This window comes from Glandiceps talaboti, chromosome 9 (assembly GCF_964340395.1).
Source record: "Glandiceps talaboti chromosome 9, keGlaTala1.1, whole genome shotgun sequence".
Lineage (NCBI taxonomy): Eukaryota > Metazoa > Hemichordata > Enteropneusta > Spengelidae > Glandiceps > Glandiceps talaboti.
The window spans coordinates 22,628,332-22,700,420 of NC_135557.1; the positions used below are offsets into that span (position 1 = coordinate 22,628,332).

At 36.9% G+C, this 72,089-nt stretch overlaps 3 protein-coding genes across 3 annotated transcripts; all 3 read right to left on the bottom strand.

Annotated features, from left to right (window-relative positions):
• Window positions 1-23,937: 23,937 nt before the first annotated feature.
• LOC144439974 (patched domain-containing protein 3-like) lies at window positions 23,938-27,202 on the bottom strand. Its single transcript, XM_078129203.1, has 2 exons — window positions 26,194-27,202; window positions 23,938-25,475 (listed from the first exon to the last, which is right to left on the bottom strand). Exons 1-2 carry the CDS (start codon window positions 27,200-27,202, stop codon window positions 23,938-23,940), a joined length of 2,547 nt encoding a protein of 848 aa, XP_077985329.1.
• A 2,057-nt stretch (window positions 27,203-29,259) lies between these two features.
• Window positions 29,260-32,472, bottom strand: LOC144439975 (patched domain-containing protein 3-like). Its single transcript, XM_078129204.1, has 2 exons — window positions 31,464-32,472; window positions 29,260-30,797 (listed from the first exon to the last, which is right to left on the bottom strand). Exons 1-2 carry the CDS (start codon window positions 32,470-32,472, stop codon window positions 29,260-29,262), a joined length of 2,547 nt encoding a protein of 848 aa, XP_077985330.1.
• A 1,991-nt stretch (window positions 32,473-34,463) lies between these two features.
• LOC144439976 (patched domain-containing protein 3-like) lies at window positions 34,464-37,711 on the bottom strand. Its single transcript, XM_078129205.1, has 2 exons — window positions 36,703-37,711; window positions 34,464-36,001 (listed from the first exon to the last, which is right to left on the bottom strand). The coding sequence occupies exons 1-2, from the start codon at window positions 37,709-37,711 to the stop codon at window positions 34,464-34,466; spliced, it is 2,547 nt and encodes an 848-aa protein (XP_077985331.1).
• Window positions 37,712-72,089: the final 34,378 nt, after the last annotated feature.

The window sequence follows — 72,089 nt, forward strand, 5'->3', positions numbered from 1 at the left end:
ACGTCTGCTAACATCACGTATGTTTCATTGTTTAACTAGAACTTATACCAAAGAATTTCAATTTAGCGAGGAGCAATAAAAGCTGCATGACTGTCCAGAAAGGATACATAATTTAATGTACATGAACAACAGCATATTTGTAATTGTCAGACCAGTCCTAGTAATAAGTAGCAGTACAATAAATGTAACGGAAGCACCTGCAATGTATTGCCATAAACATTATGGTCTCACCTAATTGGAGTAATGGAGCTATGGTAGGCTGGGTCACGCAAAGAGCGTCTAGCTAGTGAAAGTTAACAGAAGACGGGTTGGTATAGTTATATTATGTACATATGTATATAGATAATATATCAGCTGAAAATGTGTTAGTTGGTTTTTTTTTTTAAACATTATAAAAAGCAGTACTCGCAAGATTCGGGAGTAATAGTGTGATTTGAGTTAGAGAATTGTGCCGTTTTGAATAATTATGTTGACGTATTGGATTCCTATGATATGTAATAGGATACTACCACATGCATCATCACTACCATATATCATCATTATCGTCGTCGTCGTCGTCATCATCATCATCATCATCATCATCATCATCATCATCATCATCATCATCATTTTTTACATCTAAATTGAACACTATTTTCCATAATTTAATATTTAATCATTCGTAATATATAAAAACGTATATAAAACTGTGTGTAAGCTTTGCGTACATACGATAGTATTCTATAAGAAAAGACTGGGTGAATAGAAACCGTAGACTTTTATCTTTGTAAATACTCTATATCTAACTTTTTCTCTTTTTCTATCGCGAGGTGACACAGTGGGTCGTTCTCGTCATACAGGCTTCCATGGAACTTACCATTTCTTGCCATTACAAAAATAAGCAATCTGTTATGATATAGTCTTTAAGCTAAATGTTTATCTATTAAAGAGGTCTCCACGTGTATCTAAAATTGAGGTAAAAGACAGTGTCTCCTGTCTTATGCAGTGTACACAATGTATGAGTATGCTATTCATAACGTGTTCCAAGTAACTTATTAAGTCTTATATGGTGTTTTAAATAATCTCATCATAAACCATAATATCACACCCACTAAGCTTATATCTACTTTCTATAGTGTCTATTGGGATACCATAACATTTAAACTAATCAATATTAATCATCCGATAATTAGTATTGGAAAAATTATATTGGTCATCAATGTTATGAATACACTCTCAAGTAAGGCTTCAAAAATTGTCTTTATCTCATCTTCACGTGTTACATCAAACACGCAGAAACAGCTGTGTCTACTGCACTCTTGTTATCTCTATCTTTGTTCACACATGAAGAATAGTCTTCATTCAGAAACGATAATGTAATATGGATTTGGTTACTGATGAAGTTTGTCGAAGCTAATACTTTATGAAGTTTACACATGCCCGGATGTTGGTACATATGCCGTCCTTCAATGTCCAAGGCCTGGGGACTTCGTATGGATATGTCAGCCTGTCTGTAGAGGCCAGCAAGATTAATATTGAAATCACTTCCAGAGCCCATACCCTGAATATCTGTGTATAACTTCATCAATGCACCATGAGACACTATGCTTATGATGTCTGATGAGTCCTGAGTCTGGAGTATTCTATCTGATGGGTTCTTACATTTGCAGTCAGGTCCAATACATTGGTATACTGTATTTACGTATGGGGAAATCCTCGTCGATTCATTGAGTAGAAATTTGACCATGTTATCAACATTAACAAATGTGTTATCAGTTACTAACATGAGGTACTTAGGTGCTCCACATTGAACAGCCCATTCGAAAGCAAATTTACATTGAGCGGGTATACTTTTTGCAGAATTGTCATCATAGAAATCACCCTGCACTACATCCTGTTCAGCAAGTATTTCGTTTTGTATAAAACGTTTCAAGTTCTCATCTTTGACTTTGCCAATCACGAAAACGACCTCGACTTTTGTTCCATTTGTAATGCCATTCAAGTTAGCCCAAGACAGTCTTGCCAACTTCCTGGTAAAATAGTTTGTTGGCGACGTCATTACAACAATTCTCATGAATACGTCAGAATGGACGCCATTAATACAACCATTAGTTGGACGTGTGAGGGTAGTATTTGTTAATTGAAAATCAGGATAAACTTGTGATTTCTCAGAATAATTGACGATACATTTACAGCTTTGAGGCCTTTCCTTGCAATCTTCAAGTTGCGTCCAAGTAGAAAACATTTTGATGGTATTGAAACCATGTGATGTTAAACATTGTCTCAAAGCACAGGGGTCTCTGTAGAACTGCTGTCTGTCAAAACGTTTATGGGGTGTTGGCGCTATGCCAAGTGTGGCTAAAATGTGGCCTACATAGACATCTTCCCATGGAAATGTATGGTGAGTTAGGGAGGCTGAGTATGCTTTCGTAACAACGTCCATTGTCATGACGTAAGCATGACCATCATTGTAAGGAGGATATGTTGAGTCTCGCCAGGCTTCTGTAGGGGTGTACCATTTACTATGGGGTTGGCGGATCGGTTCTGTTGCCACTTTCGTGTCTCCGAGATAAAGTGAACTCCTTGGCGCCGTTTTCAAGAATTGAACCATATTGTCAATATTGAGAAATACGTCAGTGTCGATTTTGATGACGTAGTGAGCATTTGTGCAATATGTCGAAGCCCACTTCAGCAGCATTATCGTCTTGAATGTTAGATTTTTGTAACTCTCATAAATGTTTTCTTGTATGATATCTGAATGGATGGCACTTTCTGTTTTAAGAGACTCCTTGTATTTTGCTTCAAACCCAAGAATGAAGACCCGTATAACCTTTATAGGACCACCATTTTGAAATTTGTTTGCCCAAGTAGAGCGAATAATTTCCCTTGCCTGCTTGTCAGCTGCCCTTGATACAATACCCAACATAATGACTAATTCTTCATTACCATCTGTTTCTTCTTGACATTTGTTAGGATTATTGATCAAATATGTGGAATTGTGAGGGCTAATGACGTCGTTATTACCTCTCACACCAATGTGGTTTCTTAAAAGGTGCTCACCGTGTGCTCTACCACCTTTTTTGTTTGCACATAAAAATGGCGCCCACTCATTGACAGAACGCCAGTATTTGTACATCATGTCATCTGTATGTAGCATATAACGTGATGTGATAGCATGTTGTAGGCCACAGATAGTTCTAACCTGTCCATAACTGTCAAACCCTGGATGATGTATCATTTGGATATCATGTTTCGTTAAAGTTTTGCTGATATATGCCTCTTCAGAGTTATTGTACAACGTGGTCGAATCATTCAATATGAACTGAGCAACCCCATTCGAAATGACATACGCATGCGCATCAAGATACTCAGAGAAGTCTTTCACTTCCTGTCTCGTGTCTATGACCCATTCACTTCCTTTTCTTTTCAATGTTTGCTTGCCTGAGTCATGGACATAGCCCACTGCAAGATTTAATTTAGGCAGACTTTGCATCATGTTTATAAGATTCTTGGGAAATAGGAGGACATCATCTTCGACCTTCACTAAAAACTTAGCTGTGTGACAATAAAGCTGAGCCCATTTCATCGCTGCTAGGGTTTTAGACAAAATATTTGGTTCTTCAGAATCCTTGAATTCCACAACAATGATATCAGAAAATCGTTTATTCTCTATTTTAGTCTCTAACATTGCTATCTTGTTATCAACTTGTTCTACTACAAACAGTGGAATTGCTCGATACCTTTTCATCTGTTCATTATTGGCCCATGTTTCTCGGATGGCATACCTTTGTGCTACGTTTTCAGCATTGCTGATCACCATTATAATGAAATAGATTTCACCGCTGAGGGCGGCTTGGGCACAACGGAAACTCGGGTTTTGAGTATAGGCGAAATGTTTCTGCTGAACCCCGTACTCCATTTCTTCATTTACGCCATCACAGATGTGATCATAATTTTTAATGGAATTCCAAAGGTTTTGCATAAATGATAGTGTCAGTGGACTTATAGAAAATTTTTCTTTCATTTTACAAAAAGACTGCTTCCTGTCAAATTTATCGATTAACTCAGTATCTTCAAAGTCGGGATTGATTTGCCCCAGCAGAATGCCGACATAAATATCTTCGAACGGAAAAAGGTGATTTTGTAGAGCCCTGTCGTACAACTGTTCGATGACATCTGATGTGAAAAGGTATGTGGGGTATTTCAAGTATGGAGGATATCTACTCTCTGGCCATACATTCTCTGACACAAATGAAAATTTAGACTGTCTCCGCTCCACCTGCACACTAACATGAATATTGCCAAGGGCAAGAGATTTATTTTTCATGTTACCAAGCCTCTTTGATATTATGGACGGTTGCAGGAAAGAGGCGTCACTTGTTTTCAAAACAGCTTTCGCGTTTAAACAGTATTCAGCTGCCCATTTCATAATTGTTATTATTTTAAAGACGCGGTTTTTAGGATTATCTTCAAAGTTGGCTTGGATGATATCTCTATGGTTACTGTTCTCTTTGATAAGATTCTCATTAGTGCCGTTGTTTATTGATCTTCCAACAACAAAGACTAAAACAGTATCGTCTCGTTCCTGTAAATGTTTACCCCACGTATTTCTTATAGTGTCTCTGTGTTTGATATTTGCCGGCCATGACGTTACAACTACTGCTAGAGTAATGTTGTCTCTGTCCATACATATACGAGGTTGGTTGATGATCAGTTTTGTGTTGTCTGATATTGCCTGTTGAACAGTCTGAATAGGTACTTTACCAGTACCACGATTTGACAGCGTGAGTAATACATCGACATCTGAAGACCCCATATATTCATAGGTCATTGTCTCGTCACCACTCTTAGAGTTAGTCATCTCTCTCTCCTTGTCAGGTTCATCACCACTCTTAGAGTTCGACAACTCCATTTCCTTGTCAGGTTCATCGCCTTTGACGTCTTCATCATTTTCAACATCATCATCGTCAGTGTCACCATAATTTCCATCAACAACATTGCGACGGATATCCCTCCCCATTTTTCTATCCCTGACATTATCTCCTGCTGTTTCTAGTAATCCAACCGCGACAACGCCCTCAATCCTCTCGCCTGAGAAAAGCTGGTATTCATCAACTTTACCGTTCTCATTCTTATTTTTCACTTTGTTATGAAATCTGCCGATGATTTCCTCTCTCAAAATAACTTTAGCATTTGAAAAAACTCTTCCTCCAAATTTGAAGCCATCGTTTAAGTTAGAATTGGACTGATGAACGTAATAAAACAACAGTAAGAAATTGAGGACGAGTAAAACGTAGACTATTTTCAGGGCAACCTTTGTTCTCCTCCAGTGAAATGTAAAGACCATTTTCAGTGTAGAACTTATAAAACCTAAAAAAGAAAAAGGGAAAGAAATTATATTCCATGATGGTAATCACGGCCTATTAAAGTACCGGCCTTTTTATGGATCCTGGGCTTGAATGTATCGATATATATATATATATATATATATATATATATATATATATATATATATATATATATATATATATATATATATATAACTCGGTGAGTATCAATCTGCTAAGACAGTGCTCTATACCGCAGTGGCAGAGCGTAATAGTTTTGGTAGTACTGGAACTCTTTCTTGGGTGAAAGAAAGAGTTCTTTCTTGGGTGAAAGAAAGAGTTCCAGTACTACCAAAACTATATATATATATATATATATATATATATATATATATATATATATATATATATATAACTCGGTGAGTATCAATCTGCTAAGACAGTGCTCTATACCGCAGTGGCAGAGCGTAATAGTTTTGGTAGTACTGGAACTCTTTCTTGGTTGTAACTCGGAGTTTCACGCATAGAGAGTTGTCTGACGATCGCACTATGCGTGAAACTCCGAGTTACAACCAAGAAAGAGTTTCAGTACTACCAAAACTATATATATATATATATATATATATATATATATATATATATATATATATATAGGTCATTAGTCATTTAGATTGGTGATTAATCAGCTAATTGTCATCAACATATAATGTGCAACATGTTATGTCTATGCATATCTTTTCAGGAGGTTACAGCCATCATTCAATTTTACTTGGTCCACTTAACTAGGAATTGTTTACAACGCTTTTTTTATAAGAAAGATTGGAATTGTCTAAAGGACTAGCGTTGAGATAAAACGCTGAATGTTTGTTGATTTTATTTAAAAAAACCCAAAGTACTATTCATACATGTATACTTAAAATACATACAACATGTAAGTGTATGTGTCAGAATTACCCAATTTATGAACAATCTGTCACATATTTTGAAGTGCATAGTTCGTAGTGTATTTACATGGCGTGTATTTATAGTTTGTGTTGACAACAACATACACACATGTACTGTTTAACTATTTCATACTCAAATTTCAGCCAAAAAGAATGGGTAAACATTCATATTAAGCTTATACCGGTCATTGACACATTGTGTGAATATTGTGGGGAGGGGGAGAGAGAGAGAGAGAGAGAGAGAGAGAGAGAGAGAGAGAGAGAGAGAGAGAGAGAGAGAGAGAGAGAGAGAGAGAGACAGACAGACAGACAGACAGACAGACAGACATAGACAGACAGAGATAGATAGATAGATAGATAAATATATATATATATATATATATATATATATATCAATAGATAGATAAATAGATAGATAGACAGATAGATATACAGGTAGATAGATAGATAGATAGATAGATAGATAGAAACATACAGACAGGAAGATAGACAGACAGACAGACAGATAGATAGATAGAAACAGACAGACGCTACAGTTCCGCAGAGGGATATTTGAATTCATACTAAGGTATAATAATAAATAACGATTAGTATATATGTAACAAATTAATCAAAGTGCAAAGGGTAATTTCACCACATGGTAAGATCATAATTGAATCCAATCTAATCTTTTTCAATTCAATATATATACCATTGTGTCATTTTGTATGACCAACTTTAAGAGTCACGCATGCTCACATATATCTCACCGATGTCTACATATTTTTACTATGGCATTAACACCCTGGTAATAGCACGTACATGACATGTATTCGTTTGTCTAGGTTTGACCACGTCAAAAAAAATCAGTGTAAAAATGACCTGTTGTGGATACAATGGCACTGAATAGGTAACTGAATAGGTAAAGACAACAACATAAACCACGGACAACGGCAATTGTAGGAACTCTTGGTAAGAGGGAAACATGGGAAATGATTCAATCGAAGTATAACATTAAATTCACAGTCCTATGTAGGGGTGACTGACGTTGACGATAACATGGTTAACGATCCTTGTAACAACAATTTATGAAGCAAACATTTCATAAATTTAAAAGTTGTCAACACTTTGTCTAGCGAGTATACCAGGTCCTTCTCGGTAAGGAGTTTACTAGAAGTTTGTGCGAACGATATGTAATTGTCAGATTGTTTGAGAAGTTTTACCCATACATCTACCTATACTTTTATGATGTAGATAAATAAAATTTACCTTTTAATTGGATATCCGGGTTAATACATTAAAGACCTGTCTTAAGTCAGGACAAAGGGCAATAGTAGCAAATCAAAACTCGCCGTTGTACATCGATTCCCTGGGTCAACAGGTGTTGAAAGTTTGTATGTATAATATACATGTCCTATTAATGGTCTCGTCACGCTTTACGCCATTATAATCGCAGATCATTGCTACGAATATACCCTGAAATATATGTTATATCCTCGTAAGTCGCAAGATACCGAATGTGTATTTGGACCCACGCAAAGTATTAGCTTGTAGCAATTGTACTGCGCATGGTCAGCGAGATATATACTTTGACGTATTACGTTTTAGCTGTTTACTAATGCATATGATGGGTCGGCGATTCGAGGATAAAATCAGATACTAATAATTTTACGGTATCTTTATGTTATCCTTTTTCTATTGTTCAAGTTCAGACTACTATAATGTACGGACCTCCACCGTGACATGTGGAATTACATAACAAACAAACACACAAGAAGAACCTACATCTATAGGTCTACATGTATCGCCATATTTTCAGATTTTAAAAATATAAAAAACTATTTATAAGAGTTACCAAATATCACAACTGCGAACGGGTTATAGTTACAGGGGAGGGGTTATTCTTTTCCAAAATATTCTTTTTGCACATCTAACTATATGCTTAGTGAATGGCAATCCTTAACGGTGTGGTTTGTTTCGACATTTAGCTGTACAGTCAATGAACTATCAAAGTCCGTATATTTTTTTCAGTCTCCTTAAAATAATATTCTAACTCAATTTATAATATCTATAATCAGTTACGTTTTCATTTTCTTTCACTGTCCCATTTGATCGCACGTGATCTCTATTCTCTCAGTGACGTCACTATCGAATTTAAGTTTATTGAAGTACACATATTATAAAAGAAACGTTCACTTCCGGTCACAGTGATATTCAAAACTACCGGTCAGGTGTTTTAAATATAATAGCTTCATCAGTAATTATAAGGTGGTACCAGCAGACATCAACCCCCACACGAGTCGTTCTGTTGTACGTGTCTATAAAAAGTATCAAAACATGCATATGATTCATTGTACGAGTAACTGTCCACGTTATATATTTTGTCGATGGGGTGTATATAATCTTTTCATGGAAAACTTCTACTAAGAATGGGTCAAATAAAATCGTTATAGAATGTTTTACTTGACTGAGGCTGTCAGCAAGCAATATTCGTTTTTGTAATTCGCAAATTTGCCCTAATTGGGAAACGGTAAGATCACGATCAAGTCTATTCGCCTAAAGCAGTGGTACGGTACATTATACTTGTGGGTGTCTATTTATATCCAGTATTACCCAAATCCGTAGAATGTATCCATACCGCAAATACTTACACAAGTATACCACGAATCGATGATCTAATTCAGGTATTAAAAATATTGAATACGTGAATGTATGACATAGTGCTACTGATAGTTCAAAGTTCTATATCTAGGGGACTACTATGACATGGTATAGTATGTGTATGACAGAATACCACACGAACCTTTCCTTTGTAAATAAACCAAACATGCATTATCATGTTCATGTCATTCTAAACCTCTCCAAATCCTAGATACAGCATCCCTGATATACCACTATTAAGATGTCATTCCTATGTAACCATACAAACCGAGAATGTCAAATAAATCTGACCTATTCCACTTCAAAGATTGCTACTACTAGCTTGGACAATTTCCATTATTCAATGTCGAGAAAAAACGTCATCACTTAAGAAAAGGAACTTATCAGACTGAGAAAAAACATTTCACTTCATTTGTTTGAAATATGTATAATGGGCCGTTGGTCACTAATGAGAATTAAACCTCTATGTTCGCATACTTTTGCATAACCACTAGCATTAAGGAATTTCTGTACCATACTATTGTGGTACTTAATGATAATAAATAAATGTTGGTTTTTACTACAAGATATAGCGCTTTGTGTGTTAAAAGCTTTACAATTATTACCCCTGGCACGGATCTTTTAGCGCCACAACGTCCCTTTACTTCCTCAACTCCCTTTTAAAATACAAACGAGAAAACTTTCTTCGTAACATTCGTAGCTTCCTTTCACCAGTACGTTTTGTAACTTTCTGGAAAATAACACACGATTGGCTTTATCGTTAATAGAAAAAGAAGAAAATAGCTTTGTACAGTTTGAAATATCCGGCAAAAAATATGGTGTATCGCAGAGTTATTAAAATTTCAATGCAAAAGTAGAGAGAGAGAGAGAGAGGAGAGAGAGAGAGAGAGAGAGAGAGAGAGAGAGAGAGAGAGAGAGAGAGAGAGAGAGAGAGAGAGAGAGAGAAGAGAGAGAGAGAGGAGAGAGAGAAAGAGAGAGAGAGAGAGAGAGAGAGAGAGAGAGAGAGAGAGAGAGAGAAGAGGAGAGGAGAGAGAGAGAAAGAGAGAGAGAGAGAGAGAGAGAGAGAAAGAGAGAGAGAGAGAGAGAGAGAGAGAGAGAGAGAGAGAGAGAGAGAGAGAGAGAGAAAGAGAGAGAGAGAGAGAGAGAGAGAGAGAGAGAGAGAGAGAGAGAGAGAAGAGAGAGAGAGAGAGAGAGAGAGAGAGAGAGAGAGAGAGAAAGAGAGAGAGAGAGAGAGAGAGAGAGAGAGAAAGAGAGAGAGAGAAAGAGAGAGAGAGAGAGAGAGAGAGAGAGAGAGAGAGAGAGAGAGAGAGAGAGAGAGAGAGGGAGGGAGGGAGGGAGGGAGGGAGGGAGGGGGGAGGGGGGAGGGAGGGAGAGAGAGAGGGGGAGAGGGAGAGGGAGAGACAGATAGACAGACAGACACAGAGAGAGACAGAGGCAGAGACAGACAGACAGACAGACAAACAGACATGAATAATTACTAAATTGAGTTTGATGTTGAATTTATATAAATAACTCACCTGTGTTAAAAGATGTCGTACAGTGTCACCGTTGTTTGGCAATCACGTCATATGATGTGCTTGGATTAGAAACTCCCTGCCGTTATAATAAAGTTTATATGTAGTCAATTATTAGAACACATCGTTTATACTCAACCCAAACGTAACGCTTGTCTGATATATCCACAGGTATGTCCCATGTAAGAACAACAACTGACAACAACTGTATACAGTATTAATGTAATATACCACATCATTTCCATTTTAAGGTTATTTTTGGCATCAGGCAGGCCCCGGAGAGTGAGAAATGTGTTCGTATTTCAAATTAAATGTAGCTACAATACAACCCGCATCTTCTTGTCATCAACCATATGGTGGAATGGTCATCACGTTATGCCGAGAAATTCCTAATGGTTTTTACATTTGCATAATTGTGGATGTCGATGGTAGTCACTGTATTAAATGTATATCTCGTTGCTCAAAATAACCCGTATACTTAACAAAGTATTTGTGATTATGCATTTTCATGTCCTGCATTACGAAATTAATAAAATATGCTGTCTCGTAATAATTAATGTTGGTCATTTGCATCCGAACTACATGTGAAGTCAACAATGTATGTTAGATATTGTTACAGATCTAAGGGCCTGCAATCGGCAGCGGTCGGCCAGCGGTTCTTCCCCGTGTACCTTATTGTTAAATTAAGCATAGTCGTCTTATTTTGTTAAATTGTTTTATTTTAAGTTTTTTGTTAAATTGAATTGTTGGTGATTGTTTACCTTCACTTAGACATGTTGACGAACGATGATGATTTAGCATGTGGAGTAAACCTCGTTCCATTGTTTTGAAATTCAAAACATAAAGACAAACACAGTGTGGCTAGGCACATTAGAAGGCAGGTTGCTGTGAGGTAGAGGGTGGGTAACGATGGATAAATAGAAGTCGCTCGTAACGAGGCTAAACTTAACGTAAATGATAACAAACTAAGAGTTAGAGATTATAGGAAGTGAATAACACTTAATATTGGTATAAGGGATATACAATTGTGTCGATTGATATAACATCTGTTTATGCATAGACCATCCACGTTGAGGGTCTGGTTTATGTATAGTATTACTGATATGCACGAGAATATTCTTGATCTGATCTTTGATGTCTCGCGACACAAATCGAGTATAGTCAGTTTACATTCTTCAATAGTTATTACGCAGCACACAAATATGAACCCATCGTTCTGTTTGATGGCCTTTATCAGTCACTAAAGGTACCTGGTAGGACTAAAGTTTGGATGTGGCCATCATCAAGAACACATATCAATTTGAAACTGCAGAGGGCGCAGTGGTCACCGAATCCTTTGATATATTTTCTCACTGCTATACTCTATACTTGCCGCAGTATTGTTACTGTATTATAAAGGATATCCTGTGTATGACATTAATATTATCTATGTGCAGTACTAGTTTTGTGTTAAAGAATTGTCCTCTTCTTTAAAATACGTTTCCAAAATATGTACCTTTAAATGAGATAACGTTCCAATCCGAAGTTACAGTTTGATGTAGCTACCATTACGGCTTGATTCCTATATTTATCTAATATGTTGCCCTGCTATATTATATCGTTTTTGTACAGAGGCACGATGTTGTCATCCTATCGTGTATGTTCATAGCGAAAGCTATACTGCAGGATGTCACGTCTACCGTACAACGAATAGGTCCTCTATTTTACTGTGTATCGGAGTGTGACCTCTTCGAAGAAGGTTGAAAATACAAGCCGGGAGGACGTGCATTGTAGAATTGCAATAGAGTTAACAAAGGATATCAACCGTGGAGCGTCTCCTTAAACAGATAGAGTTTTAATCAGAATTTAACAAGGCTGATCGCTCATCTAGTCTGTAAGGTACACCGTGACGCGGGTGCCCTCACACAACGGCCAACTACTCCGTGAGGGCGGAACGTCACGAAGTATCTTACAGTCTAATCGTTTACCTGGTATAATCATAGACCCTCCAGGACAGTCTATGTATAGTCTATTTTCTAACGATAGTTTCGTCCTATAATTATGTGCGTGTTTTGTACGCCCTAAACCTGTCGGTCTAAATTTTAACGAGACATTTGTCGACATCGGGATGTTAGCAATGGAGACTTTAACACCCCGCTAGTCAATATGATCATTGACCTGTCTGAGTCAAATGACCCATCATACGATAAATCACACCTCTCTTGAATGAGGCCAGCAGTTCTTTTAACCTCGTCTTAAGGGAGGTTAAAGGTCAAGAATTTTCAGTGGAATGAATGGAGTTGTTCACCTATGTATCAACGGTATATTCACCTTCTAAGTACTATTATATTAGAATTGCTTCGATGGCCTATCAACAATGGATCAAAGCTTGTCCGGTCAATGCAACATACGCGCACGCACGGAGTTAAGAACATGGGCACAGCTGGTTTACTGTTAAATAATACCCAGCTGATACAGAATTCAGCAAATGGTGAAATAGTTAATCTAGTTTTTATCAAAAATGTTCATACTTTTTAAGCCGTCAGTTCCTTCTTCTATCACATATAGTCGTGACGTAAGCAATCGAAGTGTTATATAAAGGGAACTGAAAAAAAGAAAAAACGACGATCTAAAGGTCAAACAACAACCAATTTTTAGATTGCGGAGGGATAAGAAGCAGGCACAGAGTTCAGCAAACAGTGAAAGAAGGACAGTATTCATTTAATCATTACTTTTTCTTAATTTTCAAAAGGTTCCTTCTTCTGTCACTCAATTGAGACGTTTGAAACCATGACTACATGAATGTAAAAAGAACGAAAACTACAAGTAACAAATGACCATGTGACTTCCATTGTTGTTGCACGATAAGTTGGGTTTTTATATCAGACATAACACTCAGTGCTTCTTACTTAGGCCAAAAAAAATGGTTCTGGTTACCCGACCCCACCTACTTCTTCACTGCCGACCCTAAACTTCATTTTTACGCATTCGAGAAAACAATAATAAAATCACAAAAAATGTGAAGTCTCGCAAGAAATAGTGGATGCGAAAACTGACACCAACGCAAAGTCAAAGACAATACATGTATAAAACTGTTCTTCCAATCTGTAATAGCTGTACATCTGATGATAAGAAACCAATGACACATAGACCATATAGAAAACAACGGAAAACATAATTATCTGAACGAGACACTCACATTACGAAAAAAATATAAATATAAATATAAATAAAAAAATAAAATAAAAAATCTACCTACCCCCACCTATTCTAAAATTGAGCGTAATCGGAACCACACAATTTTTTTTATTAGGCCTTACTTCGAATTCCTTGTAATCTGTGTTAGGTATAACTTCTGTTGTCTGGTCTGTAGCAATTCATACACGTACAGATCTAAAGCAGGTATTTGACGAATTTGGGTGCCTCAGTAACATGTTAGCTTGTTCTAAAAACTCTTCTACCCACCTTAGCTGAACTACCAAGGCTATAACACCAGATTGACATCCCCTTGATATCTCGAGTCATTCTTATGTTGTGACTCGAACATGCTTCGATCTGGTCGAATTTGTAACTATTTTAAATATTTTTTTAAGACGGAGTGGTTTATTAATTAAGCTCATAAGATGGTCATATTTGAACTACCACATGTACATGTAGATATCAGAGTAAAATGTAAAGTATCTGAGCATGTCACTGCAGTGTCATCGACTGAAGTACCACATTCCATACAGTGTGTTATCGATTGAAGTATAGCGTCCCATATATATGACAGTGCGTGTATCGACTGAAGTACCCCATACATGACATTGACAGTATGTATCGACTGAAGTACCCATACATGACATTGACAGTATGTATCGACTGAAGTACCCCATACATGGCATTGACAGTATGTATCGACTGAAGTACCCCATACATGGCATTGACAGTATGTATCGACTGAAGTACCCATACATGACTGTGTTATCGACCGAAGTACTCCATACATGACTGTGTTATCGACTGTAGTATAGAACCCCATACATGACATTGACAGTGTGTATCGACTGAAGTACCCATACATGACTGTGTTATCGACTGTAGTATAGAATCCCATACATGACATTGACAGTGTGTATCGACTGAAGTACTCCATACATGACTGTGTTATCGACTGTAGTATAGAACCCCATACATGACATTGACAGTATGTATCGACTGAAGTACCCCATACATGACATTGACAGTATATCGACTGAAGTACTCCATACATGACTGTGTGTTATCGACTGAAGTACTCCATACATGACTGTGTGTTATCGACTGAAGTACTCCATACATGACATTGACAGTGTGTATCGACTGAAGTACTCCATACATGACATTGACAGTGTGTATCGACTGAAGTACTCCATACATGACATTGACAGTGTGTATCGACTGAAGTACTCCATACATGACATTGACAGTGTGTATCGACTGAAGTACTCCATACATGACATTGACAGTATGTATCGACTGAAGTACCCCATACATGACAATAAGTCAGATATATCTGTATCTAGTTATAGTAAGTACTGCCATGACTTTTCCTCTTAAATTCAAAGTACTATTATACTGAGTTTTTATAAAACATCTTGGTTAAATAATATAGACTACCAAGGTTGTACAAATTAGTTTGATAGTGAGGATACATGTTTTCCTAAACATTTGAAACCTTTTAAAATTGTTGTCCTTTTTTAAATTTTATTTCAAATCATTTATGAAATTGAATACAATATAGGTTAGTTTCTAATTATAAATTCGAACCACTTAGTATAACTGAGAATCTCTTTTTCAATGAAAGGTCACGTGACACATCTAATAGTCTTTAATTGTATATAGAACACAGTCAAAACGTGCCAATCTATTGTACAGTAGATATAATGGATGAATAGCGCATTTTCACGAACGCAGTTATTTGTAATTTGTCAAATTAACTAAACATCATTACATTGATGTACACTATTTATAATATTAGGCCAAATATGAATTGTTGTCTGTTTTATTTTTTTATAAATTTTTGAAAAACGTCACCGATGTTCCTTTTGAATGTGTGTACAATAAACAATACATAGCATTTCGTCTATCGGAATTAGCAATTAGTAATCGAATCAATCCATGCTAACAACTTAATCTCTTTAGTTGACAACCCCTGTCATTGTACGATGTCAGAGCTAATAACCATTTATTTCTAAAATGTACTAAATTTATTTTACAAAATGTAGCAGTGAGTATTTTCACAGTTTATTAGAAATACAATAAACGTCAAATTAGTCCCGAAACACATTCAAAAGTATAAATTTACAAACGTTTCCCTCTGTACGCCTATCTTTTCCCGAGTATGCAGATAATTGTAATGTTAATACAATATATTGATGAACAGAGTATATGCATTTATATGTATGTATGTATGTATGTATGTATGTATGTATGTATGTATGTATGTATGTGTGTATGTACGTATATGAACCACATTATCCACCGTGTATCAAGTGTGTAGAGCAGCACGTGCCTACTATGTGAATTATTACACTTGGGTATTTACCATGATAACATAATGATAATTTGTACATTTCCTTCCCACTATGAAAACCCCAAATCAAAGTATCAATGCTGATGAAATGACTAGGTCGTTAAGACTACTATTGGTTACGACGGTGCCCCTTTAACACAGGTCAACTAGACAACGCCCATGAAAGTGTACTGAACTGCATTGAACGAGCTATGTACAATAAAGTGATTCAGAGTAAGCAGTCACTAAAAGTGTGTTTTCATTCATATTATGAATAGAAGGTACGTATCACCGATAGCAGTGTTCTGTTTAAATCAACAATGGGAGTGCTATAAACCTTATTGAAAACCAAGCTGTACAGGTTAAAAGTATCCTATGTGAAAAGAAAAGGTGGTAGCAAGTATTAAACGTGCAAAAACTTGAGAACAACTGCTTGAAAGATTCAAAACACTTAAAGGTTGAATTAGTGTGTGGAATTTGAATACCATTTAACACTGAAAACGATTTCAGAAAGCGTTACCAAAATAACATGCATAGTGCTTGCGTGCATGTATGCATGCATGCATGCATGCATACATACATACATACATACATACATACATACATACATACATACATACATACATACATGTACGTACGTACGTACATACACACATACATACATACATACATACATACATACATATATACATGCATACATACATACATACATACATACATACATACATACATGTACGTACGTACGTACATACATACACACACATACATACATACATACATACATACATACATACATACATACATACATACATACATACATTGTTGTGATAAATGACAACAGGATATAGTCTGCTGTTGAAATAAGGTTGTTTAATTTACATTATTTTCACAAATATCAAATTTCGTCATGCCATATTTGTTAGTACAATTAAAATAATTATTTTGCAGTTCATAGAACTTTCGACCAATCAGATAAATATCACCTTGAATAAATGACCTCGAAATGATGACGTCATGGAGGTCACAAATATCGACGTCATCATCATTCCTAGATTTGTCCAGGGCATTCTTTATAGGATTCAATAAATCTGTTCTGTGTATCTTTATTTCGGCATTATCTAATATCTTCTCAATATTAAACGAATGTGTCAAGGCAACACTAATCTTTTGCAGTGCATTCTGGGATAGAATGTAAAAAACATCAAAAAGCAGCTTTGCAAGAACGGATGGACTGTGTTCTTTCTTACTACATCTACAATTATCAGTAAAGCAAGGGACATAAGCAAAATCTTGACTTTTTTCAAAATCTCCTCGTTTTTCCAGAAAGTTGACAAAATTAGGAATATTCATAAAAACATCTGCGTGAATAACAGTGATGATTTTAGCGCGTGTACAAAATATAGAGGCCCAATGAAATGCGAAGACCGCTTTGTGTAAGTCACGTGTTTTGTAATCATCAAATGAACCTTGAATCATGTCTTGGTGTATTGTATATTCATGCTTGATAAAACTCTGTGCCATTGCATCTGATGCTTTGCCCATATAAAACAAAATTTCTATTCGTCTTCCCCAGATGACGTCATAGTTTCCCCAGGTAACTCGAATCAGTCTTCTTTTGTCGTACTGTACAGGACTTGTAATGACGAGTATTAACACATCGATGTCACTTTCCCCTGTACAGATTGAAGGGTTATTGACAAGTAAATGATTATCGGCGTCTTCCATCTTTCTTATTATTTCATGAGAAACGTTCAAGTTTCTCGATGCCAGTGTTTTCATATCTGGTGGGTGTGATTTTAATGGTTGCATTGTATAACGATGACCGAATAGTTTGTCCTCAGAACACTGACACGATTCTGGGTTGTTCTCGCATACTACTGTCCTGTTCCAAAGTCTCTGCAATGAACCTGGATCGAAGTGATGGGACGAAACGCACGTTAACAACCCACAGGGTGTCCTCATCAGTCCGTTTGTGTTGTCAAAGGCGTAATGGGGAAACGGTGAGATGTTAAGTCGGGACAAGACAGCACCCATGAAGACATCTTCCCATGGGTACAGCGAAATGGTTGAAGTGGCAAAGTACGTCAGTCGAGCGACATCTAAAGATACAACGTAAACCTGTCCAGAGTTGTAGGGTGGATAGGTAGCGTAAGGCCATACTTCTCTCGGGGTAAACCATTTATTCATTGGATCACGTTGAGGTATACTGCCAAGCCTGGTGTCACCAAAGTAAAACAACTGTCTAGGCGCTGAACTCAATAACGTCACCATGTTTGACCAATTTATGTAGACGTCATCATCAGCTTTGATGACGTAATCATATCCAGTGCAGTGTATGGCACTCCATTTCATTAAGGAAACGGTCTTAGATGTTAGGTTTCTGTACGTATCTATAAAACTGGTTTGGATAATGTCGCCATATACGTCGTTCTCATTCTCTAGTTCCTGTTGTAGGGTTAGTGATTTCGGTCTTCCAACAAAGTATAAAATAGTTATTTTACTATTCTCAATTCTTGTGGTATATTCAGGGTTTCCCCAAGTTTTCCGTATGACATTTCGTTGATGTTTGTTTTTCGGTGCTGTCATGACTCCGACTAGAAGACTAACACTCCTTGTTGACGACATGTTCATTTGGTCACTCTCCAGTTGGCCACCTTCACACGCACTGGGGTGGTTGATAGTGAAGATAAACTTGTGTCGGTCGTGTTTATCAATGTCTGCTATTTGTTGTCTTGATGACTGTTTCAATGACGAACGTGAAATATCGCTCAAAAATGTGCCTACCTTAGCACCACATTTAACGTATTCCGTCCATTGTGTAATACCCAGCCATGAACGATATATCTTTTGAGGAGACATTAAAGTCATCGAAAGTAGTTTGTTAAGGATGCATATTTTGCCACCCTCGTTATAGTCTAGGAACAAATGCGTAAAGTTCGGCACTATATTTTCTTTGTGTAACAAAATTCCTAGAAAAATGTTGGCTGAAACATCAAGTAGTTTTTGTCGTGAAAATTGGTGAAGGATATTCGGCACGACATCTGCCGACATGATATAAGCACTAGGATGTGGATAAGGCGGGAAATATTCAGCCGACCAATCACCTTCACTAATATAACCTGGCACACGCCTATGTCTGCCAGGTTTCGTCTTATTTAGAAGTAACCCGAGAACATAACTGCTTTTTGGCGCGCTTTTTAATAAGTTGACGACATTACTGGTATGTATAAAAGTGTCGTCTTTCGTCACAAGAATATAGGAGGCAGTGGGACAGTAGATGTTGACCCAGGAAAGACTCGTTACTAGCTTTAAAGTCTCATTTACAAAGCCGTCACCCAGTTTTAAATGTAAAATATCATGGTAGCTATTATACTCGGTTAGCAGTTTATCGTGATCAGTAAATTGATCCGACATTGGGGTTACAAATAAAATATCTAAACCTCGTCCTTGGACTTTACTCACACTACCCCAGGAAAGGCGAATTGAGGCTCGTTGTTCAAAATTACTGGGGTCGGACATTATTAGCACTAAAGTGAAAGTAGACTCAATTCTACTTTTAAAACATGCATAAGGAGAGTTAATGACGAAATTGACGTGACGATTTGTTTGCCTACCTACTTCATTCGCAACTGTGAAGTCTGTACCGTTCAAGTTGACAAATTTACAGAATGTATGGCTATATTGTTGATATCGCTCCCAGAAAAGATTCAATTCACCTGCAGTAAGTTGATCACTGACCGTTATCAGATGGGAAAGTTTACAAAATTTACCAGCTGCCATGGCCTCAAAACCTTGGTGATAAGTAATGTCAATGTTATTAGTTTGAGCAAGGATATCCAATGTTACATTATTCTCCAAGGTCAAAATGGAATAGGTTTTCACGAATTTCTGTATCGCATTCCTTGATACCAGCAGGTGATGCGTCTCTACATCATATTGTGGTATTGGTAATGTGTGTCTTGCAGGTTCAGTAACAGAGACATTCCTAGCTCGTTGATAACCTGTAACGTAGAGATCTGGTTGGTTACACGTATTTAGATACATTATCAAGTTGTCGACCGATACTATGCTCTTGTCGTCAACGACCAGTAAATACTTCGCCTCACTGCATTTCGTGTTGACCCATTCCAACAACGTCATTGTAACACTGTCCGATGAACGTTTATTCGCATGAACAATGTCACCGTAACTGTTCATCTCTGTTCTAATTGCCGAATTATTTTTTAAGTAGTCGTCGACCTTACCTAGTTCTTGTACAAAGAAGACGACACTCACTGAGAACCCTTTAGAGTCATTTGGTAAATTCTGCAAACGTGCCCACGTGTGACGTGTAGCCTGCCGGTGTTCAAAATCTTCAGATTGCGAAAACACAACCACAAGAACAAAGTCACCTGACTGTGAATTGCATTTTTCGAATAACGTAGTCATATTTCTGTGTCCACTGGTGACATTGGCAGCTTTGTTGTAAACTGGTAAGGCAGCCAGGTGATCGTATACATGTCCCGGTCTCAGTTCATTGTGAGCCCTCTCGTGTTCTCGTAGGGTTAAAGTCCCATGGTTTAACCACCGTGGTGCATTGGTTAGCACCATCCCAATGTTTCCTACATTTGTTTCTTTGCCGTGTAAATTGTACAAAAGTAGAACGGCGTTGAAAATACAGACTCCACTGAGTAGGAGCATTGTTCGTTTGATGAACTTCCGTCTTACCATGGTTCGAAGCATCGACATGGGTTACCTTAGATTTATGCCAGTGTTATCGTACAATGTGTAGAGTGCGTAGAGATCAGACAGTATCAATCCCGCTTTCTCCCTGTTCTGACGTTGACTGAGTGGTGGATCGAAGCATGACATATATATGTCAACAGTTGTCTGGCGTTTGGTGTACGTGTTCCTGTTGTTGCCAGTGTTTGTTGCAAATCGGCAGTGCAGAAAATATCGTGAACCTTGCCCTCAAATAGTGACCATGACGTCACTCACCTGGTTTGTGCTTTCCTCAAATCAAACATTAACGTTCGTGACATGAACTCCCCCACTAAACCATGAACGATAAATCTCACGTGATTGATTTAGATTTTTTGAAAATCATACACGTTGCAGGATGGGTTGGAGGTGGAAGGGAAGGCTTCAAAATTTCAAGCAGTTCGCTTGATATACAAATGTATTAGTTTCCATGAACATGAAAGCACCTATTATACGGGACCTACTTATTTTGTCTGGTGATAGAATGTTATTCTAGTATGTTTACTTAGCAATAGCCTTTCTAAACACTACATGTGCTATAAATATTGGTGTATTTACCTCATACTAGTTCAAATCCGGTCAACGGTGGAAATCTTAGAGACGATGAAACGACACGTGTAGAAAGCACGTGTTGATAGATACACAGCACCATTTTGTCAATAGGTAAATCGAATCAGTCAATAAGCAATCAAGTAATTACGTCATAGATTTAATCTGAATAAATATGCTAACGTATCATAACTAATATCATTTTAAGTAGGGGTCGGACACAGATAAATGATTGCAACGAAGGGGTTCTGCTTTCTCTGTAACACTAACCATCCGACCTCAAGGGGGCGGGCTTCGATATAAATTCTCTCCACACTCGTAGCAGCTGGAACTAGACAACGCCGTAACACATGAAGATACCGTCAGATACACTAATAGCTTACAATGATAAATGTATGTCTTGTGAGTTGGTCAAGAGTATCAAACACAACAACTATTTCCTTCATAATTCCTTTTATTTAGAACTTAGGGACGCAAGTGTTTCTTAGATTGTTGTTTTCCTTGTCTACAGTCTCATAATATAATAACGTTATGACTTGGATATACCCCCTACCTGTATCTTAATATTGTATATCAGAAAGACATATAGTATAGAGTGTAGTGATACATTTGTAGTAGCAGGATTCGTGTGGATGTTTTCCTCAGCAAAACAACAATCTAAGCAATAACACGTGTCCATGTGATTTACAATGTAAGCTTACACCAACAATACCGGAATAAATATGATACCTAAAATACAATTCTTTGAACTATAGCTATTAAAACTAATCTTCAAAAACACCCAATGTTCCAGCATAAACGTTCTCATTTTGTTAGTGAATCTTTGATGTGTTGACAATCGGTGTGTATGTATGTATGTATGTATGTATGTATGTATGTATGTATGTATGTATAAATGTAGGTAGGTAGGTAGGTAGGTAGGTAGGTAGGTAGGTATGTTTGTTTGTTTGTTTGTTTGTTTGTATGTATGTATGTATGTATGTATGTATGTATGTATGTATGTATGTATGTATGTATGTATGTATGTATGTATCGACCTTGATAATCCCAATTTTATTAGTCGTCCGATGATCGCTAATGGAAGCGTGAAACTCTGAGTAACGACTAATTCTTTTGCATTTAGTCTATAAACCTCTGCTATTAATATTGCATCGAGCACTGCTCTCTCCAGCGAGACACTTATACTTATGAGTACTTATATACTTATATGAGTATATATGTATAAGTATATGTACATATATATATATATATATATATATATATATATATATATATATATATATATGATTAGTTACATGATTCGTAAGATCCAATTAAAAACCCCAAATATAGGTTCAACGAACTAAGAAATACAGATTACTTACACCATAATGATAAATAGTTGTTACAAATCTAAAATTATAAAACAAAATATTTTAATGTATGTCATGTGCCAAGGTTATGACGTCACGTTGGGATAATGACCCTCAACTCTGACCAAGTTCCCATAATCCAGGAATCAATGCACATAACGACGTAATTGCAATCTGTCTCTTGTATCAAACCATATTGTCAGATCTGGAAACCTGCCTTAGATTTGCTATTATTTGCAAAATAAAATTAATGTCATGACGACTCAAAACTGCCGTACACATGCATGTTTTTTAAACTTTGAAGTTCTACAAGAATCTAATGCATAACATACTGTACTACCATTTTTACTTGAGCCCCACAAAATTTATCAGCTAAACAAATTCTGTTAGGTGACACTGCCTTCTCATTACTCCTAAATCATTTGTTACTTTGTAAAGAAAACAATTTTTGACTGCAAACTTAAGAAAACTATACCATCCTTAAACTTAGTTATTTTGAATATCAAAATGACAATGAAGACTGAACTGTATATTTCCAAAAGAAATGACAGATATGGAAAACTTATTGACAAATGGTCAGGCCTCAAAGTGTAAATCATTTCCCCATCCCTGTCAAAGTACACGTACTACTGTATTTCCCACATTTCAGTTTCTGTACTCCTTTTATATAGACTTGTAAAGTTTTAGAGAACCCGCAAATATAAACAAACAAACAAACAAACAAAAAAGGGCTCGTAGTTCTTATTTTGCTGAACTATGTACATCCGTCATCAATAATTGCAACTTAGAAGTTGGTATCCAATAAAGGACATTAAAGATAAGATATCTTGTATCAATGTTTTTGCTAAGGTTTGGGGAACCATGGTAACAGAAACGGGCAAAAATGACAGTGCCCCCCCATATAGTATATGGTAATTTTGTTTGGGAACCCTGCCCTGGAGGTAAAAATGAGGGAACCCCAGTAGATTTTACCTACTTACCACCCTTATCTGAAGCACTCCTACATGTGCACAAACATGGTCAATACTCAGCAAATTTTCATTCAACTATATGGTGGAGAAATTTTGCGTGGGGGTGGGGTAGGGTGGTAAAGTTTATCTGTATTGCAATAAATTGTCAAGTTTCCTGTAGAATCATCTAAACGTCAGGTTTAGGAGGAGGAGAGTTTTACCCAAACACTGTATGATCAAACAAATGGTAATTTAATCTATTACACTATCCTGTCGTATTCAGCTTCAGGGGCCTACCATGTGGCGGTAGGAGTTGAACTTTATACTGTTTGTGAGTTACAAGAATCCTTTACTAATCTCACCTGACGTATTGAAATACAGGACCAACCGTCGGAGGGAGGGGAGAGGTCAGAGATAAAGATCCCTTTTATTATACTATTCTGTCATATTTACGACCAAAGGAGCCAATCACTGTAAGAGTAACTGGCAGGAAAAGAAGACCATGCAATGCTCCAAATATAATCACCAAAAAATTACTTTTGAAGAGAGTTCGAAAGAGATAAGAATTCGACATCGAAAGTGAAAACACGCTTATAAGAGTTGACATTGCCCCTTGTAATATTGGCCAGCCTAATCTACCTAGCGCTTCTCTCGCTCTTACGTCATGATTGACATCTTTCTCGACAGTATAGGCATACACGATGTGTGTTGTGTAGTCTACGCTAAAGCCAATAGCTATAAGCAGAGCCATTGATGTGATGTCATTCATATGAACTCCCCACAGGGACATGTAACCTACTACACCTAATATAATTGTTATAATTGAAGATGTGACCAAGAGTGCACTTAATGGGTCCGGTATCAAAAATAAAGATATTAGGAATATTGCTAAACAGGATATGCCAATCATTTTCAGGATACTGGGTACCAAGACAATTTTCGCTTCATAGTAAATGAATGCAGGATGGTAAGCAAGAATTTTAATTTCAGAGTGTTCTACGATACGCCGGGTTTCAGCTAACATTTCTCGTGCACGACCTGCAGAGTCAATGTACTTTGAAAACACGTAAAATCGTGAAGATGTAACATTTGTGTTATCAGAGTTGAAATTAATGTCGAGTTTGAAAGGTGTTGATTTTGATATCAGAAAAGACTCTCTGAGTTCTTGTACAAATTGCATGTTATTATTATAAGAAGGAAATGTGTCGAGAAAAGCTCTTAACCATGATTGTGTTATATTTTTGTTGCCATGGTAATATTCACTGGTCTCCAATTCTTCTATTGTCATTGCGATCGCCGTCTGCGTCTGCTCAGTAGAGTAATCGATTTCGTCATCTATTACTATGGCAACAGCAGGTCCAAAGTTGTTGAAGTATTTCTTGTCAATATTCGAGAATTGAATAGCGTATGAATCGTCACTAAAGCAGTCATTAAAATCGAATGATTCCTCCATACGAAAAGACATCCAAACTGCAAGTGTAAGGTAACTAACAAATAACAACAAAGTCATTGTCTTGACAGGTAGCTCAGTTATGAAAACACCGTAATAATCACGAAAGAATCTTGTCATGATGTGCTCATTATTATCGCTCTGGTATGACTCGCCGGCACAGAACATTTTGTACATTGATGACGTCGATTCTGATTTCGGTTTCACTTTCATGCACGTGACACTATGACGACATGCTGCCTCACGTTGCCCTGACAACGCCATACAAGCTCCAAAGAAGGTAATTTGGTAGATGTATGCTAGTAATATAGCTACTCCGGTGTATAAACAAAATATCCTGGCCGATGGGAAAACTGACGTGGTGCCAACACTTAATGCCAATACATCAGTTATGCTTGTGATTGTGACGGACAGTGCTGCTTCAGAATAAGCCACGCCCATCCTGTCAGTCACGCTTTTCTTTGGTGACGTCATTCTCCAGGCACTAACCAATATAAACATGTCATCTACTCCAACACCTGTAGAGAAAACATTGAATTACGAATGACAAATACGCAATATAATGAAACCAGCACTAGCTGTAAATGGAGTATTAGTTTTGTTCGATCAGTCAACCAAGATTACATTTGTTAATACCAATAATTAGACATTGTACATGTCAGGTAGAGGTTTATTTTATCTTTAAACAGTATAATAATAAGTTGAAACCGTTATTCACTGTGGGGCTGCGGGGGTGGGGGAGCTGATATTTAAGTGCGGACCTACAAACAATTTGAGATATATTGTACTATATATATGTAGCTACAAACATATGTCTACCCAAGACATGTGTGTAGCTACATACATTATTGATTTGCTCAGTTAATACACTGGATTATGCTAATTTGAAGAGAGAGACAGACACTCACACAGACAGACAGACACACATGCAGGCAGACAGGCAGACAGACAGACAGACAGACAGACAGACAGACAGATAGATACACAGACAGACAGAGACAGACAGACAGAAGGACGGATCGATATACGGACAGGCAGGCAGGCAGACAGACAGACAGACAGACAGGCAAACAAGGAGACAGGGAGTGAGGGAGGGTGTGTGTCTGTGTTTGTGGCTGTGTATGTGTATGTGTCTGTGTCTGCACCTGTGTGTATGTGTTTTTTTAACTCAGGCCCACATACGGTACCTGTTGATAACCTATAGTCAATATTAGACATAATACAATTTATACAAACCCAATATTAAAAATGGCATGGACTGTACCAAATTAGCGAATGGTAAACCACAGTACGCCATTAATCCGATAGAGGAACCTATAGCCATACCAGTAGCAAAGAGACCAAGAAGCGCCAACCAGAGCTTGCTTCGTACCCAGTCAAACACGAAGAAACTGACCACACAAAATACCACCATAAACACCACAGTTATCACAAATTTGGGTGTTTGATTTCTGACACTCTTCTTGACTTCGATATCTTTTGTCTGCGATATGAAATATGATATATCAATGTTTTCAGTTTCATAGTCTTCCATCATATTCAAAAATGTAAGTTCCCATACTTTACTCTTCCTTTCTTCGTCATCGGTGAAATGTTTCAAAAGATAAAAGAGCTGCAAGGCTTTAGCTGATTTCACTGTCGTCCCATCGCTAAGCAATGTTACTCCACCCAAAGTGGCTCCTAAGAACACCTGCATCGTAGAACCCAATCTATGCATGGGATATGTTACATTAATGTTTCCAACATTATATGGATCAAAATTATAGATATTCAAAATGGCATTTGGGTTACATATATTGTTCATTTTCCCACATACGTCACCAAATTGAAACGTTTCACCCTCGTCCGATGCATTTATGGAAATGATAAAACTATCAAGTCGAATTATCTCAGATAGAACGTCTTTTCGAAGGACATCACCATTATCAACTGCCGTTACGATCACCCGACCAAATCGCCCCGGCGTTACCTGTCTGAGTCCGTGGAATTTGTCACCAGTTGATGGAAACAGTTGTTCAATTCGTAAGCGATCACCCCATGCTTGGCTGTTAGCCGGTGTGTACAGATAATCTAAGTTTGTCTCCAGTTGTAACTGTGATAGTCCGGTAGTTAAGATTGCTGTCGCCAGGAGAGGCATGATCAAAAAGATATACGGATGAGTTGCTACCTTAGTGCCTAAATGATAAAAGCACTTTTTGAGTGGAGCATGAAGACAGTCAAATTTAAAGTTACACGACATCGACATGATGAACTGTCTGCTATGTTAGGTATATTGCATCTCACATAACGCACAGAGACATGTCGATGAGGAGAGTCGGTGAACTATTTTGTATGAATTTTCATTGAAAATGTCATTTCGGATTGAAACTAATTTACTACTAATAATGTGTACACTCCATTGTTCATGGCTCAAAACATTTCTTGTCTCTACACATCCAATAACCTAATTGAAGAATCATAAGTCTGTCTATGTTTTTGTCCGTCCGTCTTTGTATGTATGTATGTATGTATGTATGTATGTATGTATGTATGTATGTATGTATGTATGTATGTATGTATGTATGTATGTATGTATGTATGTATGTATGTATGTATGTATGTGTGTGTGTGTGTGTGTGTACTGTGGGGGGGGTGTGTGCGTATGTGTGTGTGTGTGCGTGCGTGCGTATGTACGTACGTACGTACGTATGTATGTATGTATGTATGTATGTATGTCTACTTTACTGGATGTTTCGATGTCCAACTTGTCTATCTCTCTGTGTGTCTCTGTCTGTCTGTCTGCCTGTCTGTCTGTCTGTCCTTGTGTATGTATGTCTGTCTGTCTGCCTGCCTGTCTGTCTGTCTGTCTGTCTGTCTGTCTGTCTGCCTGTCTGTCTGTCTGTCTGTCTGCTTGCTTTCCTGCTTGCGTGTGCTGGTTTCTCCAATCCGTTGTGTTGTATCTGTCGATGTATTGTTCATTTCAATGACACCATTACGTCGGTGTAATTGACAAAATAACAAATTGAGGATACAACAGTTCTGATAGTAATTAATGAACACTGAAATAATATTTCTGTTCATAAAATTGAAAAGTGTATCTCAAAATCAGATTTAATTTTTCCCTGTTCAATTAAAACTTTATCTCAAAATGACCACATTTAACTTAATCGGGTCACAGCAATTTTTTTTCGAAAGAATAAAATAGATCATTATTGATCAATCTCCTCAATGATGTTTTATTGAAATAATGTTGAAAACAAATTAAATACTGGAATTCGAATTAAAAGCCCACTAATTAGTAATTTAGAATGTAGAGTGAAATGGGGATATTTCTGAGGCAAACAATATATCATTACTCTAATTGCCAATATACACAAAGGAAGAGTAGCAAATGCACTCTACGAAACTCGGTTTTAAATAGTATCTTCTGACTACATTCGTGCTATGCCGCGCTAGATGAGAGGACAATTTTAAACTGAATTCAAAGGTTAACTGCCAAGGAGATGCAAGATTGTATTCAAAGATGTTTCAAAGATATTAGCCCCATCTACACGGCACAAAAAATCCTCAGTACTTGAGGTAGGATTCAAGATAGTTTGAAGCTCATGTAGACGCAAACAAGTCCTGAAACCGTCCTGAATTGGGACACCATTGAAAGGTAAAGGACTCATAGTTCTTATTTTGCTGAACTATGTACATCCGTCATCAATAATTGTAACTTAGAAGTTGGTATCCAATAAAGGACATTAAAGATAAGATATCTTGTATCAATGTTTTTGCTAAGGTTTGGGGAACAATGGTAACAGAAACGGGCAAAAATGACAGTGCCCCCCCCCCCATATAGTATATATATGGCAATTTTGTTTGGGAGCCCCGCCCTGGAGGTAAAAATGACGGAAACCCAGTAAATTTTACTTACGTACCACCCTTATAAGCATTCCTACATGTGCACAAACGTGGTCAATACGTGGTCAACCATATGGTGGAGAAATTGTGCGTGGGTGGTGGTGTGCAGGGGTGGGTGGGGTGGGGTGGTAAAGTTCACCTTGATTGCAATAAATTGTCTAAGTTACCTGTAGAATCATCTAAACGTCAGGTTTAGGAGGAGGAGAGTTTTACCCTAACACTGTATGATCAAAAAAATGGTAATTTTATTTATTACACTATCCTGTCGTATTCAGTTTCAGGGGCCCACCATGTGGCGGTAGGAGTTGAACATTATACTGTTTGTGAGTTACAAGAATCCTTTACCGATCTAACCTGACGTATTGAAATACAGGACCAACCGGGGAGGGGAGAGGTCAGAGATAAAGATCCCTTTTATTATACTATTCTGTCATATTTACGACCAATGGAGCCAATCACTGTAAGAGTAACTGGCAGGAAAAGAAGACCATGCAATGCTCCAAATATAATCACCAAAAAATTACTTTTGAAGAGAGTTCGAAAGAGATTAGAATTCGACACCGAAAGTGAAAACACGCTTATAAGAGTTGACATTGCCCCTTGTAATATTGGCCAGCCTAATCTACCTAGCGCTTCTCTCGCTCTTACGTCATGATTGACATCTTTCTCGACAGTATAGGCATACACGATGTGTGTTGTGTAGTCTACGCTAAAGCCAATAGCTATAAGCAGAGCCATTGATGTGATAATATTCATATGAACTCCCCACAGGGACATGTAACCTACTACACCTACTATAATTGTTATAATTGAAGACGTGACCAAGAGTGCACTTAATGGGTCCGGTATCAAAAATAAAGATATTAGGAATACTGCTAAACAGGATATGCCAATCATTTTCAGGATACTGGGTACCAGGACAATTTTCGCTTCATAGTAAATGAATGCAGGATGGTAAGCAAGAATTTTAATTTCAGAGTGTTCTACGATACGCCGGGTTTCAGCTAACATTTCTCGTGCACGACCTGCAGTGTCAATGTACTTTGAAAACACGTAAAATCGTGAAGATGTAACATTTGTGTTATCAGAGTTGAAATTAATGTCGAGTTTGAAAGGTGATGATTCTGATATCAGAAAAGACTCCCTAAGTTCTTGTACAAATTGCATGTTATTATTATAAGAAGGAAATGTGTCGAGAAATGCTCTTAACCATGATTGTGTTATATTTTTGTTGCCATGGTAATATTCACTGGTCTCCAATTCTTCTATTGTCATTGCGATCGCCATCTGCGTCTGCTCAGTAGAGTAATCGATTTCGTCATCTATTACTATGGCAACAGCAGGTCCAAAGTTGTTGAAGTATTTCTTGTCAATATTCGAGAATTGAATAGCGTATGAATCGTCACTAAAGCAGTCATTAAAATCGAATGATTCCTCCATACGAAAAGACATCCAAACTGCAAGTGTAAGGTAACTAACAAATAACAACAAAGTCATTGTCTTGACAGGTAGCTCAGTTATGAAAACACCGTAATAATCACGAAAGAATCTTGTCATGATGTGCTCATTATTATCGCTCTGGTATGACTCGCCGGCACAGAACATTTTGTACATTGATGACGTCGATTCTGATTTCGGTTTCACTTTCATGCACGTGACACTATGACGACATGCTGCCTCACGTTGCCCTGACAACGCCATACAAGCTCCAAAGAAGGTGATTTGGTAGATGTATGCTAGTAATATAGCTACTCCGGTGTATAAACAAAATATCCTTGCCGATGGGAAAACTGACGTGGTGCCAACACTTAATGCCAATACATCAGTTATGCTTGTGATTGTGACGGACAGTGCTGCTTCAGAGTAAGCCACGCCCATCCTGTCAATCACGCTTTTCTTTGGTGACGTCATTCTCCAGGCACTAACCAATATAAACATGTCATCTACTCCAACACCTGTAGAGAAAACATTGAATTACGAATGACAAATACGCAATATAATGAAACCAGCACTAGCTGTAAATGTAGTATTATATTTGTTCGATCAGTCAACCAAGATTACATTTCTAAATAACAATGATTAGACATTGTACATGTCAGGTAGAGGTTTATTTTATCTTTAAACAGTATAATAATAAGTTGAAACCGTACGTTATTCACTGTGGGGCTACAAACAATTTGAAGAGATATATTGTACCGTATATATGTAGCTACAAACATATGTCTACCCAAGACATGTGTGTAGCTACATACATTATTGATTTGCACAGTTAATACACTGGATTATGCTAATTTGAAGAGAGGGACAGCCAGACAGACAGACAGACACACATGCAGGCAGACAGACAGACAGACAGATAGATACACAGACAGACAGAGATAGACAGACAGACAGACAGACAGAAGGACGGATCGATATACGGACAGGCAGGCAGGCAGACAGACAGACAGACAGGCAAACAAGGAGACAGGGAGTGAGGGAGGGTGTGTGTCTGTGTTTGTGGCTGTGTATGTGTCTGTGTCTGTGTCTGCACTTGTGTGTATGTGTTTTTTAACTCACGCCGACATACGGTACCTGTTGATAACCTGTACTCAATTTGACATAATACAATTTATACAAACCCAATATTAAGAATGGCATGGACTGTACCAAATTAGCGAATGGTAAACCACAGTACGCCATTAATCCGATAGAGGAACCTATAGCCATACCAGTAGCAAAGAGACCAAGAAGCGCCAACCAGAGCTTGCTTCGTACCCAGTCAAACACGAAGAAACTGACCACACAAAATATCACCATAAACACCACAGTTATCACAAATTTGGGTGTTTGATTTCTGACACTCTTCTTGACTTCGATATCTTTTGTCTGCGATATGAAATATGATATATCAATGTTTTCAGTTTCATAGTCTTCCATCATATTCAAAAATGTAAGTTCCCATACTTTACTCTTCCTTTCTTCGTCATCGGTGAAATGTTTCAAAAGATAAAAGAGCTGCAAGGCTTTAGCTGATTTCACTGTCGTCCCATCGCTAAGCAATGTTACTCCACCCAAAGTGGCTCCTAAGAACACCTGCATCGTAGAACCCAATCTATGCATGGGATATGTTACATTAATGTTTCCAACATTATATGGATCAAAATTATAGATATTCAAAATGGCATTTGGGTTACATATATTGTTCATTTTCCCACATACGTCACCAAATTGAAACGTTTCACCCTCGTCCGATGCATTTATGAAAATGATAAAACTGTCAAGTCGAATTATCTCAGATAGAACGTCTTTTCGAAGGACATCACCATTATCAACTGCCGTTACGATCACCCGACCAAATCGCCCCGGCGTTACCTGTCTGAGTCCGTGGAATTTGTCACCAGTTGATGGAAACAGTTGTTCAATTCGTAAGCGATCACCCCATGCTTGGCTGTTAGCCGGTGTGTACAGATAATCTAAGTTTGTCTCCAGTTGTAACTGTGATAGTCCGGTAGTTAAGATTGCTGTCGCCAGGAGAGGCATGATCAAAAAGATATACGGATGAGTTGCTACCTTAGTGCCTAATTGATAAAAGCACTTTTTGAGTGGAGCATGAAGACAGTCAAATTTAAAGTTACACGACATCGACATGATGAACTGTCTGCTATGTTAGGTATATTGCATCTCACATAACGCACAGAGACATGTCGATGGGGAGAGTCGGTGAACTATTTTGTATGAATTTTCATTGAAAATGTCATTTCGGATTGAAACTAATTTACTAATAATAATGTGTACACTCCATTGTTCATGGCTCAAAACATTTCTTGTCTCTACACATCCAATAACCTAATTGAAGAATCATAAGTCTGTCTATGTTTCTGTCCGTCCGTCCGTCCGTCCGTCCGTCTTTGTATGTATGTATGTATGTATGTATGTATGTATGTATGTATGTATGTATGTATGTATGTATGTATGTGTGTGTGTGTGTACTGTGGGGGGGGGGTGTGCGTATGTATGTATGTGTGTGTGCGTGCGTATGTACGTACATACGTACGTACGTACGTACGTACGTATGTATGTATGTATGTATGTATGTATGTCTACTTTACTGGATGTTTCGATGTCCAACTTGTCTATCTCTCTCTGTGTCTCTGTCTGTATGTCTGTCTGTCTGCCTGTCTGTCTGTCTGTCCTTGTGTATGTCTGTCTGTCTGTCTGCCTGCCTGTCTGTCTGTCTGCCTGTCTGTCTGTCTGTCTGTCTGCTTGCTTTCCTGCTTGCGTGTGCTGGTTTCTCCAATCCGTTGTGTTGTATCTGTCGATGTATTGTTCATTTCAATGACACCATTACGTCGGTGTAATTGACAAAATAACAAATCGAGGATACAACATAATGTACAGTTCTGATAGTAATTAATGAACACTGAAATAATATTTCTGTTCATAAAATTTAAACTTTATCTCAAAATGACCACATTTAACTTAATCGGGTCACAGCAATTTTTTTTCGAAAGAATAAAATAGATCATTATTGATCAATCTCCTCAATGATGTTTTATTGAAATAATGTTGAAAACAAATTAAATACTGGAATTCGAATTAAAAGCCCACTAATTAGTAATTTAGAATGTACAGTGAAATGGGGATATTTCTGAGGCAAACAATATATCATTACTCTAATTGCCAATATACACAAAGGAAGAGTAGCAAATGCACTCTACGAAACTCGGTTTTAAATAGTATCTTCTGACTACATTCGTGCTATGCCGCGCTAGATGAGAGGACAATTTTAAACTGAATTCAAAGGTTAACTGCCAAGGAGATGCAAGATTGTATTCAAAGATGTTTCAAAGATATTAGCCCCATCTACACGGCACAAAAAATCCTCAGTACTTGAGGTAGGATTCAAGATAGTTTGAAGCTCATGTAGACGCAAACAAGTCCTGAAACCGTCCTGAATTGGGACACCATTGAAAGGTAAAGGACTCATAGTTCTTATTTTGCTGAACTATGTACATCCGTCATCAATAATTGTAACTTAGAAGTTGGTATCCAATAAAGGACATTAAAGATAAGATATCTTGTATCAATGTTTTTGCTAAGGTTTGGGGAACAATGGTAACAGAAACGGGCAAAAATGACAGTGCCCCCCCCCCCATATAGTATATATATGGCAATTTTGTTTGGGAGCCCCGCCCTGGAGGTAAAAATGACGGAAACCCAGTAAATTTTACTTACGTACCACCCTTATAAGCATTCCTACATGTGCACAAACGTGGTCAATACGTGGTCAACCATATGGTGGAGAAATTGTGCGTGGGTGGTGGTGTGCAGGGGTGGGTGGGGTGGGGTGGTAAAGTTCACCTTGATTGCAATAAATTGTCTAAGTTACCTGTAGAATCATCTAAACGTCAGGTTTAGGAGGAGGAGAGTTTTACCCTAACACTGTATGATCAAAAAAATGGTAATTTTATTTATTACACTATCCTGTCGTATTCAGTTTCAGGGGCCCACCATGTGGCGGTAGGAGTTGAACATTATACTGTTTGTGAGTTACAAGAATCCTTTACCGATCTAACCTGACGTATTGAAATACAGGACCAACCGGGGAGGGGAGAGGTCAGAGATAAAGATCCCTTTTATTATACTATTCTGTCATATTTACGACCAATGGAGCCAATCACTGTAAGAGTAACTGGCAGGAAAAGAAGACCATGCAATGCTCCAAATATAATCACCAAAAAATTACTTTTGAAGAGAGTTCGAAAGAGATTAGAATTCGACACCGAAAGTGAAAACACGCTTATAAGAGTTGACATTGCCCCTTGTAATATTGGCCAGCCTAATCTACCTAGCGCTTCTCTCGCTCTTACGTCATGATTGACATCTTTCTCGACAGTATAGGCATACACGATGTGTGTTGTGTAGTCTACGCTAAAGCCAATAGCTATAAGCAGAGCCATTGATGTGATAATATTCATATGAACTCCCCACAGGGACATGTAACCTACTACACCTACTATAATTGTTATAATTGAAGACGTGACCAAGAGTGCACTTAATGGGTCCGGTATCAAAAATAAAGATATTAGGAATACTGCTAAACAGGATATGCCAATCATTTTCAGGATACTGGGTACCAGGACAATTTTCGCTTCATAGTAAATGAATGCAGGATGGTAAGCAAGAATTTTAATTTCAGAGTGTTCTACGATACGCCGGGTTTCAGCTAACATTTCTCGTGCACGACCTGCAGTGTCAATGTACTTTGAAAACACGTAAAATCGTGAAGATGTAACATTTGTGTTATCAGAGTTGAAATTAATGTCGAGTTTGAAAGGTGATGATTCTGATATCAGAAAAGACTCCCTAAGTTCTTGTACAAATTGCATGTTATTATTATAAGAAGGAAATGTGTCGAGAAATGCTCTTAACCATGATTGTGTTATATTTTTGTTGCCATGGTAATATTCACTGGTCTCCAATTCTTCTATTGTCATTGCAATCGCCATCTGCGTCTGCTCAGTAGAGTAATCGATTTCGTCATCTATTACTATGGCAACAGCAGGTCCAAAGTTGTTGAAGTATTTCTTGTCAATATTCGAGAATTGAATAGCGTAAGAATCGTCACTAAAGCAGTCATTAAAATCGAATGATTCCTCCATACGAAAAGACATCCAAACTGCAAGTGTAAGGTAACTAACAAATAACAACAAAGTCATTGTCTTGACAGGTAGCTTAGTTATGAACACACCGTAATAATCACGAAAGAATCTTGTCATGATGTGCTCATTATTATCGCTCTGGTATGACTCGCCGGCACAGAACATTTTGTACATTGATGACGTCGATTCTGATTTCGGTTTCACTTTCATGCACGTGACACTATGACGATATGCTGCCTCACGTTGCCCTGACAACGCCATGCAAGCTCCAAAGAAGGTAATTTGGTAGATGTATGCTAGTAATATAGCTACTCCGGTGTATAAACAAAATATCCTTGCCGATGGGAAAACTGACGCGGTGCCAACACTTAATGCCAATACATCAGTTATGCTTGTGATTGTGACGGACAGTGCTGCTTCAGAGTAAGCCACGCCCATCCTGTCGATCACGCTTTTCTTTGGTGACGTCATTCTCCAGGCACTAACCAATATGAACATGTCATCTACTCCAACACCTGTAGAGAAAACATTGAATTGCGAATGACAAATACGCAATATAATGAAACCTGCACTAGCTGTAAATGTAGTATTATTTTTGTTCGATCAGTCAACCAAGATTACATTTGTTAATACCAATAATTAGACATTGTACATGTCAGGTAGACGTTTATTTTATCTTTAAACAGTATAATAATAAGTTGAAACCGTTACACTGTGGGGGGGGGGGGGCGCTGATATCTAAGTGCGGACCTACAAACAATTTGAGGAGATAAATTGTACCATAATATATGTAGCTACAAACATATGTCTACCCAAGACATGTGTGTAGCTACACACATTATTGATTTGCTCAGTTAATACACTGGATTATGCTAATTTGAAGAGAGAGAGAGAGAGAGAGAGAGAGAGAGAGAGAGAGAGAGAGAGAGAGAGAGTGAGAGAGAGAGAGAGAGAGAGACAGAGAGAGACAGAGAGAGAGACAGAGAGACAGAGAGACAGAGACAGAGACAGAGAGACAGACAGACAGACAGACAGACAGGCAGGCAGGCAAACAAGGAGACAGGGAGTGAGGGAAGGTGTGTGTCTGTGTCTGTGTCTGTGGCTGTGGCTGTGTCTGTGTCTGCACCTGTGTGTATGTGTTTTTTAACTCACGCCCACATACGGTACCTGTTGATAACCTGTACTCAATATTAGACATAATACAATTTATACAAACCCAATATTAAAAATGGCATGGACTCTACCAAATTAGCGAATGGTAAACCACAGTACGCCATTAATCCGATAGAGGAACCTATAGCCATACCAGTAGCAAAGAGACCAAGAAGCGCCAACCAGAGCTTGCTTCGTACCCAGTCAAACACGAAGAAACTGACCACACAAAATATCACCATAAACACCACAGTTATCACAAATTTGGGTGTTTGATTTCTGACACTCTTCTTGACTTCGATATCTTTTGTCTGCGATATGAAATATGATATATCAATGTTTTCAGTTTCATAGTCTTCCATCATATTCAAAAATGTAAGTTCCCATACTTTACTCTTCCTTTCTTCGTCATCGGTGAAATGTTTCAAAAGATAAAAGAGCTGCAAGGCTTTAGCTGATTTCACTGTCGTCCCATCGCTAAGCAATGTTACTCCACCCAAAGTGGCTCCTAAGAACACCTGCATCGTAGAACCCAATCTATGCATGGGATATGTTACGTTAATGTTTCCAACATTATATGGATCAAAATTATAGATATTCAAAATGGCATTTGGGTTACATATATTGTTCATTTTCCCACATACGTCATCAAATTGAAACGTTTCACCCTCGTCCGATGCATTTATGGAGATGATAAAACTGTCAAGTCGAATTATCTCAGAGAGAACGTCTTTTCGAAGGACATCACCATTATCAGCTGCCGTTACGATCACCCGACCAAATCGCCCCGGCGTTACCTGTCTCAGTCCGTGGAATTTGTCACCAGTTGATGGAAACAGTTGTTCAATTCGTAAGCGATCACTCCATGCTTGGCTGTTAGCCGGTGTGTACAGATAATCTAAGTTTGTCTCCAGTTGTAACTGTGATAGTCCGGTAGTTAAGATTGCTGTCGCCAGGAGAGGCATGATCAAAAAGATATACGGATGAGTTGCTACCTTAGTGCCTAATTGATAAAAGCACTTTTTGAGTGGAGCATGAAGACAGTCAAATTTAAAGTTACACGACATCGACATGATGAACTGTCTGCTATGTTAGGTATATTGCATCTCACATAACGCACAGAGACATGTCGATGAGGAGAGTCGGTGAACTATTTTGTATGAATTTTCATTGAAAATGTCATTTCACATTGAAACTAATTTACTACTAATAATGTGTACACTCCATTGTTCATGGCTCAAAACATTTCTTGTCTCTACACATCCAATAACCTGATTGAAGAATCATAAGTCTGTCTATGTTTTTGTCCGTCCGTCCGCCTTTGTGTGTATGTGTGTGTGTGTGTGTGTGTGTATGTATGTATGTATGTATGTATGTATGTATGTATGTATGTATGTATGTATGCATGTCTACTTTACTGGGTGTTTAGATGTCCAACTTGTCTATCACTCTCTGTCTCTATGTCTGTGTCTGTCTGTCTGTCTGTCCGTCCGTCCGTCCGTCCGTCCGTCTGTCTGTCTGTCTGTCTGTCTGCTTGCTTTCCTGCTTGCGTGTGCTGGTTTCTCCAATCCGTTGTGTTGTATCTGTCGATGTATTGTTCATTTCAATGACACCATTACGTCGGTGTAATTGACAAAATAACAAATTGAGGATACAACAGTTCTGATAGTAATTAATGAACACTGAAATAATATTTCTGTTCATAAATTGAAAAGTGTATCTCAAAATCAGATTTAATTTTTCCCTGTTCAATTAAAACTTTATCTCAACATGACCACATTTAACTTAATCGGGTCACAGCAATTTCTTTCGAAAGAATATAACAAATCATTATTAATTTATCATTCTTGTCAATGGTGTTTTATTGAAATAATGTTGAAAAAATGCTGGAATTAGAATTAAAAGCCCAATAATTAGTAATTTAGAATGTACAGTGAAGTGGGGATATTTCTGAGGCAAACAATATATAATTACTCTAATTGCCAATATACACAAAAGAAGAGGAGAAAAAGCATGCACTAGCACTGTACGAAACTCGGTTTCAAATAGTATCATCTGACTACATTCGTGCTATGCCGCGCTAGATGAGAGGAAAATTTTAAACTGAATTCAAAGGTTAACTGTCAAGGAGATACCAGATTTTATTTAGAGATGTTTCAAAGATATTGTCTCCAGTTTCTATAGATTTCTAATTTATTAATGTTAGATGAATATTTACTGCCCAGTTTAATGGATTTGTGTACATATCAAAAACTGTAGATGTAACTAATGATGTTAACGTTGTTTTTTCTACAATGAAATTGAATGCCAAGTACAACTATATGATCCACTGGGGCCGCGTATATGTCAACCCCTCAGATAAACGGACACACACACACACACACACACACACACACACACACACACACACATCGTGATGTATAGCGCCGCCTGTCGATCGGTGAGGCTAATTTGTACACGAGACTTTCACTTCTATATACAAGTTAGTTTTTCCATGCCACATAGGCTACATACTCCCTTCTCTGATAAAGGGAATGTGTGGACCTTATTCTACCAACTACGAGCATATACATTGTATCTCTACGTAGTATCTCTACGTAGTATACCATATACTATAGTTTCAAGTTGATATAACTTCAAACCACTATGACAGATATTTTACTATTATATTGTATGTACTGTAAGTTAATTAAGCGTGAAGCCTCGGGACAGTTTCATCTCGATTTGTTAATAAAGAACAGAAATGCCAGCTGTTATCTATATTATATAGTTAAAGCAAACGATATTGGAATATATGTTCAAAAGAATTACTTTTAATTCTCAAAGTTTATAAATAGGAAAGAAAGAACAGCCGATATCTAAAAATGGTCAAGGGTGACAATTAATTAAAGTGTCACCCTGCAGATTTTGACTATGTCCTAGTATAAGACAATAATAATCTGCTAATTAGAAAAAAAAGTCAACAAATCCATGTTCCCATTCAGGTCTGCGGGGCTATATATGATACGCAATTAGGGATCATACACCCACTGTCGTCGTTATAGCAACGCTACTTACACTACACTGAAATACACTTCTCAATTTTAAATGCATGGAATCTGGATCAAATAGTTTATGGCTTACGTAAATAAGGTACCATCCTGACGGTTCACGGTTGCTTCGAGAATTCCAAGTTGTTTGAGATCGTAACTGAAGTGAGAGATTTATTGAATGATGATGGCAGTTGTGGGATTGTAGGCTGTTGGTGTGAAAGTATGACAAACTTTGATATCTTTTTAAAATGTAATTTAGTCATATAATTCCAAACTTTTCTTGTTCATTTAATATACTGATTACGTCACAACTGATGACATCAAAACTTGAAAGTTGACCTCTTGAATGTTTCTGTTTCCTTCCCTGTGAAAGTGACCATATGACGACCTAATTTGCATAACGTGTTAACCAATCAATAAGATTATAGCCGAAACAATGGAAACGAACGTCTGAGTGAATAATTTGGTATGAAGTCTATAAGCTACCACGTACGAGGTTGTCGTCAACTTCAAAGATTGAAAATCGCGCGTAAAACTCCTTCATGTTGGTTTGGTTAGCGATCGATACATGTTAAGATCGCCTGCCTTGTCCCGACCCGTCGTATCTCAACTACGACGTTCACAATGCATTGGTGGTGTTATTATCAAAGAATTTGGTGGATCAAGGTTAGTGTCTTACTGGTAAGTGTCGTTTACAATTATTTATCAACAAGTGGTTATCATCATAAATGCATGCAATAAGCCATTGTTTCTTCTCTACTGTCTATGCTGCAACCATAGAATACACTGCATGCACACGTCATAAGTTACAACTGTTACTACTAAACAAAGTAATTTAATGATAACGTTAGAGTTGGTGGCGCAATTTGGAACACATACAGCTACAGATGATATTACCAACGTGGTGATTGAAAATGACATGCTGTCTATTGCTGTCGAGTAAAATATCAAAAGTGTCTGCCTATCTAGTTTGTTTTTTATACATGCTAATTTGTCAATCGTGTAGATTCATGTTTTCATATGACTAATAACACGTTTAACGTAAAGTATACCACATTTTTGCGAAGTTGAACGTACGTAAAGCAGCTGGCCCAGATGAGGTGTCACCTCGTCTATTACGGGCTTGCTCGAGTCAACTTTCATGTATCTTCGCTGACATTTTTAATAGGTCTCTAAGTACTAGCAAGGTTCCTAGTATATTTAAAAAGTCAATAATCATACCTGTCCCTAAGAAAGCCACTATCTCCCAACTCAATGATTACAGACCCGTTGCTCTAACCTCAGTTGTAATGAAAGTATTTGAACGTTTAGTACTGAAAGTTATTAAATCTAGTCTCCCTCCTTCATTCGACCCATATCAATTTGCTTACCGTCCAAATCGTTCGGTCGAAGATGCTGTGTCTTTGGCCCTTCATTATGCGATCAACCACCTTGAAAAGGTAAATTCTTATGTCAGAATACTTTTTATTGACTATAGCTCGGCTTTCAATACCATAATTCCAGCAAATCTTCACAACAAACTACTGTCTCTTGGTCTCAATAGTTCTCTATGCAATTGGATTTTTGACTTTCTATCAAATAGACCCCAGGTGGTTAAGACGGGTTCTTTCTTTTCGGAACCAATCATTTTAAATACAGGTGCTCCCCAGGGCTGCGTTCTTTCTCCCATGCTGTATTCTCTCGTTACCCATGATTGTGCCTCATCTGCTAGCGATTCTTTGATTTTTAAATTCGCTGACGACACATCAATTGTGGGTCTTATTCAATATGACAACGAGACAGCATACCGAGACCAGGTGGACAGAATTGTTGGTTGGTGTGCCGATAATAACCTTGAGTTGAATGTTGATAAGACAAAAGAAATTATCGTAGATTTTAGGAAAAAGAGAATGTATCACACACCCCTGAATATTCATGGAAAAGAGGTAGAAATCGTAGATACGTTTAAATTTCTCGGGTCACTTATCTCAGAGGATTTAAAGTGGGAGAAAAATGTTGATCACATTGTAAAAAAGGCCCAACAACGCCTTTTCTTTCTACGCCGTTTAAAGAGCTTTGGTGTCAGTCAAGCTATTTTAAAGAAATTCTACCGGGCTGTGGTTGAGAGTGTTCTGACATTCTCAATCACAGTCTGGTATGGAAACACTACTCATAAGGATCGTGCTAAGTTAAATAGAATTGTGAGAACGGCATCACGTATTATTGGTATAGGACTTCCATCTCTTGAGTCACTTTTTAATTCACGCGTCACCAGGAAAACAAAATCTGTAATTAAGGACATAAACCATCCAGCCCACACATTGTTCGAACTGCTGCCCTCTGGTACTCGATATAGATCAATCAAAACCAAAACAAATCGCTTCAAAAATAGTTTTTATCCTCTGTCAGTTCGTATTTTAAATGATTCGTAATTTGTCTTAGCGTTTTAGCGTATATGTACATATTTTCCACTTTTAATAGTTATTCATATCCACACTGTTTGTGTTTTAACCGAGCTACGTATAACCAAAGCGAATTCCATTGTATAATTTTATACTTATACTTATGGCAATAAAGTTAATAATAATAACGTGAGAGTCACGTGAGTAGGTTACTGTACATACTCGTTATATGAGGACACCCATTCTTTGGGGTTTGTTTTGATCTGAATAAGGAATTATAGTTTTGAAATGCTTCTATCCGTGTGTTTTTTAATTGTGTTTAATACAAGATCAAAGAAAAAATACATATAATATCCAAACAAGGCTCCCAGAGAGAGGGAGAGAGAGAGAGAGAGAGAGAGAGAGAGAGAGAGAGAGAGAGAGAGAGAGAGAGAGAGAGAGAGAGAGAGAGAGAGAGAGAGAGAGAGAGAGAGAGCGAGAGAGAGAGAGAGCGCCTAGCAGACCTACACCGGTAGAGAGACAGAGAATATTGAGTGAGTGGATGATTGGGTAGCGAGTAAGTAAGAGAGACAGACAAGCACAACAGGTTGAGATGAAGTAACTAACATTATATTAGAATATTACTCTAGTATCACAATATTATATTTTTTTTATATTAGTCTAGCATCACAATATTATTAAACATATTTTCAAGGCTAAGTATTTAAAAATAATAATACATAATTCCTCACGATATTATGCAAATTGATAACATCGCTATTATTCACATATCCTTTTCAGACTTTAATATGATTTTGAAAGTGAAACTTCCCTCGAATTCGTGAAAACATGACAACTCTACATCCGCAACTATAGTGGGGAGTGAAGTGAGCAGATGATAGCCAATATGAAGATCCAAACTGTATTATTAGCATTGATCGGACTCTGTTCGTTCAACTTACTTATTTTACTTTATAAGTTGAACAATTCCGTCAAGTTTGATGTCATGGAAGACGAAATCCATGCCAACATTCAACGTGAGGACATTGACAAAAGAAATTCGTCAAGTGAAGATGATGATAATTTCCTTGTTTGTGTTGTTTACTCGGAAATCAACAGAATAGAACAAAGAGGTACAATTCGTCAGACTTGGGCTTCCAGTAAATCAGTTGAAGGAAGGAATTTTGCTGTTTACTTCATTGTGAACTCAACTCAAAACATGTCAACGATAGAAACAAATTTCAAGTTAGAATTGAATGAATATAATGATATTATTTTGTATAACAAGACAGGAAGTGACGACATGATGGAAGAGATGACGAAATACGCATTCAGTTGGGTTACTCACAAATTTACTAGTTTTCAATATTTTCTGAAAACTGATGATGATATTTTTGTAAACATGTACGCACTTTTACATTATCTAGAGACTCTACCAAGAACAAAAGTAGCGGTGACGAGAGATGTTAGCTCAATAATCTGGTTTTATTTGATTGGTAGATCTCATTACCCACCAAGTCCTCAAATTCCCACATACGTCATTTCCGGTGACGTACTTCAGGACTTTACCAGGGAGTTTGACAGCGAGAGGGCGACAGGACTAAAAACCAAATTTGACGATATGTTGTTACAAAGATATAAGGTGCATTTGACGGAACATTACGACTTTAATAAAGGTACAAGTTTGCAGACAGTGTGTGAAGCTAAAAACCTTCTCACATCCAATCATTTATCTGTTTTCCAAGTGTGGAGATACTGGAGACTATTACATGACTGGGGACAATTTAAATCGTGTGAAGGTGAAAATGTGATTGGCGCCAATGTGACATCATCTTTACAGCAATCTCGCGCCATTGGAGGCGTTGAAAACTCACAAATGCGCATAGATCACCCGCAAAAGTGTGCGGAATTGTCAGATGTATTCCTCTTTGTTGCTGTTATATCCGCGCCTCGTCATTTTCATACAAGACTTGCAATACGAGAGACTTGGGGGCGTTATTTCAATCAAATCTCTTCAGTAACGATCGTGACTGTATTTTTTCTCGGTGAAACAGAGGACGAAAAACTCCAGCTACTCTTAGAGGATGAAGATGAGAAATATGGAGATATTCTACAAGGCACTTTCACAGATACCTACGAAAACTTAATTTACAAAACAATGACTCTTTTACATTGGGTGGACAAAAATTGTCAATTTGCAAAATATGTCGTCAAAGTTGATGACGACGTGTGGCTAAATTATGATCACCTCCTCAAACTACTTATTCCCGCACCAAGAATAAATTTCAGTCTTGGTGACACGCGGATCACTGCGCCAGTGCTACGGTCACCAAAATCAAAGTGGTACACACCAGAGGAAATGTATCCCTCAGCAACATACAATCCATATCTGTCTGGACCAACATATATACTTTCAATTGATTTAGTCAGAAAACTGCTTGAAGCTTCGAAGACGTGGAAACTATTTAAATGGGAAGATATTTATACAGGCAGTTTACTCCATCATTTAGGTATATATCCTTACTCGCACCTACAATTTGATATGATGGGACTGTCGCGGTCTGTATGCTCTCTTCGCGCATGCGTAATGTGTCATAAATATTACACCAAGGGCTTTCTTTACTACTGGAACCTAATTTATATGCAGGAGCGGAAGAACATAACATGTTTGCCAAACTTTGATGTTTACATTTCACCGTTTGGAATTTTGGATCAAGATGTGGGGAGGAAACCTTACTCGACACGTGACATTGCTCTACGTCAGAAATTGGCACGCACAACAAGTTTTCGGAGCTCTCATAGCATGATGTGTCATTACTATAGCAACAAAAACAGTCCCGTTTATCTTATTATTATAATTTTTAGTGACCCTTTTAATTTTGATCGGAGGAAGTATTCCCGTCTAACCTACGCTAAACCACGTGTTGTCAGTGGTAAAAGAGTCCAGCCATTTTTCGTCGTCGGTTCGGCGGGAAACAATGACCTACCAAAACTTTTGGAACACGAAGACGAAATGAATGCAGACTTGATAATTTTGGATTTATTTGATAGCCAAGAGAATGAAACTCTTAAAATGGAACTGACACTACAGTGGTTGCAAATTTCGTGTCCAACATACACATTTTTGATGAAAAGTACGGATAATGAATATGTGAATATTGATAATACAGTCAACTTTTTGATGACGTCATCGCGTACTAACTTCGCAGTTGGGAATGTCGTTACTTCAAGTGAAACGTCTTGTACTGATAAACCAATTCTATCGAAATTTACACCGCCATATTTACAGAATACAGTGTTTATTTTGTCTGCTGACGTAGCTGATCTAGCGTTGCGCAAGTTTCCATGGAAACAACCTTTTAAGTTCGTCGGCATTGTTCTCAGTCAGCTCCTACGCGACAACAACATTGAAATCATTCATAATGGCGATATAGTACTAGATCCATTGGACTTGAAACATGGAAAGACTTACTGCATATTACACGATATTTTAGTTTGCTCACATTTCAAAACTTTCAAATATTTGATAACAGTAAAGTTATTGAGTGGAGAGTTCCATGCCTGTCACAACTACCCTCCTTACATTTCTCAGACAGTGCTGTCATGGCAACCGAAGAATAAACAAACTAGAACCTTACCGATTGGACAACCACTTAGAACATTTGATACATCTAATGACGTCACCAACCTTCATGGTTTCGAGTACATCATTAATCATGAATATATGTGCCGTTTCCATAGAAATGCCGGATTGACAAATTTGCTTATTTTAGTCGTATCAAGACCAGGTAATTTCGAAAATAGACGTTTTATCAGAGAAACTTGGTCTAAAAATGATAAATTCAATTTAGTCAAAGTAACAGTTGTCTTTCTCTTGGGAAATGTAAATGAGAAGAAATTAAAAGAATTGATATTTTTAGAGGATGCAGACTATCAAGATATTATACAGGAAGACTTTGATGATACGATCGGAAGTGATACCATTAAGACAGTAATGGGACTAAAATGGGCGGCAACATTTTGTCCTGATGCGGATTTCGTTGTCATGACAACAGATAACATTTTCATCAACATGATCCGACTGGTTGAATATCTCGAGTCAACGTATGTTCAGCGAAATTCATTCTTAGCTGGTAACCTACAACACGGGAAAACAGACGTAGTTAGTTCTCATACTTATATGATGTCATCAGATGTCGTGCACATTTTGTATATTACGTCATTAAATATGCAAATGGCTGGTGACCCTAATATTTACCTTTCACACTTAGTAAACAAAGTGGACGTAAATTTTAAGAATTTTAAAGTTTTCGAAAGACGGCAATATTTCAAAAACCTAGATGAATATTTAATTAACTACCACGTCACGTGGGAAGTTCAAGACCCGAAAAACATGACGTCACTACATGAAGTCATGAAACCGGTTGAATCATATTTTGACTACGACCAAGAAAAAGTCAATGAACCGGGTCGGTATAATTTCATCATCAGTAATCACAAAAAGTGTCTGAATCGTAGTCATGGTAACAGAGATGTTGCAATTTTTGTATTCTCTTCTTGTGCAGGCGCAAGTTGGAGGAAGGCCGCTCGAAATTCTTGGATTCAAAATCTGGATAGATTTAAGGATTTTAAAGTTATAGTTCTTTTCATTCTTGGAAAATGTAGTAAAGTTGAAAATGACCGAGTGAAGTCAGAATCTGATAACTTTGGGGATATTGTTCAGGGAGATTTTGACGACAGTGCGACTTATAACCAGACGTTCAAACTTTATCTAACATTGAGGTGGGCTTCGGTCTTTTGCAATCCACTGAAATTCGTCATTAAATTAGATCAAAGTATATTTTTGAAGAAAATGCATTTACTGTTAGAACTGAAATCAATGTCAGCAAAGTACACTTTCATGGGTAGTGCAATCGCCAATACAAAGGTAACACGTGACGAGTATAGCTTTGATTCTGTACCTTACTTTACATGGCCCTATGACACTTTCCCTGTCTATTCGTCTTCCAATGCATACGTCATATCGTATGACCTCGTTCAAGATTTGTACGCAACTTCTTACTATGGTGACCTAGTCGCGAACGAGGCTATATTTTTAAGACTTCTCTTAGAACGTCTTGGTGTACAGATTACAAATACGCCCAAACTTAGAGTTACAGAAATACACGATTCGATGGAATCTACAGGTAAATTTGTAGGTAAAGCAAAAAGTGAAGTAGAATATATCAAAATGTGGCAGCCTTTTGAAATGGAATAAATAGTTGGAACTTTTTTGACAAGCGTACTAACCATATGTTCAGTGTACAGGGGGAAAATGAAACAACATCTCTGACGTCACCGTAAAATTAAAGACAGTGGACGTTTGTTGAAAATTCCATACTTAACATAAAATAATAGCTTCGTCAACCTTTTGCCACCTACTTGATGATATTATAATGACCTCAAACTTTGAAATCCAGGACGAGTTATCTGCCTAACCGATAATAAATAAAAGGGTTGTGGGTTTGGTTTAAGGTTAAGCACAGCACTATGAAATAATCGTAATAGATCAAGGAAATCTATATCGCTATTTCCACGGACCGTAAAAGTGCAAATATGTAATTTCGATCTGTGTTTCAACCCAGTTAAAGTTCACGTTCAAACTTTACGTCCAAGTACTTTACCATTTCTAAAATTGGATACATTTCACGTGAAGCTAATTGATCATTTTAGAATCTGGAGTCTCTCCAATCCTGTATTTTATTATTTACTACATTCTTACTGTCTTGTATTAGCTTGCTTGTACATCAAGTATACGAGTTTCTGTTCTGTTTAAACAACTTTTATACAATAAATATTTTTACCTTATTGTACTTTACTCGAGTAATTATTTGGGTTTCATTTTATCGACATAGTGTGTTTATTTGTCTGTATATGATATAGCTATATAGATTACTTAGTTATTCTTACATATGTAATGAACGGACATCAATGCTTCTCCCAATAACACGATCCTCCATCGTCAAGATAAACTTTATCTGGTATTGATTGTGACCTTTGACCCCGTGACGTCACCTCACTTTGACTCCCAGAGAGAATATTCTACTGGTGAAATTTTCATAATATCTGCCTGGTGAGAATCTTTGATAGACAGTCACTGCTTAACTCTGTTCTGTTCTGTTTACGCTATCTTTTAAATAAGATCGTCACTTCATTTTATTCTGCTAATGTTTCTACTATGGCTATGAAGTTGACACTTTTCAATAGTTATCACGTTATAATCACGTGAAACTTTGTATGCCTACCTATCACGTGCAACTGTGTTTATGGTCAACGACAGCCTTCTATTGTCGATGATGGTTTTACAAGTACGTAATATAACCAAAGTTTGTTACTCAAAATGGACGATCTTAGACAAAATCATTTATTGAAATGGTTGTAAATAGCTTAGAATCCCCGTTTGAAAAGTTTCATTATTTTATAGGTTGTATGGCTATATACACTTTGATATGTCTAAATGAAAACAGAACTACAACACTACGAAAGGAAAGTGAAATAAAGCCGAGAGAGAGAGAGAGAGAGAGAGAGAGAGAGAGAGAGAGAATGTTTGTAAATACCCCTACTTATGTGTTATTTTGGTGATCAAAATATCGATCTTACATCTACAATTTTCATATATTATTGGTTTCCTCGTCTTCCTGTAACATCTTCAAAACATTCCCGCCCGTGGATTTAACAGTATATTTTTTGTAAAGTTGTGCACTTGAAGACCATGCCTTTTGCTCGAGTTAAACCGTTTTTGTGTGTGTGATAGTCTAGTGTGTTTTGAGAGAAGAAGTTAAGAAAAAGTAGACCCCTCTTCGAGATTTCGATTTTTCAAGCGAGCACTATTTATAAATAATGGTAGCTAATTTGCATATATATTGCATAATTTAGGACATACATGTACCCGGCTAGGTTTCCATCACGACAATAAACATCAGTGTGACTGCATCATACATTTTTAATGTGAGTAGTCCGTTGTGATCACAAATTTCAAAATTTTGGAGAGTCGCGGGAAATCAATATTTGGTTGGCTAGAATAACAAATAGGTAGAACCGTGTATGTTAAAATTAATAAGTTGGGTTAAAAGTTTGTAAACTTGGTGTCAAAATTACTAATTGTTCCCAATATGATGAGAGCATGGAGATATGAAAAGTTAACGCAAAAAACTATTGTCAAACTAGTTTGAGCCTTGTTCCGAAATGCGACGCCACCCCCCGTAAGAAAAATAGACGACTTTAAAGATGACTGTTGTCTTAGCAACGATATGAATAATTAATTTCGCATCTTTTTTGTTTAGAGTAATCCCTTAACTACACTCCATTATATAGGGCATTTACTCTAAGTAGTTCTGTCATTTCGTCTCAGAGCCTGCTAAGGAACAGAGCACACCCAGAGGTTTAACTTCCTAACACAACGACTCAAGGTAAGTTGATGTGTTTTCTTGTTCTATGTTAATTCCGGATCTATGTTAACTCTAGTAAATTAATCACCTGGTTCGCGACGATGCCTTGTTTTTCTATGTCTTGTTCAAATTTCGACAATGTTCATCGTGTTAAGGTTGGCTTATTTATTTAATACCCTAGTTAACGTAATTCAACCGACAAATCTACTAAAACTTGTCAACAACTTGCGTACACTGGAGAAGCGTGCAAACATGTCAAAATAGTTAGGAAAGTGTGTGCTATTTCCAAATATTCTAATCAAGTCTATTGTGTTACTGAGATAAAATGATAAGGTTATCTGGTGAAATTTCACTTTCTATAGAAATCCAAAAACAACGCCTGGCCTCAACCTGAAATACTGTAGCTATGCATCATTTTTTACATTTTGAAATGTGTACAAGACAAAAAATACAGTATCTCTGCAGCTTACATTTTTGTGTGATTCAAGATAGTTCATTTGAACACTAAATAGTCACAAGGATTGTCACAAAGTGTGCCTATGCTCTGTAAAAACCACTTTCATGTTCGTTACGTTGATACCTTGTTGGCGATTAAGTCAATTATCATGTGTACCGTAATCAAATAATTATGGTTTTACACGAAAGAGACCAACCTTGTGAAAATAACAGTTGTTTATAATCGTACATGCAAATAGTAATTTACTTCTAATTCTGGATTAACTTATCGCGATATATAGTGACTGCTAACACCCGGTACCACTTCATCAACCAATCGATTTATACTAATGAACAGTTCAGGAAGGGAGAAAAACAAAGGGTGCACAAAATCAATACAAACAAACACTTTGCTTTTCTTGTTTACAAAGACACTGACATCTGTTGCTAAGACGAATCATTACATGTGCATAGTCGATGACACTGTGTACAGAATGGCTAGCAAATCAATAGACATCTATTCTTCATCAGAAAGATATATTTGAGACACATAGCGATATGATCGACAAGGAGAAGAACTAAGCATGTGTGTTTAGAATTCATTAATCTACCTAGTAGATCTTTTTACCTTAGTACAGTTATATATTGAAGTAGTGACACATCGTGTTGTGAATTGACTGAGGAATATCTATTAAAACGGTTTTCAGTGTCATTTCCAATAACAACTTAGAAAATTCAAATATTCCATATTGACGTTGTTAACGTGTTATATGATATCAAAACCGATCAAAATAATTCGTGAAAAAAAAACTTCATCGTAACATAGCCAACGCCCGTTTAGTAACTTCTCAAAGAACCACAATTTATGTGACGTACTGTTCAATCGATTTTTGGTGTGACGTAATCGATATGCTACCAGTGTTGCCATGCCATTTAAATACAACCACATAGAGTAACCAAGAGTATATCATTTATATTTCAAAACATTGGCTGACTGCGTAGAAGATATAACAGCCTGGCATTTCAGTCACGTGAGCTGTGTTTCAAGTACAAAGACATAATACATTACCATGGATACCGAGTTTAGGTATCTGTAGTATAAGGAAGTATTTACCAAGTGATAAGTTGTGTTTTATTTTTTTTAAATTTGTTAATCTAATTTTTGTTATCTGTCTATCTTACAGTTAAAACAAATTTCAATATGAGGTCAACCATAGTATGTTTTGTCATCGCCCTGTTGGGTTTGTTCGGTAAGTATTATTTTAAATCATTCTGGATCTGTTTCTGAATAAATAATTGGCACTGCCTCCTTACGAGTATCACGTCAGTGGGGGGGGGGGTCAAAGGTTAAGCTAGGAATACTACTGATTTCAGTGATCTCTATGTCTTGTCTTCAAAGATGATGTCAAAGGTCATATGTACAATGTACTCTGTTCGCATATCGACCCAAACTTCATTTGGTCTGAGCATAGGTTCATGATCAAATCGAGACAAAAATACTTTTAATTTTTATGTAATATTAATTGGCCTTTATATAGTATCATTCCAATGTTTGTTTGTTTGCTATATATTACCTTTTAGGGACATAGCCATATATATGTCAAAATACACAATTAATAATAGATAAAGTACAGAGAAGAACAACATATCTTTTCCTTGTCTCTGAGTAAACTAAATACTTCGGATAGCCTACACTGACAACAAAAGTACATGTATTGCGTTTATTTTGAAATACTTGCTATGTGAGCGTGCATCAAATCCACAACATCTGATGTAATTCGGTATATAATCTATTGAACTTAGAACAAGTATCTGTGTATTTTAATCACCATTATAATTTATATAAGGAATGTTCCTATAAAAGCTAATATTATGTCATTCGTTTTCTTGTAGCCATGGCAACAGCTACAACCGTAGCCCCAACCACTGCTGCAGCAAGTGAGGGTCCATCAACTGATGATGGTAGTAGCGCTGTCACCGTTCAGATGAGCATTATTTTGATGGTTGCCACCATGATTTGCCATTTGTTCATTCGTCAGTAATTGACCAATCAAGTCTAACTTCCAAGCAGATATTTACCAATCAGAGCACACCGTAGAATTGACGTCACAGCTTTCACTATTTTGAATCGACAACGGACAAACTGAACATTGTAGAATCCATGACATAGTAATTTGGGCGACGAAACTGTAAATAGGGGATTCTATGGGGGGAAAGGTTGGGTGGGGGGGGGGTGATTCTTATCCGTCAATATCATGATGGTGCTAAAGAAATGTTAACTTTAAGATCCCCTGAAGTTAGCAAAAATGATGTCTTGAACGAGATAATGATTGGCGATGCCATGACACAAGCTCGTTCAAGACTGATTCTTTTTCCTTTTCTAATTATTCACGCTTGTCACGTATTTTCTTCAAGCAGCAGTGGACAGTCACGTGAATAGATCACGTGACTCCTAGCTCATCCTAAGCACCTGGCCCACTTTTCAACAGGGAATTTGATTTTGTTGAAAGATTTTGATTAGCAGTCAAACAAACAATGACAGTTAGGATGGTTTTGTCACTTTCATCAGAATCCGTAACGTTCTCTCCAGAATGTGAACCAACAATATCTGTTGGCATGCAGAAAAAATTATCTATACCAGCTTTTGAGAAGGAGAGATGAACACATGTCCCGTTCTTTTGAAATCTTTTCTGACAAAGGGGATAATTATATTTATAATGTATGACAAAGTTTTATATTTTGTGGAAATTTACGTGATTGAAATATGCCAATTTGTGGAAATACTTTTGTACAAACAAATATTGAGTACGCATGTGCAGAGACGAGATGACGTCATCAGTGTCTTTAAGTGTTCAAATGAGAAGTATATGTAAATGAGGCATTTTATATGCTGACTTCATTCTTCTATGTATTATCACGTTTGTGGATAAATAAAACATCCATATTTTATAAATCGTAAATATTTGAGTGTATGAGTCATGACTTGTTGATAAAGTGTCAGCAAAGAAAGTTACAGGTTTACGGTCATTTTGAAAAGTTATCAATCATGATCGTTGAATAGATCGCATTCTTTTGTCACAATCAAGTAAGGGTAGAGCATAAATCATAATCACGACCAGACTAACTTAAACTATTGAATACCTTTGATATCAGAAGATATCGTTAACAAGGTACATATTTGGAGAAAATTGAAAGTTTGCAAAATCGAAAAAAAGAAGTTATCTAACTGTTTCTTATTCGTCTTCCATAACTGGCCACCTTTAACATTTTGCCAGTGAGTGCGCAACAAAAATGAGGATGGTTAATTAAAGCAGTACTGATTCAAAGTTAATAAATGAATAAATAAAAGAAAAATAAATATTAAAATAGTTATTGTATTTAGTCGTCCATGTATGATGCCAATTGAGACTTGAAAGCATCAAGTGATTCTGCAGTTAAATGTCTGGTGGTAGATTGTTCCATTCTGTAACGGTTCTAGGGAAAAATGAATATTTTCTGTAGTCTGTTTTGAATGTTAGTATTTGGTAACTTTTACTGTGTATGTGTCTGGTATATCTTGATGAAGGTTTAAGATACTGGTCTTTGTTTATAGCAACTGTTCCTGCTGAGACTTTATAGAGCATTGCTAGTCTAGCTTCTTTCCTGAGTTGTTCTAGTGATTTATAATTGAGAGTTTGTATCATGTTGTTAACACTGCAGTGGTTTCTGTATCTGCTAGTAACATACCGGGCAGCACGCCTTTGTACTTTTTCTAGGTTGATTATATCAGATTGTCTATATGGGACCCAAACAGTGTTTTGCATACCTTTTCTTTAATTGTAGTGGATCGTTTATTGAGGTTTCTGCGTAGAAAACCGAGGGGTTTTGTTTGATTTATTACATATCAAGTTGGTGTGTTGGTGCCAGTCAAGTTCAGTCGTCAAAGTGAACCCCAGGTACTTTTCGGATGAACTATGTTTTACTGTTTTTCCAATTAGTTTGTTGACACAGCTATACTAGTTATAAAATGACGTCATCCATATAAGGAGAAGATAAAAAGACGCAGTATGGCACTATTTCCAGCCTCGGGTGTCACCCAGTCGCTGGTATTATGTCAAACTAAACAGTGCAACCAACCGGAGCCTCACCCACACCCACCCACCCACCCACACACACATAGACTGATGAAACGGTGAAACACCATCTGACCTCGTAGGAAGTTCCGCCCGATGGGGGCGCACTAGTATCAATCTGCACAACCACTAGTCTCGGTTACCCACCTAGCTGGGGGCAAGAAGCTGACTAAACTAGGTCAGTTCCAGCATAGTAGCGTGATTACATGAATGTGTTTAAATTATATAATTGAATGCATATATTGTATTAAAAAATTATTTAACTTGTGGGGTTTGATCAGGCATGTGTGAGTTTTCGCATTTTCCTTGCGAGGAGATAAACACCCAGAAGTTAATTTTTGTACATGCTCTGAAAAAATAACGACCGAGTGGCCATGGGAGCATGGTATGATATTATTATGCATGGCCATAATTTTTCAGTTCTTTGTTTATTACTGATGTATTTTTGTACTCGATGCAATGAAGTTAACATTTGTATTGTTTGTTTGTTTGTCTGTCTGTCTGTCTGTCTGTCTGTCTGTCTGTCTGTCTGTCTGTCTGTCTGTCTGTCTGTCTGTCTGTCTGTCTGTCTGTCTGTCTGTCTGTCTGTCTGTCTGTCTGTCTGTATGTATGTATGTATGTGTCTGTCCGTCTATTCGTTCGTTCGTTCGTTCGTTCGTTCGTGTGTTTATTAATCTGCACGATTGGCTATTTGGAATGTAATCATGATTGAACAAATATCACACGGTCAGTATTTAAACATCCTTCGATTTTCACGTATTCGATTGTGTTTCACGGTTACATTTTTGCGTCTCTAGTACTATGCGCCCTCTTTCGAACTGGTGAAGAATGTTTTCTGAACTAACTACACATGATGCTTTCGCTTCAGTTGTATATTTTCTTACTGATAAGGGGAAAACCATTTTATTTCTGGTGGGGGAAAGAGTATTTTTGGGGGAAACAAATTGTCGGCAGGTGGTCGAGAAAAAAATAATTTGATCCGTAATGGCTTGAAAAAAAATTGTTCCAACAGATGTTCTACAAAATTGGTAACCGAGAAAAAAAATTGTAATACTTCTGCATATGGAAAAATAATTTGATGCAGGACTGACAATAGAAAAGAAGATTTGCTGTCACAGTAATGGGAAACCAAATTGTTGCGCCATACCCACTTCCTCCTCCACCCCACCACCCCCCCGAAATCAAATGGTTCTCCCCTAAGCAATGCAAATACTTGTTTAGTTCTATAACACATCTGTGCACTGCTCCTCTACAGCCATCGATATCACTTGTATTGGTTTTTGAATTTCTCTGTGTATGAGGTACACTATCTCGCTTTTCTTTGCGATTAGGTAGAGAATCCGAGCGTTAGTGTTGTCATGACTCTGCATGTTTTAGTATTTAATAAGATAGCGTGTCTGGAAAACACTTTACAGGAAAACTTGGAATGTCTATTGTCTAAACATGACTATATGTAAATTACGTGAATGACGCTTAGGTCCGTGAATTTGAAACAAAAGGACGCCTTGTGGACAATTGTTTTCCAGACGTGCTATCTTATTAAATACTAAACATGTAGAGTTATGAGAGTGTTATTTGTTATTGTTAGTTTTGAGTTGAATAAAATATTGGGCAAGGTAATCCCAATTGTGCAGTGTTATATACCAGTGTCCTATTGAAACATCACCCCAACCCCGTTTCCGTTGTATCTGAGTGTGTAGTACAGCGTATTACATATGTTACTGGTTGAGAAAAACTACACAAAAACAATTATACAATTCGAAACTACACATTAACGTGCCACCTTACAGACATGAAAACATTGGTGTCCGCATGTGTTCAGTTCAGTCGCAGTGTTCTTAAATTGCTTATTTCATTCAGACCAGACGTAGCAAGACATTGCGATCTGGCTTTCTAAAAGTGTAGCATGTGCAGTTTCGTATTGATTTCTGCGTTGTTGTTTCAATCAGCGTCAGTGCACGATAACCTGCAAGTTACTCCTGTATATATTTGCTATAGACGGTATAATTACAAGCCCCGGGCAGCTTACTTGTATCAATGTAGCGGATATAACGTTTCATTCATTCTTACAATAGTGTATTCTATCGTTTCCCCTAGCATACATTATTGAAAACTAATATTAAATGTCTTGTGTATTTCTAAAGATTTTATCATTCCTAGAATCGTAGCTTATATCTTCCCATAGACTGTTTTTAAATCAAAGCTGTACTTTAATATAAATTTAGTCATAATCGTGCTTACATTTGTATAAAATATATCATACTATTACATAGGTAATTTCCCTGTTTTTGATTCACCAAATGAAATAACGTCTTGTCTTTCCTCTTGCATTTGAGTTATTACTATGACCCCTGCTACGATGAAAACATGTTAACAAAAAGAAGGAAATATGGAAGGATCATTTTAATATAAGAATCCAAATTTTATGATGGTTTCTTTTCTTTTTGGACAATTTGATTTGCGATTCGGCGACGATAGAAATGAAAAGGGGTTTGTATTATTTCCCAACGGTTAACTTAATATAAGACTAAGCTGCACGGCACCGTAACATTCACTGTCTCAGAAGTGTATAGATAAAAAGGGTATTGGTACAGTTACATGAAAACAACTGATGAACTACTGTACATTAATAGTTCCGTACTTTGTCAAATATAACATTGCTCAGGTCATACTCCTATTGTATATATCTTTGTGACAAAGATCATATGATTATTGCCAGCTTGGGAAGGTCAGAGTCGATTTCAAATACATGTGAGGTCATGGTCGATGCTATAAAATGTCGAAATAGTTTTCGCATTCCGCTATAAGTAGTGCAATACGTGGGGCCGGTGACTAAACGTCAGGCAGTGCAGTGATAGTTCGTTAACTCGTTACTAACATGTATTGGTACAGCTGTTTATCTGACAGCATGTCTTGGATGGCGTGTTACACGCTTGTTGCCTTTTTAAGACGTTTACTATAATTTATTCCTGGTAGAATGTCAAGGGTACTTTACCACAACATGTTCATGTAAAACGTTGTATTCCTACCGAAACATTTACAAAACAACACAGACTGTGAAATACCTTAGAAGGATCCCTGTATATTTTATTATTTTGTTTTGCATTCTGACTAGTCAATTATTTTCTGCAATATTTCACTTTTTTCAATTTAGTAACTCTACTTAATTTCCAAACTTTTACGACATTTTTACGACCAGTTCCGAAAACAGTGAAAAGTAGGGGAAATGCTGAGCACTAAATGAGAGAGAGGAAAGTACTATAGCATAAGAATGGTCGAGTTTATTATTTCATTTTCGAGTTGAAGTCCATTAAACTGCCTTTGTGAGTAGGAATACCTTCCTTTCCCATAAATCAGACACTGGGATTACTGTAATATTCATTTTAATTTATATCGTTTACACCTGCAAAGCTGGATGATGGAGTCTGCATGACCTTCATATATATATATTGCTCTCACAAGACTATCCCAGTGTATGATTTTATTTACTTCTGTATGTATTCAGATATATGTACACATATGTGATGTGATTGTGATGAACGCTCGGACCATAAACTAATCCACACACGCTTTGTTACTAAATGTATGTTTATAGGTGAGGTTTATTCTCAAAAATCCAAGAACAATTACTGTACACTTTAAATTCGGCCGTTTCTGTGGATATGTGAGAGTGACATCTCCCTAGCGCAGTTTACTGTTACTGTTAAATTTGTCAAAAATAAACTAAATGAATAGACATAATTTTTAGAGGATCAACTATGGTTTGTGTTATTTTTCACGTCGGATCGGTAATGTTAAAATATACTAATCTGAAAGCAGTAGGTGAGTTAGAGATGAAATAAATTATTTAAAAAAAAAATAGATTCTAATCTTTTGTAAAGTGTAGAAATCTCATTTGGCCAAAAACGTTATTTTGGGACAATTTGTGCTCATCCGTGGTTCTCTGCCTCTGTCTGTCTGTCTGTCTGTCTGTCTGTCTGTCTGTCTGTCTGTCTGTCTGTGTCTCTGTCTGTCTGTCTGTCTCTCTCCTCTCTCTCTCTCTCTCTCTCTCTCTCTCTCTCTCTCTCTCTCTCTCTCTCTCTCTCTCTCTCTCTCTCTCTCTCTCTCCATTTTAATATCGGTATTCTCAAAGATACCATGCAAGCTGACGCCACGTGAATTTAAGTCTAGATAAGCTACATACAGTTACATCGTGACCAAATATATATAATTGTATACACTGTTTTGAACATAGTGACAAAGTTATACAAATAAATTGTCAATATATATTAGACAAAAGAAATATTTTTAAATCACTGCTATGGCAACTACAACAATATAACTGTCTATATTGCATATTGCAAAGTAATTCCCAAAGTTTTCTTTATAATAATATTGTAGGGTCATGTCCTAAATTTGCTTTGACCTCGTTACACTCGATTTACAGACAGCTGTACATAACACTGTATACATCAATGGTACTTAATATGGTGTATGCTTTAGAGGGTCGATGCATAATGTATTGAATTGTTGTTGTTCTTTTGTCCGACATTGACTTTGTCTCTAATGACGACATTAAGCTAACAATAATATTTGCATAACAAAATGTCCAAAATCAAATTTAGAACATTGAGTGAATGCATCAACTAATAGTTTCTATAAATGAATACTCAATGTGTGTATTACCTGTGTGCATATTCGTATTATAAGTATTTTAGGTAAACGTGTTGGCTGATGTACACAAACTGGTATTTTGTACAGAACTCCTTAATATGTTACATCTACACAGATCAGTATATTGGTGAAAACGTCAATTGTCGTAACTGCAATATAAGAAATAATTAATGCCGCCATATGAACAATAGTTAATGTTTGTAAAATGGTACTAGGTCAGTCCAACTTCAGTTGGATCAATTGCACTTTGTTGCTGTCGGTTGAGCTAGGGCTTGAAGCGATTGGTTTGGTAACAAAATGGAGTCAGGCTCATTTAGTGAATAAAAACCCACTTTATTCGACATTTCGGTCTTACAAAGAAGACAGTCCTCAGGAATCTGAAATAAAATTACAGTAGAGTGTAAAATTTGTATTAATTGTAAATAAGACAAAAGTAAAATCAATGTTTGTGGTGTTAAATATGCCATGTTTGTTAATGTATTGTTTTACCATATAAGCAATGCCTTGTGTAGTAATCAATAACATAATTATAAAATACATCAGAATTGATGAAATAACGAGAGAAAATTAAATCAATGCAAACATATGGTGAGAGTTGAGTAGAGCATTGGATCAATATAACAAAATAGCCTGATTACCTTGGACTATTCCATTATAATAAGTTGGTATGATTATTCCATTAGTTAAACGGGTATCAACCTGATATTTGGAAGAGGGACTTCTGATACTCTATGACAAATTGAATTACTATGCCTTTAAGAATAGAGAAAATAGATATTTGCCCAACCCTTTATTTTCCAAGAGTATTTTTGTACCAACAGGAAAGGTACATGTATGTACAAAGGATGTATTCCTACTAATCGGACATACCACCCCCTCCCCTCCCATTGTAACTTGTTCAGTGATAATCATTTTTTTTCATATTTCTATGTGGTAACACGTGTTGAGGTATATCTATAATCCCGTGTATTTTATTGTACAGTATCAACATAGGCTGCTACACGGGAAAAATCAATACTGTTCACTGTGTATTTTACAAAAAAAGAAAACGGAGAACTGTTACTGACGTATTTTGGAATCGTACAAACTGTACACCAGAAGCAGTGGATGGTGGACTTATAGTTATCAAGAGAATTTTACTATCGCGATAAATTAAGGTAAGTAGTTTATTTACTGCTCAAATCTTTAGAATGCTAGTATCAATTTTTATTGAATGTTGTTATATTAGTGAAACAGTCTGTAGTCGTAATGTCGTAAATCTAGTTAGACTATCACTAGTACTCCGGTCTATACAACGAATAATCGTTGTGGCCGTTGGGGGAATTGATACAATGGGACGAGTAATCGTAAAGAAACTATATATGAACCATATGGATTCATGTGCGACCATTCTAACACACCTGTCAATCTAAAGTCGTGAATTGTAATCATGTGATGATATTTAACGTTTACCTGATGGTCTACAAAAACTGTAAAACAATTCATTTTGTTAAAACTGCATCCCTAACATACATATGTATACAATATTGGCAATAGGGACTGTCTCTGCTCCAAAACATTAGTGTTATAATACTAACATTGGTCAACAACTAGAACTGTCGATATGTTTGTGTGCATTTACGTGTATGTATGTATGTATGTATGTATGTATGTATGTATGTATGTATGTATGTATATATGTATGTATGTATGTATGTAACGACGTAATATTAATATATTATTTAGATTACCCGGAATGAAAACGTCGACATAGTCACACAGATTTACTCTGACATCCTGCTAAACCCCGACCATGTTAAAACAAAATATCTATATTTGATTTAAATTACATATGATTTGTATATACTATTATTGATATTATTGACACAACAAATGTCATAATTCGCAGCGTGGACAGTTTTGTTAATAGCGTGATTGTATCATATGTGAACACTAGGTTGCAATGGACTGTATCAATATGTAGCCATCGGTCCATATCTGATTTATTTATACCATACAAGTACCCTCCAGCACACACACACACACACACACACACACACACACATACACACATATACATACACACACACACTCTCTTTCTCTCTCGCTCTGTCTGTCTGTCTGTCTGTCTGTCTGTCTCCCTCTGTCTCCCTCTCTCTCTCTCTCTCTCTCTCTCTCTCTCTCTCTCTCTCTCTCTCTCTCTCTCTCTCTCTCAGTTTGCAATGCTCAGATCACCATATATCACAGTACACATATTGAACAGCGTAATAAGCGTATATACGATATAATATAATGAGATACTCCTCAAAAAGCAACCATAGATCCATGACTAACTCTCATCAATATTCAACTCTATCCTTATTTATATAAAATCATCTTACTTATTAGATAAACAGAAAAGACATCCTTATAGACATAGTTGTCAACTCCCAGAATTGATCGATGAATCACCCATTCACGTCGTTGTCAACTCCCAGAATTGATCGATGGATCGCTGATCGTGTCAAATTACCATACACCTGCCACTGAGTGCAATGATTTCGAATACAGCATCACTTTATCATCATATTCTGTTTTGAGTGACGATATTAAATATTGGTACCAAAGACGGATATGTTACTTTTAATACGGAAATGGATTTCTCTCCTTTTTGAGAGTAAAATTAATAACATTTACCTACAAGTTGAATACTCATTAATTATTCTGTTTACACCGTATCGACAACTGTTTGCTCTCGATGAAAATGCGGACGTTTCTGTAGTTTGCCTTGACCGAACCAAAGTTCAGTTATATATATATATATATCAATTAATATTGCCGGAATGCTTTTACTTAACGTTATCTGTGATTCAAAGTTTAATTTTATTGATGAATGTACATGTGTAACGACAGAATAGGTGTACGAATACGTGCAAACATTGACGTTGGGGAACGTCTATATATGGTGCAAACAAAGAAACGATAGTTTAGTAAATCCAAACTCATAAAACTAAACTTGGCCAATCCTATTCTTACTAATCGCTCACAGACCTAGTTCAGATTAAATTGATTTGTGAAAAGCAGTTATCTGGCACATCTAGAGGTATGGGAATAATGATCATATGGAATCTTTGTGGCTCTGCTGATTTGAAAGCCTGCTTTAGTGTGACTAGTCTAAAGTTATTATATCTATACTTTTAACTGTTCATTCTAATGATGTACTTTGGAGATGGTCATAACATGTATAGGACTAGACGACTGTCTGACTGTGTATACACATGCTAATCGTAAAATAATCTAAGATTAGGCAAACAGTGGAGGATCGTTTCTGGTCAGGACTGTTTGTCTAAAATGGTGCGACGACGCGATTTTGTTTTTCTCAACAAACTTGTCACTCAATCTATTATTGATGGCAGTTACTGTTCTTTTTATTTAGTACTTTAGAGCAAGTGTGTATGTGGGGGCAGATGTCATTTGCTTGTTCATATGACTGACTCTAGCTGCAGTTGCCTTCACTGAAGTAGGGAGGGTTAGTTTTGTGCACACAAGAAAGGACCGAAGCGGCGGTATTTAGGTGATACGCGCGCTGACCAAACATTATAACCTAGTAAAGTAACCAGGTAAAGCATTCCATATATTGAGTCAGATCTATCCCAGTAACAGTGATTTAATTACAGTAAAATCAAACACTGTCACAATGTGTTATAATAACATTTTGTTGTATCATAGTTTTGCTTGGTTGCATATGTGTCGCCACTTTCTATACTGTAGTGTAACAATAGAAATCAGTAGATTGGGAACAAATCATCGTCTGAAATAACAAAAATAACAATATAAATCATATACATTGTAACAACTTCTATTTGTAGGCATGGTGTTAGATTAAAATGTATCATTTATATTAATCATTTCAAGTTGTTAACTTGTTGCCGAGCCAAACGATAAGATGTAGCAATGTGTTAGTAAGACCTTTGTTGAGCCAATGTAATTAAAGATTTTTGTTTAGCTAGACGATACAGTTTAGCAATATTAGTAAGATAATTGCCAAAAACCAGATGCATGGTGATTTGTTTCAATTTAGCCCGTCTACATTATGTATTCGTATGCATACAACTCAGTGGCTCTCAGTAGAGCCGCAAAGTATGCAGCAACATCAATGGAAAAAACCTACTTGAATTGTTGAAACGTTCAGCACAATAATAAAATCATCCATCCGTACAGTTCTAGTAATAACGTAGACCTGGGTAGATTTGATTTGTAAATAGATTTTATATTCGACAATACTATCAACATAAAGACGTAGGAAATGAATAAATGTATGCTACGCTCTTAGAGATATTAAGTGAACCGGAAACTGTAGTTTTAGAAGAGAATTTTAACGAAACATTAGTTTTTTTCTTTGATATACTTAAGGGTTATGGTAGAATTAAAATAGCATTTAAATAATTTAGATATTAAGACATCTCTCTCTTATTTTTAATGTTTAATACTTCGTGATTTCGGAAAAAAAACAGGTGTGTGGTTGATCTGAGTCAGTCTTCTGCATACACAGCTGTAGCCTGGTAACTTTACGTGAGCAAAATGCAATAGAGAACTTGCAAACCCGCCATATTGAATGTTGCATTATGGGAAATGTGATAATAAATACTAATCAAATAGTATTGTAAACAATAATGTTACATTGTTTTTAACTATGAATAATCAATTCATAGTTTACCCTGACTATTGTGGGAGGTTTACTTTTTTAGGTAGCTCCAGTTTAGGTATTACGATAACCACAGATAATCCCATAGTCCTTTGCGTATAAGCATGCTCAGTCTGGATTGCAAGTTCCCTATTGTATTACTAATCTGTATCGTATCTTATCATACTGGGTAGTGTTTTAGGCATACATAACTTATAGGTGGGTTGTCCTGTATACGGTTGTTTCCGAAGAAGTATAGTAAAGGATGTCCTTCATGGAGTCAGTGTAGGAGATAACAGAAGATCACAGAAGTTCTCGGGGAAAACCTCCGATGTTTGGTAGAACTGAACGACATTCGTCTCACTTACTGCATGGCATATTTAATAAAATAAAGACTATGGCTTAACCACTTGGCCACTGACAACCCGTGTATCATTAACTAGATAATGATATATGTATTCAGAGTTTACATATATGTCCTAAAACAAGACCAATGACCGACAAATATTGATTAGTAAAGTTCTTTTACATGAAAATAACAAGTTTGCATATCCACCTTGTAGACGACTTATAGGCTCCAGTATAGAATTCACCAGACAATTGACTGTGACTGTGTCCTTGACAGTAATTGAGTGCTGTGAATCGTCATGTTGTAGTAAGTAGAGCAACATCCTATTTGTGGCGATGTTTTTCACAACAGCAGATCCTTCACTTATATGGGCATCCTTTTGTGTCAACATGCTTAGGAGAGATAGAGACATTGTTGTCTTAAATTGCCATGGTTACAACAATCAAGTTTAGGAATTGATACTAAATGTAGCAATTTGGTGTCATTTAGAGATATTTTCAATTATAACTGACCTATAACATTCCAAAATAAACTAGTGAAATCCTCTTTAAATGCCTTCTTAATTCGCATTTAGTCGAAAACTCCAGTTCCTTGCCATAAATGGGTGCTAAATGTGTCAATTTTGTTCTTGGGCAATCTGTCTGTGCATCGAATTTGAAATGACACACGCCCTCTTGCGGGACAAGTAGAACACATCGCTTGTATTGCTTCGAGTTTAACCCAGGTTGGCGAAATCCATCATAGCTTGATGTTAAAAGTCGACCCTTACCTTTCTAAATCACCACATGTTGGTGTATTTTACTTTTTGATAGCAAAATAGACTTCTCAAATCGCTAAGATGATTTAGAAAACTTGAAATTTACGGTTCAAAATTGTTAGCACCAGTATTGAATCCACGGTATGTACAATGTACCTATACAATCATTCTACTCTATGAGTAATTGATGAGATTAAGGTTGTAAAATATAAGTGTATATTAGCAAAGTGACCATTCCGTGACAGCAACGATGTCGCTGGATATGGGCAATGTGACGTAAGTTATTAGCAGATAACCTATCTGGCCTTTACTGTGTTAATGACGTGTATGGTCTGTACTTTGTACGATAAAGAACTATAAACTCACCTTGCTCAAGTATATGTATACTTACTTGAATAATCTATTTGAAAAATCCAATAAGTTGATAAATGTGTCTGGTATATACGACAAAAATGTTAACGTCGAGGTGACTGGCCTGACAAATAGTTTTATTTGACGGCCCGAAAGTGATGGAAATCTATTTTTACTATGATTCATGAATAGTGAAGAATTGAGAGATGTAATATGAAAATACTTGGTAAGACTTGTATTCAACTACAGTGACGTATGATACGGTGATTCAGAACCATACAATTTATTGATTATTTCCCAACGACCAAATATGTTCTTGTACATAGACAAAATTGCGCAACGGTGAAGCGTTAAAAACGCGATGGTGAGAGTCACCATTCAAACGTGCCAGAATCACACACACACACACACACACACACACACACACACACACACACACACACACACACACAGTGGTAATTGCAGTTACACATGTACAACCACACAAATCAAACACACAACAGAGTTTCCATGGAAATTTGTACACATGCAATCCCCATTGCAATTGGTATTGTATTGGATTAAATTCAAAAGTACGACATCCACATAGATCTCAAAGGACTGTGAGGTAACATTTACTAATTATCCATCATACTTAGTTTTGTTCATGTGGGCGCAAAAATTCTACATTTTAAAACTCATTAACATATTTACATTGTAATTGAAACAAACACCACTATAAAAATTCCGCCATTTGATCTTTGTTCACCACGTAGCCATCATTGACTTTATCATCTACCTATCAGAACAACTTACATTTCAATCACATGCACGGTGTTCTTATTGGTTGATTTGGACTTGAAATGTTGCCAATTAACGAAACAATGTAGATAATTCTCTTAGTTGACCACCTGTCTGGGGTCAAAGGTTCAATGTAGCAAATAGCCAGGTGCCGCATAGTTTTGCTATGTAGTTATTGATCACCATTTAGGTTAATTTACTGTGTCATTTATAAAATCAAAAAGTTTGACAGGCAATGTTAGCATATATGAAGTGAATTGGGTTGGGTTGACGGATAGACTGAAGTGCATTTGATAACATATACCAGTACTTCACACGCAATAATTGAGATGTTCTTACATGTAGGTGCAGTTTAGTTTAAGTCTAAAGAATCAATGACACTATTGAAAATTGGAGTCCAGTGTTGACGAACAGTCAGAGACATACATACATACATGCATACATACATACATACATACATACATACATACATACATACATACATACATACATACATACATACATACAGACAGACAGACAGACAGACAGACAGACACACAGACACACAGACACACATACATACATACATACATACATACATACATACATACATACATACATACATACATACATACATACATACATGCATGCATACATACATGCACGTGTGGGACAATAGGTTTTTTGTTACTAATAATTACACCTAATAATTACACCTAAATATGCTAATGATTATAAATTACCAATTGGTATTCGTGTGAGAGCGTAACATAATTTATCAGTCTCATTATGCATGACTTTAAATAGACCATAAAAAGTACTTGAAAGCTACCATGTAGACGATAAAAAAGTATAACATTAAAAAAAGAAGGACCTTCATGAAGTAAGTTAACATGTTAAGTTACGACTTAAACAATACACAGTGTCCAGAGACGAGGACTATAAGTTTATAATGACATGGTACAGCTCAGAATATAAAACGTGAAGTCATTTCAGTTGTGTTCTTACCTGAAAAGTTGTCAATATGTATTCCGTTACTGCCAGAATTATTGAACATACGAAACGCTAATATCCCATGATATTTTCGCAAATGTCGAATCTATTGAAGAACTGGGATTTAGACTTTACAAAAATATTCCCACGTTTACACAAAAACCATGCCGACATATTTATTCACATCTATCTGGCAGTAAATGGCTTGGAATAGATTAAAGTTCGCAGTGTCGCATAGTTGGATTTCAAGTGGTAATTCATTGTTCAACCTTTTTAAGTATTACTGCATATCTAAACTGAATTTACAATGCCTATGGTAGCAAAGTAATGTGTTGTAATCTATATCAATTGTAAAATCGAAAAGTCCGAACACAACAGGTCCCCCACTAGACAAATTTATCCTTACTGATCCCTAACCTCCACCCAGCCCCTTCGTGTATGTAAACTACAAACATTATACTTGTCATTTTTGTGGGAGTCCCGTCAAAAAGTTTGTTTGTCGTTACAAACATATAAAAAAGCTCTTAGTAACTACATAATTTATACATGTTTATGAATAGTGGTGTAAAGGTTACAGTGATATGCCGTCACCCGGATGTCTGATGGAGTAGCTACACGTGCAATCAAACTAGACAGGGTCAGACAACGAAAACGTATACATGTATACAACCACATACGAGATAATTAGGTAGCTAACCTTTCCACCAAGTGTGTATATTTATCGTAACAGGGTGGCCACAAACAACTATAGCTTTTCTTTCATTTCATCAAATGGTCAAACCATTGAAAGCTAAATTGGTAGATTGAGGTGACGGAGAAACAGATTATGTACATGTACGAATGATAATGTTGTTAGAGTGATAGATCTTGATAGATGATCGATTTATTAAAAAATCAGTAAACCCAAACCTTTGGCAAAATTACTCACCACTATCAGTTGTTAGTAGTGGACATAACCCCTGTATAGGTATACAGTGTAAAGTCTATATATATCTCCCAAATGTCACCTTATCTAAGATTTATTTTCTCATTACTGCCTCGCCTGGGGGAGACAATCTCTTCTATTGTGAACTAACACTTTTTCTTTCAAGTTTTGTCTGTTTGTCGTTGTAATTGTGTCTTTGTATATATCTAAGTCTCTTCCGAAACTGTCATTTTATACATAGATACATGAGTCTTTCTAGATTGATCTGTACTGCGCACATTTACACTCTTCTTGATCTGACAGTCTACGTATGCATGACTTCCATCACGTGCCCATTACTTCATTTGTCACTTTTTATATACACCTGTATATATCTTTTGCATTTGATTTGTTTTATGTCTTTGTCTGTCTGTCTGTCTGTCTGTCTGTCTCTGTCTAGACGTCTCTCTGCCTGCCTGCCCCCCTCTCTCTCTCTCTCTCTCTCTCTCTCTCTCTCTCTCTCTCTCTCTCTCTCTCTCTCTCTCTCTCTCTCTCTCTCTCTCTCTCCACCACCACGTCCACGTCTTACCATGTTATGCCACTAACTGCATTGGACTGGTAGTCCTCGACATACGGCAATGTAGGGGCTGGATTAACTTTTCTCGCAAGTCTTTATTTACCCATTACAACCTATTATGTTCTTTCTAGTAGTAGCACCTTTACACCGAACGTGTAGATTGAAATTTTAATCTCGTTCACAAACTATACAAACATGATGTTAGGCGGCATTTTTGACGTCCGTCGTCAGATCTCTAAGGATGACGTCAGGCGGTCTTGCCGACAGACAACGACATTGTGAATGGTGGCAAACTATAGTGGTAGACTCTTTAGATATCTTCGTTACAATTCTGGTCAATATTTGTGGTAATTGAAACCCCCTGGCAATGCATTCTATTCATTTCCTATTTAACTCACACAGTAAAAACATCGCTATATAAATAGTCTGCTTACTTTCATTTAAACGCACATGGACACTATAAAAGTAGGGTGGTGAACCTAATAAAACTATATCCCGATACCTATATACCGTTGTTCAATTGAAGAACACATTCATTCATGAATACATTCTAGTTTTATGTTCTTCCCCAGTCACTTTGCTCATTTAATTGTGGCATTTCCACGTTTCACATTCCTCTTCTTTCTGCCCCCCTTTTGTTTGTTCTACCCTCACCTGATCTGACTCTTCTCCTTTTCCGATCCTTCCTTTCCCCCCCCCTCTCCCTCCTCCTCCCCTCTCCCCATTTTATTGTAGTCACAGACATTCATATTACACATGTACGTGGTACTTTTAACAGTCACTGATCGACTATGGGTAGTGGTTGAAGGGTAGTGACTTTAAAAGATATTCCGTATGTACAGAAAGAATTTTTAACATGTAACTAAGAAAACAAAGCATACAAATAGTTTCTTCTCAGACCTATTCACGATTGAACCATCATCTATGCTTGGCGTCGTTAACTCTTGTGCGGCCTTGCTTTTTGTATTCGTCACAGAGAACATAAAAAATAATCTCGATTTAATATAGCCGTCCTTTTTCAGTGTTTCAGTAAACAACGGAGAAGTCATAGTACACGTATAGATAAAACCAGTGTTATTGTTAACGTGGATACACTTGAACGATCTCTTTTGGTGAACCTGACTTCTTCATGGCCGTATATGATGGAGTGACGTCATACAACCGTGACATAGCAATCATGATATCTACCACTGTCAGCACCACAATAGGCGTTATATTAGTGTAACGCCTAGATCGTAAAACGTGAAAGCCGTTTGATTACTTCTTTGAAGTCAATGAAAATGTTCTTGTTATAGTGATAATACCAGTTTAAACTGAACTATTGTTATACTAACAAAGGATCGGTTCTTCAAATCATCAATACTTGAGTAGGCAGTACAACGGTACTCTGGTCTATGAGTTAGATACAGAGATAGTTTATTCAGTGACGTTCCTGGTGGAAAGAGCTAAAAATGCAATCGTTGTGTCTTTAGCTTCTGGTTAACCAATGATTGATGTATGTGATGTTTATACACGATACAACCACGACAAGAGATCGGTGATTGTCACGTGTTCAGCGTACAGGGTGAAAGGTGGTTCTACTAGTGGACCTTTATACTGTACAAGTCAGCCGTGCACCAATACATTTGAGTAGTGGCTAGGAAGGACTGCAGGCACTCTTTTCCACTCGACCTAGGGTGATTATTTGTAACATTCCGAGTTCAACAGAGCAGGTTGGGTAATAGAAAATACCATGCCAAGCGGACTGCACGGGATTAATCGCTGGACTATTATTCAAAGTTAATTTGCTATGAGAAACATTGCCGACAAACTTTAATCTCCGCCTATACGCACTAGAACATTATTCGTTGGTTGGACCTCGACAGACCACGAAGAGCCCAGCACTGAACATAACATAGCTACACACGATGTGAGTTTTAATTTATATTTATACAGAATGGTGTGGTTGAAGGTACGGAGAAAATGTGTTACCCGTGTTATGGTTCTTTTATTAGTTACAGTGAATTAGTGCGTTTGAATATACTACGTAATACGTGAGAAATCTAACAGGTATTTCTTTGTCTTCCTGATGGCAATATACTCTGTTTTTGATTGGACCAAGTGATGAAAGTTGAGAACATTCAGACAAAATATGTAACATATTTGATAGAGAGTTGAGCAAGCCAATTAATACAGCCGACAATGCGAAGGCTGTGATGTGTGTTTGTTGGCATTGGCATTGTAACATCAAACAGGTAGGCGTGATACTTTGAATGTCTGAAATAACGTTCCTTTTAAACTGTTTATTTGTTTTTACTGAGTACATTCTGCCCAATGTAGGTGACTCAAAATCCTGAGTGAGTGAAAACTCCAATTACATCTAGTTTGACTGGTAATTGCCCAAAATTTTAATACAGATGAATTCGTTGTACAGAGTAGTGTAAAGTATGCAAGGTACTCTTAAGCGGGTAGAATACCAATGTTAGCTCAACAGCTAGCCAGCTGAGTCTTTTTAGTGTAACTTTTATTGACTGTGTTAGTTTATACGTTATTTGCTCATAGCATGGTTGTGTTCGAGAGAGCAAACAAAGTGAACCAACACGTCTCTCAGTGAGGTATTCCAGTCGCGGCGAAGTCAAATATAAACTTGTAGGCCACCGTGTCACGCAAAACAAATGTTATTTTGTCGACAGCGTATGTGAATTGCTATGTCGTCATTCCGAACACATTAAAATGGCACGAAACTATGCAAAATTAATTCAATTCTCAATTCACGGTGTTGTCTAAATCACAATATTTGGTTTATCACATAGCAATGCTTTGATCGGAGTGTAATGTAGATGTTTCACTTGCAACACTTCTTAAGTGCGGTTCGAGTACTAGACTTGACGGCTGTGTCGTTTCATGGCAACTTTGGACCGCATTAGTCTGTCTATCGATGACTGATACACTGTATTAAACCAGATATCGAAAAGTTTGCCATTGCAAAGTACGGTTAAAACATTAGTAGTTGAAATATCTGAACCTATACACCGCGATTTAGACCGACATCATAAATTGTGAATCCACAAACATGTAAGGACGTGAACGATTGGGACTATTATACGCCTTCTACCGTAACGGTCATGTTGGTAACTGTGAGAACACAAATTGATAATGGATTCAAAGTGTACTGTTATAAGTATTGAACACTGCCAAGAAGGTGTGTGGTTTCACTAAAGATATAATGATTATTTGTCGATATGTTTATACCGTCTTTGTATGATTTGTAAAATACAAATTAACAAGTCAAACCTAAACCAAACCAATCCAAACCATACCAAACCAATCCAAACAAACCAAAACAAACCAAATCAAACCAAACCAATTCAAATCAAACCAAGTCAAACCAAAACTAAACCAAACCAAACCAAACCAAAACTAAGCCAAACCAAATCAAATCAAACCAAACTAAATCAAATCAAACCAGAACTAAACTAAACTAAACCAAACCAATCCACACAAAACAAACCAAATCAAATCAAATCAACCAAACCAAACCAAACCTACCTACACCAAGCCAATCTAAACCAAACCAAACCAAACCAAACCTACACCAAACCAATCTAAACCAAACCAAACCAAACCTACACCAAGTCAAACCAAACCAAACCAAACCTACACCAAGCCAATCCAAACCAAACCAAACCAAACCAAACCAAACCAAACCAAATCAAACTAAAACAAACTAAACTAAACTAAACTAAATCAAACCAAAACAACTCAACGTTAAGAAAGTAAAATACAAATATTAATGATTAGTGTTATTGCAGCATAAATAAGTGACATGGTCTGTAGACTTTAATCTATGGCTTTTGTTTCATATTAAATATATTATGTTATTCTAACTACTAAAGCATTTTGAATTGTCTGATACATGGTAGATCTCTCATAAAATATAGACACATAAAAATGACATTATATAATTTATTGGTAAAGTTATAAAAATCTCTAGATATGCATGGCATTAGTTACTATACCTGTCTGTGCATGCGTAATCGACGTACATATATAGTGGTCTGGGCTGTACGTAATTCCCCATCATATTGTCCTGTTATGATTCTGGTTAGCTCATCCATAAA

What these genes read in the sequence shown, in the direction of transcription:
- LOC144439974 (XM_078129203.1), bottom strand. Translation starts at nt 27,202, where the DNA reads ATGTCGATGTCGTGTAACTTTAAATTTGACTGTCTTCATGCTCCACTC. An exon ending in CATGCCATTTTTAATATTGG is followed by an intron (nt 25,476 to 26,193) that starts GTTTGTATAAAT and finishes TTTTCTCTACAG; the next exon opens with GTGTTGGAGTAGATGACATG.
- LOC144439976 (XM_078129205.1), bottom strand. Translation starts at nt 37,711, where the DNA reads ATGTCGATGTCGTGTAACTTTAAATTTGACTGTCTTCATGCTCCACTC. An exon ending in CATGCCATTTTTAATATTGG is followed by an intron (nt 36,002 to 36,702) that starts GTTTGTATAAAT and finishes TTTTCTCTACAG; the next exon opens with GTGTTGGAGTAGATGACATG.
- LOC144439975 (XM_078129204.1), bottom strand. Translation starts at nt 32,472, where the DNA reads ATGTCGATGTCGTGTAACTTTAAATTTGACTGTCTTCATGCTCCACTC. An exon ending in CATGCCATTCTTAATATTGG is followed by an intron (nt 30,798 to 31,463) that starts GTTTGTATAAAT and finishes TTTTCTCTACAG; the next exon opens with GTGTTGGAGTAGATGACATG.